Source organism: Phragmites australis, chromosome 18, assembly GCF_958298935.1.
Source record: "Phragmites australis chromosome 18, lpPhrAust1.1, whole genome shotgun sequence".
In the NCBI taxonomy this organism is placed as follows: Eukaryota; Viridiplantae; Streptophyta; class Magnoliopsida; order Poales; family Poaceae; genus Phragmites; species Phragmites australis.
This window is the reverse complement of record NC_084938.1, coordinates 28,404,831-28,456,877: the sequence shown is the minus strand read 5'-3', so window position 1 is coordinate 28,456,877 and position 52,047 is coordinate 28,404,831. Positions and strand designations below refer to the sequence as shown.

At 43.3% G+C, this 52,047-nt stretch overlaps 5 protein-coding genes and 1 pseudogene across 5 annotated transcripts in view; 4 read left to right on the top strand and 2 right to left on the bottom strand.

The window, feature by feature from the left end:
• LOC133898680 (ethylene-responsive transcription factor 2-like) overlaps positions 1 to 34 on the bottom strand; it is a 1,004-nt gene extending 970 nt beyond the window's left edge. Inside the window, exon 1 of the mRNA XM_062339352.1 lies at positions 1 to 34. This exon is cut by the window's left edge and continues 970 nt beyond it. Within this exon, the coding sequence (XP_062195336.1) occupies positions 1 to 34 (34 nt within the window).
• A 14,671-nt stretch (positions 35 to 14,705) lies between these two features.
• LOC133899696 (uncharacterized) lies at positions 14,706 to 15,641 on the top strand. The gene has a single exon (XM_062340734.1). The coding sequence runs from the start codon at positions 14,787 to 14,789 to the stop codon at positions 15,426 to 15,428; it is 642 nt and encodes a 213-aa protein (XP_062196718.1). The 5' UTR covers positions 14,706 to 14,786; the 3' UTR covers positions 15,429 to 15,641.
• A 536-nt stretch (positions 15,642 to 16,177) lies between these two features.
• Positions 16,178 to 17,328, top strand: LOC133898679 (diacylglycerol O-acyltransferase 1-2-like; annotated as a pseudogene).
• A 6,215-nt stretch (positions 17,329 to 23,543) lies between these two features.
• On the bottom strand, positions 23,544 to 23,924 carry LOC133898678 (ethylene-responsive transcription factor 14-like). The gene has a single exon (XM_062339351.1). It carries the CDS (start codon positions 23,922 to 23,924, stop codon positions 23,544 to 23,546), a length of 381 nt encoding a protein of 126 aa, XP_062195335.1.
• A 20,589-nt stretch (positions 23,925 to 44,513) lies between these two features.
• Positions 44,514 to 46,045, top strand: LOC133899300 (LOB domain-containing protein 29-like). Its single transcript, XM_062340278.1, has 2 exons — positions 44,514 to 44,836; positions 45,273 to 46,045. The coding sequence occupies exons 1-2, from the start codon at positions 44,558 to 44,560 to the stop codon at positions 45,636 to 45,638; spliced, it is 645 nt and encodes a 214-aa protein (XP_062196262.1). The 5' UTR covers positions 44,514 to 44,557; the 3' UTR covers positions 45,639 to 46,045.
• A 2,046-nt stretch (positions 46,046 to 48,091) lies between these two features.
• On the top strand, positions 48,092 to 49,440 carry LOC133898677 (bet1-like SNARE 1-1). The gene is made up of 4 exons (XM_062339350.1): positions 48,092 to 48,268; positions 48,980 to 49,036; positions 49,110 to 49,169; positions 49,417 to 49,440. The coding sequence occupies exons 1-4, from the start codon at positions 48,092 to 48,094 to the stop codon at positions 49,438 to 49,440; spliced, it is 318 nt and encodes a 105-aa protein (XP_062195334.1).
• Positions 49,441 to 52,047: the final 2,607 nt, after the last annotated feature.

Here is a 52,047-nt window from a genome sequence, read left to right as displayed (position 1 = left end):
CGGAGGAACAGCGGTAGTGATCTTTAGGCTCCATCGGATCCGTATGCGCATATGTAGAAACTAAGCTAGTACTGCTAGTTGTTTAGGAAGGAGTACTTATCGATGGATCAAGAAATTAAATAATCAAATACTCATAATGCCGCCGGCGCCGGAGAAGACAGGCTTTGACTTTTATTACTAGCAAATTGGTATTGGAGTGCTCCGCTGCTTGCTTAATGAATTGATACAACACTAAACACACCCATCTGAGCTGAGTTGTATACACATGCATGCCTGCCTGACGTAGGGCGGCTGGATACGACAAACCACCCGGTGTCATCCCTCTTGATTTATATATGTTCCTCAAGATCATATCGACCAATTAAGAAGCAACAAATTAGGAAGAAAAGAAGAAAGACAAAGTTTCTTAATTCAATCCTTGGTGAAGTACAGAGCAACGATGACTCAATAAAAAAAACAATACTGCATATGTCGCGTCATCTGAAGTTGACTTAATTTCCACAAAAGCAGATACTACAAAACATTCCCGCAAATAAAACAAATGGATTTAATATCTAGGGGCAATAACGCAAATTGGAATAATTTTTTAAAATAATATCAAATTTATAGAAAATTGTAAAAATTAATATATGTTTTTAGAAAAAATACCGAAATAGTACCCTATCGGTAGACGAGATACCGACAAGTGACATATTAGCAGGTGAGATACCGACAAGTACATATCATCATTTGTGCCTCTATAGTTGGTGGGCCACCGTTTTTATTGCGATTGGCGATGCGCATGTGGTGTGCCGATAGGTCCCGTCATTACTTCAGGTGTCGACAGGTACCCTGTATAATGGGCGCGCTGCCAGCCACGGGGGGAGGGCATTTGATCTTTTCAGTTCTAGTGAACAGAGCAGAGGCACACGCGTGAGAGAAGAAAGGAGAGCAGAAGAGGAGGTGGTGGAGGAAGGCAAGGTATTTTTTTTTCAGCCTGATCCTGTGGACGAAGGATGGGTTCGTTTTGGTACCGTCGCGATGTAAGTAATTTAAAATGTGTTTAAAAAAAATCTTATGCTACTATATGTGTTTTTTAAATATTATGTTGCTATTTAATTAATTATGCTGACATGTTGTTTTTTAGCCGCGATGGACTACTGTTATAGCATGCGGTGTCTACCCCCACTTCGTCGTGTGCATCGACCAACTGACAAAAGACCGCATGCGATGGACAGTGTACATTGTCGCCAATGTAAGGGCTCGTGCCCTGTTTGGCCTCAGCTTGCCCTGTTTGGCCTCAACTCACTTTATAGCACTGACAGTGGCTTCTAGATGGCGAGAAGAAACCTCACGTTCGACATCCACATCGAGCCATACAGCTCGAACCATGCTCTCTGACAGTTCAGGGTGTCCCAAGAGTTTTCTCTGCTGATGGTGCACTATTTGCTAGATGACATTCACAAGTAAGTTATATTTTGCACTACAATTTGAATACTATTTCTTTATTTAAATATAGCTACACAATATTTATATTGCTAGGTTATCAAGGAAGGGGTTTGGTGTGCATCATGAGGCCACGTTCACCACTAAGCAACAAGAGTTGGCAAATGATTGGCTGCAGGCTGACACAGATGTCTACTAGTCTGCAGGGCCTTATGACCTCTCGATGTACCCGACATAACTCAGTTGGTTCCATGGGGCACGCGGTGGAGGTGCTTCCCGGAGCAGCAGAGTGGGATTCCCCACCAGGCTAGTGTCATCGACACGTTCACCATGCGCCCTCCTGTTGCATATAATGAATTGGTTAGTATGTTGAACATCTATTCGTCAATTACAAAATATTCCATACCTTTGAATTTCAACTAAGCTACAGGCGGACATCTGCGAGGAGGTGGGAGACAATCTCCTTACCCTCGTAGGTCAGGTGAACTAGGATCCACCGAGTGAACTGGTTTAAGTTGGTCCATGGTTTACATCGCCTTGCATGGTGCTATCACCATGACATACGTCATGCTTCCTACCATGCAAGACATGACGGCGTGGCTAAGTCATCTAGGAGGAGGTCTCCACCACAATGTACCATGCAAAACCCCTTGCCTAGACAGGAGGGGACATCATCCTAGTGCCATAACTTGGGGTCACTTTTATGTTGACATTAGGGTGGATAAGATCCTTACCATGTACGGTATATGTTTTAACAAAATTGCTTCCTTGTATTTGTGTTTCCGGCTCTTAAAAATAGTTTTTTTAATGATAAGTTTATAGTGGTAGTTAGAGACCTTCTTACCTACTACCTCTCCTTCGTTGAGGACCTATGGCCAGAGTCTGTATGTCTGGTTCATGGAGCCTTTTGTCACTCAGAGCTTATCTCATATGCCTGAAGCCCATAAGTTATGCAGCCTACTTAGGAGGATGTAACCACCTTAGCGGATGTGGCTCGCCTTAAACAATCACTAGATCACTTGACGTATTTGATGGACTAGATATGTCGTCGGATTAAAAGAGGGCCATAGGAGGTCTTTTTGACGTCCTTGTACTTAGGCATACATTTGTATCGTTACGGTTTACAACTTGTACTCTGTACTAATATTATGTTATTTGCACGTTACTCTCCTTCTTTATCTGTGCACATACCATGGGATCTACACAACAATCCTAACTTTTTCGAACAACAAACATATATGATGACATATGTCTGAACAATATACCTCTGAAAACTCTATGTCTAAACAGTGACGTTTCAAAATTATTTTCTCCTTAAAAAAGAAGTTTTTCAAAACTGTTAAAAATAAAAGGATGGGTTGCTGACATGCCCATGTCAGCAAAGTAGGATGGCCTATTGGTATGCTAGATGCCAACAAGTCTTGTCGACAGAGTCTCCTATCGATAGGATTATCTGTCGATAGGCAATTATTGACAAGAGGCCTATTGGCATTTTAGTCTACTGATATAGTACTATTTTAGCAAATTTTCAAAAATAGTCTTATTTTTATAATTTTCTATTAAAATAATCTTATTTAAAAATCTAAATTTGAATACATTTAACCAAGAGCAAATTAATTTAAATAAATTATAGGCCTGTCATTAGTTGTCGCACCTTGCTAATCTCAGGTGGTTACCACGAACCACTATGAATTAAGTAGGAAAAGCATATATAGCAAAATATCTCAACCACCATTGCTTGCGTAGAGAGAGATCTTGTTGCGGCTACTAGGGTGCAGCTCTAGCTGGCTCCCATATCATATCTATCATCACCAGCATATGCATATATGTGGACTTAGCAAGGTACAGATCCATCGATGATGTTGTGCGTGATTAAAAGCAATTGTTAGATCAGGATCATATAACTATTTTTGAAAGAAACAAGATAATATAAATATTATGTCACGTAGTACTTGTCTTTCTTATTAAAGATATAATTAATTACGTTATGCTAGATTCGCGGAGAGAGTTGCTACCTTCTGGCGATCAATTAATAAACTTATACTAGTGGACTACATACAATGCGCTGACATGTATGTTTACTATATTATACTGTTTGTTTTTCTTTCTCGTCTGATATTTATGCCGCGCCATATATATCTTTTCTTCTTAAAATTTCATAATATTATTATGGAATTTTAGCTGACTCTATCTCCTTAATCTTCTTCTCTAATTAATCTGGGACAACGAGAAATCCAACATATTATACTCCATATATGTTTTTATGACCCATTAGGTTGAGACGAGGCTAGCTACCTGCTGGTCCTTTGTGACTTCTAGAAAATTTGAGGCAAATTTTTGCAACATAATAATCCTTTCTTCCTCTTCTTTCAATAAAGAACCATAAATTATGAGACGAACCTAGTCTGTGCCTGCAAAATATAAAACAAGTAGTTAGAATTAAAGTAGTCACCTATTTGGTGCACACTATCCATTGTTTTTTCTGTGTCTGGCCTCTGTTACACTATAAAAAAATATTATTCTAGTCAATTCATAACCCTATTCTAGTCGGTTTTTAACTGACTAAAGTAAAGTAACAGTAAAAATCAACGTTTTTTCTACTTGATTCCCCCCCCCCCCAACTAGAATAATCATTTTCTCGATCAGTTTGTGGTTAGAACCGATCGGGATAATTATTTCACCAAAAATATTAATTCGGTATTTTTGGGCTGAAAAATCAAATTTATTGCACTTGGACCACTGCTCACGATCGGGTGTCGTAAAGTCACACATTTTCTCACGCAAAATACGCATGCGTGAACCCACGACCTCATGCCTAGCATAAAGCTTGCCTACCATCATACCTCACAATTGTAGCTAATAGCTAAGGGGTAATTTATTTTATTTTTTACTCTTTTTGTCTAAATCTTTGAACGATTATTTGGGTATCTAACTGACTTCAAATAAAAAGTTGTTAACAAGAAATTTGTAGATCTCGTCGAGGGATATAATTTTTATATAAATATTTTTCTATCTCTTTGTATAAATATATTATGAACTATCAAATATTTCACTACATACTTATAACCCACACTAGTTTCTCTTCTTCATTTCACTAGTCTCTTTACTAGAATCAATGTTACACATCCTCATTATTTCATTAAAAATATTTCTGTGAAATTTTTAGTATAATCTCTTTAGTTTGTGTCTATAAGGATAAATATTGCCCTTTTACCATTCTTTTCTCTATATTGGAGTTATAGTGTTACAAACCACAAGCATACAAAATATTAATTGCGAAAAATAATTATGATCAAAATATTTTTATCACATTATTTAAAAATATTTTTTGTCAAAATTATTAATAGTGAAAATATTATTATTGATGGTTTATAAGCAAAACCGACTAGAATGAGGCAATATTCCAGTTGGTTCATGGTTAGGATCCACTAGAATAACATTACCACTCAGTTGAGGGTAATAACCGACTGGGGTAATGCACTGTAGTATCCAGTTAGTTGTTTACACCAACCTACTAGGATAATAACTTTCTAACTGTCAGGAATAATCTAGAGGCCCATGGAATGAAAAACCGACTAGGATAATTATTTTCACATATAGTTTTCCGTATCGGATTGGAATAGAGGATTTTAAATGGACTGTGATTTTGTTATTTGTAGTAGTGCTACATTCTGGCCCAAGCTCCACTACTGCCTATAAATATAAGTTTTCTTTTTAAAACCCTAAACAAGTATATATATATATATTTTTTTCAAGTGTACCGATACAAGAGAAAAGGCAAAGCTGGAAAAGGTTACAACGAGAGAACAAAAAAAGAAAAAAAAAATCAATGTATTACAGAATGTCCTCTGTTTTGCTAAAAATTATGTTCATTCTGTGACACAATGCGCAAATAAAGCACGTCGCTCTAATTCGAGTTTAACTAAACGTCAGAAGAACCTTTTCTAATAGTATTATGATCGTACTCCAATAATTCCCAACTTGAATTTGAATATCTAAGTAGTACAGTACTAGTAAACAGTTATCCTCTTTCTTCTTATTTGTTTACCAGTCTACTTGGTCAGGTTCTATATATCTTTTTGGATGGTTGCTACCTGATGGCCTCCCTTAACCTATGCATCTTTATTTAAGGGGAAAAAAGAGATAAGAAAAATCGAACAAAAAATTGGTAAACTAAAGGTGCAGAAAGTGGCCTACAGAAAGAACAAAAGGGAAGGGAAGTAAAAACAAATCGAACATTAATTAAACAGAACAAAGGAAAAGGCGAGCAAAAAGAGGAGAGCTGGCAAGTAAAACCATTGACCCCAAAAGTCGAGATTATAATATTTAAGCAACATAGTACTCCTAAAATTAAGATGCTTCCATCTTCCAACATGGGCTCCAGATAAGAGTACCACAATAATCCAGGAGAGCAGTTGGAGACAGTAATTTTTAATGCCGGTCGCATGTGGAATTTTGAGCCTAGAAAACATCAACGACATTTGAAATTTTGCGGTTTCATTTGGTATCGTGCTGATCTGGTAGCTCTCTTTAATCTACTCCGTATTGATTTGGTTTGGTTTGATCATGGGAAAATGAGACGGATCCTAGGGCGGGCGCACGCCAAGAGAGAGATATTAAATTTTGAAAAGGCTTGACGCTTAGATTTTAGATGTAATTGTTGGCGATTAGAGCTATTAGTCGAAATATTGCGATCCATTGCCAGATGGTCTTTCCTCTTCTATTTTTGCGCATCTCATGGTCCTTGTCATTCCAATAATTGAAATCCAAGTTCCGAGCAACGGTTGAAGCACCTCTGTTCCCACCCTGAGCAGACACCACGAATTTCTTGTGGGGAGATGTCTGCAGATGTATTCCAAACTTAATCCGCTGCTCGGTCTCCGGCAACATGCAATCGCGCTCAATGTGACCAATAAAGCCACAATAGCGACAGAACTTTGGAATCCTTTCATACTTGACATTCAACCTCAAAAGATCATCAGTTTAATCTCTGATTTTTACCCACCGAGAAAGGGCTTTGTCAATCGGATGCTCAACGCGTATGCGCATGTAGTCATCCCAGTATCTTTTTTTGAACGAATTGACACGAGAGCTGCCAAATTATATTAATAAGAAGACTACGCGACGGGCAAATAAATAAAAAACAAAGATAGAGAAAGAAAATTAGGCCTACTCTTCCAGCATAAGCCGGTCTAAGTGTTGTGCTCCTGCAAAGTCCCAGTTGGTTGCCTCCACTTCGATGCGGCTAGTGACCATTCGTGGTGATTGCGCTGATTTGTTGAAAGTTTTGGCATTTAGTTCTTTCCATATTTCCCAGCAGATTAGTATGATGATTGACCTCAGTTCGCTTCTTGAAATCTGCAGGGTATCTGCCATGACTATCCACCATTAATGGGTACAAATAGTCCGTGGTCAAGCCGCCGGGTGTAAATAAGGGTGTGGAAACCACCCCACGATAATGGACCATGCTCGCGTGGTGAATGTACATGTAGAGAACAAGTGATGTGTGGATTTAGGGTTTTGTCTGCATAATAGGCACAAATGGTTGTGCGGTCATGAGTGGGTAGCCAGCCTGTCTAATATCCATGGTCTGTTTTGGGTTGCAAGCTAGGCAAAGAGCTTACATTTCAGTGGCACCTAGGGTCTCCGTATGAGGGATTTGTAGTTTGTGTCCAACGACCTCAGGGATTGCACTTTGTATGCCGAGGATGTTGTATAATCATCGTGTCCAGTAAATTTTTAGGTGATCTCATCCAATGTGTCATGTCGTAGATGCACCTTTTGAATTGCCTCCCATAGCGGTACAAACTCAGCAATCCACAACGCCGTGATATCCTGCCCATACGTAAGGTTCCACATCGATGACCCTCTGGTTATAGCCTCATAAAGTGACAAGTGTTTGGTGGAGGATGTGGAGAAGACCAGTAGTGCTAGATCCTTTGGTCTTTGCCCTTGTAATGAGGTCGAATGCCAGAAGGAGGTGTTTTCGCTGTTACACACATTGATTTTGGTGCAGGCCACGAATATCAGTCGGTTAGTGTCGTTACATGGTGTCTTAGTACTTTCCCACTATACGGACCTAGAGCCTCGTTCATGCCATAGCCATCGCACCCTAATGGCCCTTGCAAAGTTGTCTATGTTGAGGATTCCCAGCCTCCCCTTTCTGTTGGCCTACAGACATGTTTCCAATTTACCTTTCACTTCCCTCCCGTTAGAGGCTCCATCCCTGCCCAAAGAAATTACATTCTTTTGCAGTCGATGATTTTGAGAATGTATTTTGGAGCCTTTAGTGTGGTGAGGAAGTAGACCAGCTGTACTGTGAGAACTGATTTTACTAGTGTTAGTCGTCCGCTGACAGCAATGTTCTTTCCTTTCCACACCGCAAAGTTGGCTAACACTTCATCTATCAATGGTTGTAGATCCGCCCTTCGTAATCAGTGTGGGGTTAGCGGTAATTCGAGATACTTGATGGGGAAGCCTGAACGTATAGCTAGTAAGTCTATTAGGATGTCATATAAGTCGAGCCCCCTACACTCAATCAAAACCATTATTGTTGACTTTTGGAAATTAGTTTGTAGAACGGTTGCGTTGCCAAAATGGTTGAGGATTTCGGTGAGGGCCGAGACATCACTTCTCTTTGGAGAGAGGAAAAGGGTTGTATCATCTGCATACATGGAGATCCACACTCTTGCAGTGGAGCCTCTGAAAGGAGTTAGCAGTATTCCCTCCACCGTGAGCTCAAGAAGGTATTGGAGCAGGTCTATGGCCAGCATGAACAAAGCAGGGATAGGGGGTTTGTCGGTGAATCAGGAACCGGGGGTCCCCGAATCCCGAGGCCAGGCCAGCAATCCGCCACATGGCGCCATCCCGTGGAGTCTCCTCCGCAAGGTAAAAAAGATTAAGTTCCGGGAGAGGGCGCTCGGGGCCACAGTCGGTGGTCCCCGAGTACCCCAGTTCCCCGATGATCCACGAAGTCTAAGTGCCGGGAAGAAAGTGCTCGGGAAGGTGTACGGTGACCCCCGAGCACCCTAGTCCCCCGACGACCAGGAAGGCTAAGTACCGAGAGAAGTGTGCCCGTGGCCGCGAGCGGTGGCTCCCTAGGCGCCCAAGTATCCCGAGGACCCACTGAAGGAAGTTCCGGGAGAGAGTGCTCGGGGCTGTGTGCAGCAGCTCCCGAGCACTCGGTCCCCCGATGATCCGTACAAGTGTGCCCGGGAGAGAGTGCTCAGGGAGGTGAACAGTACCCCCGAGCACTCGGTCCCCCGAAGATCAAGAAAGGGCATTCTCGGGAGAGAGTGCTCGGGGAGGTGTACAGTGACCCCCGAGCACTCGGTTCCCCGACGACCCAAAGAGCCCCCTGACAGTGGCCCCCAAGGGGCCCACCGATAAGGTGTCAGCCAGTCAATGGCTCAAGGCCGTATTTAAAGAGCACGTGTGGCCTGTCATCTCCAACTGCTCCCACCACGCTCGGTGTCAGTTCCTGTCGCATTCTGGCAGAAGGGCGTGGGGTCATTGAATGCACGGGTCCCATCCAGTGCCATCTGGCTCGTCTCGGGATAACGTTGTAAGGGCCGAGGCATTCCGTCTGCCGCGCTGCTGTGGCAGGGGAACAAGACAGGACGGGTACGCCAGGCCGCTCTGCGGCTGCCCGGTGGACCCTCTCCACGGCGCCCGTTGCCAGTGCATTTATGGTGACGGACGATCGGGCGTGGGACGCATTTTCCACCCCCGGTCACTTCGTCCATAGGTAATGATGACGCTCTTTCCATTTATGGTGTCTCGGAACTCGTGCCCCCCTCCCGTTCGGGGCATGCTACTGCCGGCGGGTATTTAAAGCCGGCAGAACGGACGAAAAAGAGAGAGTTTTTCCAGACAGAAAAAGAGGAAACAATTGCTCACAAGCAGAGAAGAGAAGATCGAGAGCCCCCAAAGCCGGCGGCTACACACAGACCGAAGAACCAGGAGCCCCAGGCTCTAAGATAGATAAACATCCTTGTAACTAGCAACATCCTTGAGGGACTTTCTCAGGGCATTTATAGTATCCATACAGGAGTAGGGTGTTACGCCCCTGTGCGGCCCGAACCTGTCTAAACGCCGGTGCATTTACTCCGTTCCGCATTAGATCATTCCACCCCACCGGCCATCGCATTCATACCCATTTATTTCTCCAGCGAACATATTCAGGATCATCCCCCCGGTCGAATCTCTAAAAAGGCGTCCCTCAGGATCCCTGCGACAGGAGTTAATCCTCCGACAGGGTCACTCTGTCTAAGACCCCTCCCATGGCGGATTGGGGCATTGGGGACTCCATTTATCAGGATCCTAGAGGAGGATATTGTTAGTAGTAGTGTAATCCAGTCTCACCATTTGGCGAGGAATCCAAGGTGCTGCAGCTGGGAAAGGAGATACTCTCATCGCATGGAGTCGAAGCCTTAGTGATGTCCAGTTTGAGGAGTAGGGATGGTGTCCTATTCTGTTGCAGATGTCTAGTGGTGCTCCTCACTGCCATATAGTTGTCATGGATGCTTCGTTTTTTAATAAACGCACTTTGACACTAGGAGACCAGGATATTCATATGCGGAGTCAGACGTAGCATGAGGAATTTGGAGATGATCTTAGCTACATAATGAATTAGGTTGATTGGCCTGAATTCTAAAATCTTCTCAGCTCCCTCCTTCTTGGGGAGTAGGATAATGTTTGCTCAGTTCAATAGGTGCATTCCGGCACCGCATAAGTTGTAGAAGGCATGCATCGCCACACCACAATGTCCATCTTCACAATACTCCATCACTTTTTGAAGAAAATGCCAGTGAATCCATTTGGGCCTAGTGCCTTGTTCGGAGGCATTTGAGTTATAGCCCGTGGGACCTCCTCTTCAGTGAAAGGTTCCCCCAAAGATTGTAACTCATTTACGGGGGGTTAACCAATTAGATCCCACTTTAGGTCATATGTGTGGCTTGAAGGGCGCGACAAAAAACTAGTGAAGTGCTCTTGTGCAACTGCCACAATATGCTCATGGGTAAATGCCCATCCTTGGTCACTTTGAAGCTTTTGGATGGTATATTTCCTTCTTCGCGCGTTAATCTTAAAGTGGAAATTTTTGGTGTTTGCATCCCCTTCTCTCAGGTAGGTGACCCAGGAGGCTTGCCACTTTCAGACTCTCTCAATGATAGCGAGCCCCAATACACGCTTCTTAAGCTTCCCACAGAGTAGCCATTCTCTGTCAGATACATTTCTAGTCTCCTAATCAGTGTCTAGCCGAAGAATAACATCAAGGGCCATGATAAGTTGTAGTTTAGTATCTGAGAGAAGTTTGGTGCTCCACCTCCGTAGTTGTTTTGCAATATGCCTTAGCTTCCGATTGAGGACATACATTGGATCAACATGATCAACTGTAATGCTCCAATCGGAGGCAACCACCCCCAGGAAGGTGGGGATTCGAACCCAGAAATTCTCAAAGTCGAAAGATTTTGGCAGTCTTGGGCCAGATTAAAATCCATAATAATTCAATAAGAAAATAATTCCCCTGTAGTCTTTTTACCTCATGGTCATAGTTTAGCCGCCATGCACGAATGGATTCAAAGAGTCCCTTAGAATTATAGCTCACGACGACTATGAACTGCATGTTACTCTGAGCACTTGCTTCTTCAAAGTTTATTTCGATCGCGTCTTCCTCCTCTTACATTCCTTGATCTTCAATCCTCTAATCCTCCATAGTTGCACCACTTCATCTAGGTCATGATCATCCTGATCACTACTTTTCCCTCCATGATTGACAAGGATGAGCCCATGAGATGGCCATGGCCTATACGTCATGACTTCAGCTGAGAAAGATCACAAGGGATCCCCGTTTCACCCCCATCGCTAGTTGTAGATGATCGAACTCGAAGCCCTAGAACCAAGAATGATACGGAGAAGGAGCGAGGAAACCTATTCAATATAGCCGAACCGAAGAGAAGCTGAGATGGACACGCAGATCAAGTGACCTATGTGCCTTCCCGTCAAGAGGAAGAGGACTTCCTCGGCAACTCCCATCAAACCCTAGTCACCGTCACCAAATAACTAATGACACGAGGGAGACAAAGTGAACATCTGACAAAATTTGTTGTAGTAAACTTAAGGAAAAGGGGGTTAAAGTTCCAAATTTTCTCCAAAACATTTAAAAGTTCCAAAAGGGTCTAAAGCTCAAGTTTCAACTTCAGAAACTTACATTATGGATATTTATCAAGCAATTTTGATTAGCGGTTTGTCCTACTAGCTAGAACAAATTAAAGATCAACTGGGGCTATTAGTGCTTAATTGGAAATGGAGTTAAAACCATGGTTTCCCCCTTAACCCTTACAAAAGTTGATACTTAGAACATGTACAATGGGGTCTTAGAGGAGGTGCTTATGGAAAAAAACCGAGTTTTCTTCTTCTCAAATGCAGTAGCACATGTGCTTAGGCAAAGAGTGATATGCTTACTTGAGCATCGTTGCTTATATTAGTGCTACCAAAATAGTTAACTATATTGGATTGTGTTACAGCCTGGCTGTGCATGCTTTAAGCATTAAGCATGCATTCCTATATTTGGCAACCCACTCCAACACGATTTCTCATCTTTCCTTTTTGGGTATTCCCCAAATCTACCATGCTTATAGCGGCCGTCAAATGCACGGGAAGCTTTAGCTTCGACCTTTTCTATTAATCTCCGTTGCAGTCTATGCAGCATTGGATCAAATCTACAAATGCAATGATGGAAAAATCATAATTAAGTTTTGTCTCAATACTCCAATTTGCATCCAAAAATAATAGGCAAATCATCATAATATCATGAGCAATTATGAATAAAATTCAAAAGCAATTTATAACACATATAAAACTAAATCATCAGCGAACATTTTTTTTTATACAATAGGGGAATATGCACGAAACATAGGATGATTTGAAGAAGCAAAATAGGAGAAAAATAGAGGTAACTTTAGGCATTTGACAGGCAAATTAGTACAAAACTCGGAAGCAAGATCCTTCTCTACTTGAGCCACGGCCACCGATGCCTAGAACGACATGCCCTAGCACCATAACTCTCTTGGCACTCCCCTCTGTGGAGCCAAGGCCCAAATCGCCATCGGTACGACGCGTACTATGGGGTGGCCACAGGCGCTGCAGCACGGTTTGCTCTGCTGCTGGTGGACGTGGCTGCTACAGGAGGATTCATGTCATCAGCGGGGCGGAGCATTGGCGACTTGGTGTTGGGCTCGATGTCACAAGAAACAATATAATGGAATTATGCATGAAAAATAGGATGATTTGGAGAAGCAAAATAGGATAAAAATAGAGGCAATTTTAGGCATTTGATAGGCACATCTACACAATCCGGTAGGCAATTTAGAAACTCACGCCTTCACACCTCATCGATGAAGCCCCACTGACCAACGACGACAAGGATCTCGGATCTGACAAGAAGAAGAAATGGCACTCGTAGAGGTCAAGCGAGACGAGGCGGAGGTCAGCGAGCGACGTGAGGTCATCGACATCTTGGATGTGGTTGTTGCTGAGTTCAAGGTCCCGCATCAAGGATGGCCCCGCGACGATGCCACCTACGCCATTCCTCAGCCCCTCCATCTTCAGCATCATCACCACCTCTGCCACTTCGGCCCACAGTTCCCCAAGAGCGTGGACGCGGAGGGGAGCAGTGGAGGTGATGCCTCCTCCATCTCCCTTATCTCTTCTACTCTAGGATCCATGATGGCTCGTAGAATCCATTTGCAGAAACAGAGAGAGAGAGAGCACTGATCTTTCCAATCGACCAAAGAAAGAGAGAGATATGGATGGAGAAGATGCACTTTATTCCCAATCGAAGATATATATATATATATATATATAGGATGGGTAGGAAATGTGGAGTAGGGTTTGGTCACGTGGTGTGGTTGTGGCGGTTCACGAGAGAGATATCTAGATGGGGAGGATATTTAGAGTGGGGCCCGCTCACGTGGTATGATTGTGGTGGTTGATGGGCATGCTATGCTTGCAAGATTAAAGCAACAAAGAGCCTGCCACGATGGATGCGTATCGGACGGTCGAGCGTGTGCGCATACAGGAAGACAAATGCATGTACACTCAGAATTTAGATTTTACCAATTATATTTAAGCACCTTTAGTCTTTATTAGTATTAGAAACTACAATTTTTGTATAGGTACTTAACACTCTCTTTCCTTAAACATCTAGCTATAACCAACTAGCATCGTTCACACTCTCACTCTCAATGAAAAAAGTGTTAGCTAGGATTTAAAGTGTTTAAGAAGGTCCAGCATACAGTATGAAATCAATATACCATGCATGCATGCGGGAGAGGGGCAACGGCATGCCGATCGATGGCATAGCATAGCATGCAGACTCCGATCCGGAAGAAGAAGAGGCACATCAGCAGTAGCAGCAGATCTAGCAGGAGGAATATAATGGAATACTGATCGGAAATTTAGCAAATTAACGGAAGTGAAAAGCGATGGAGAAGTGAGGGCACCTTTATGCACGCGCGGCCGGGCACACACTGCAATATGATAGATCCGCACGCGCGCCCGGCCGGGCCGACCATCGTCTCTCTCTCTCTCTCTCTCTCTCTCTCTCTCTCTCTCTCTCTCTCTCTCTCTCTCTCTCTCTCTGTGTGTGTGTGTGATGATCGATCAGTGCTCTTGTGGGCCGGGGCGCACCCGGACGTCTACCTTTTACTGCACATGCCTAACCTTTTGCTTTAGCTGCCGTACGTGCGTCGTCATCGTACGTGTCGACTCGCAATCCGTCCAAACGCCATGCTACGTATGTACTAACACTCGTTCAACCAAATTAATCAACACTAGCTAGTAGCATCCAAGTTAGGTCTGATCAGTCGCAAGATCGTCCCATTATTTCTTCTTCTTCCGCGTCGTGGCTTTTCTTGGGAACCGACCGAACCGTGTGATCGGCAAGTGTTAAAGAAACTAAAAGCTAGAAGCCATTACACGCGTGTAGTAGTGTAGTCTTGTCACCAAGGGATCGGATCGGATAGGAGTAGTGTACTAGGTACGAAGAAACAATTAGTAATGGAAGATGAAAATGACCGATATACATATATTTCTCTGTCTTCCCTGATCCACAAGACCACATGCAATATGCATCCATCAATATATGTATAATTGCCTGGTGGGCGCAAAGGTTGCATATATCCAAAAGCTGCTACTCCATTACACACAGGAACAGGAATTGAAGATGGACACACGTCCGGCGAAGGTTGGCTGGCCGTGCCTATAAATCACCCATGGCTTCCAAGCCATCTGTCCACAAGCAAGCTTAGCTACCTCGGCTCTGCTGCCAACGATTCAATTCGCGCTCGTGAGATCAAGCGATGAGGTCCGTCCTCTCACTGTGTTTTCACTTGGCTCTGGTGGCCGTAGCTGTTGCTGCCCTTGCTCAAGGGAGGCTCATTGACCCTAATCCAACACCACAGCCTGACCCAAAGCCGGAACCCAAACCAGCACCGCAACCTGACCTAAAGCCCACGCCTCGGTCCGAACCATCGAAGCCAGAGCCACAACCAAGCCCTAAACCTACACCGGAACCCAAACCCCAGCCCGAACCATCGAAGCCGGAGCCACAACTGGACCCTAAACCTACACCGGAACCCAAACCCCAGCCCGAACCATCGAAGCCGGAGCCACAACCGGATCCTAAACCTACACCGGAACCCAAACCTCAGCCCGAACCATCGAAGCCGGAGCCACAACCGGATCCTAAACCTACACCGGAACCCAAACCTCAGCCCGAACCATCGAAGCCGGAGCCACAACCGGATCCTAAACCTACACCGGAACCTGAACCTCAGCCCGAACCATCGAAGCCAGAGCCGCAACCGGACCCTAAACCTACACCGGAACCCGAACCTCAGCCTGAGCCATTCAAACCAGAACCTAAACCCCAGCCGGAACCGTCAAAGCCGAAGCCACCACCTGATTCGGCCCCCGATAGCATGGCCATGGAAGGGAACTGAGGAGAGGAGAATGTCACTGATCAAAGTAGTGCATGCATATATATAGTAATAATATTTGTGTGTGCGTGCTATGTAGTACTGCTGTCTGTGCACGTACGTGTGCTCGTGTTTTCGGTGTCTCCATCATTCAGCGTGCAGGCACGTATGTTGTGTTAAGTCTGTGTATCATCGATGAATAAAAGGAACGACCCTTCCATGTGTACGTTGTTTCAATACTGATCTGCCACTGCTTTTCTTTTCCTTTTTTCAGAGAGAGTACGTACTACTCTACCACTGTTACTTTTTGACGCGCGAGACCGATCGCTATTTTTCGGTCAAAATGGGCGTCTGCCGTCTTGTTATCAGATTTCTTTTCGATTAGAACCAATCCAATTACAAGTCGAAAAATAAGAGATCTACACCAAATCTATACAGAGCTGGTGATGCATCCATATATATAGTGTGGTCAAAACAAGATCGAGTGTGTCAATTGATCGACCATTGACACATCAAAGAACGATTATGTGAGAAACGCTTTTCAGCTATGTATGGCACATCAAAGAACGATTGAGAATATATAATCTAATAATAACTAGCACAATTAATATCGTCCCTTGACGCTCAAATAATAACTAAATCTTGCAAACTACAAGAAAAGGGCAAGAAGCCTGTAATACCAAATATTCAGAAGAAGGAGAAGAGAGTGGTAGACCATATGAACCATACGTCGGCCGCCTCCAGTCCGTCGTCCCCCGGCCGCACTCAGCTGAGCCACCCGCCCCTGCCGTGCCTTCCTACTGCTGTCGCGTGGCGTATGGCTAAGGGAAGCCGAAGGCAAGGAGCAGGAAAGAGAGAGGAAAGATAGAAGAAAGAAAGAGGAAGGAAAGAGGAAGGAAAATAAAGAGAGGGAGAAGGGCGAGCCGCAGCCGTCGTCGAACCCGCAGCAGCAACACAAGATGTTCTACTGCTATCGCGCGTCAGCGTCCGCCCACCGCCGCGTACAAAGCCATAAAGGTCTTCTAAATCTGAGTATTGTTGTGTTGATTGCAGAAAACATGCATCATACTCATTATTAAAAATTTGATGAAGTATGGCCTACTTACTAACAAGAGCTGGGTTTTGGTTCAGTGCAAGATCTCTGGGAGAGTGGTCCCTTCTGATGTGCTGCCTCACTTCACTAGTTCTCCCGCTTGCGGCACTCATGGCTGACACGTTGTTTCAAAGAAAACTCTTTAGTACTCGATTAGTTTGGGTACGTTTGCTTTTGAGATTAGTTAAGCTCTTGAATTTGGTGGTGTCACTCAGCAGTAGTGTTAGCTGAATTATATTTGTGTTGATGTTTCTTGCAAGCATCATGTGGGTGAAGCTTGTCTCTTAAGCTCGTACAATTATGATATACGGGTATTGTTGAAAAGTATTAAAGAGAAGGGTGCTACGGACCTGAGATTATTAAAATCCAATTTTTTCAAAGCCTAGTGTACTTTATGTTGGCCTTGCACTTTGTTACTAGCCAACTTATCACCAAATTACATTTTTATTAGGGACCCGATCGACAACCTGTAAAGTGCATGTTTTTCTTTTACAGGCTTAATGGATTCATAATTGAACAATACATAAGCCCAATTGTGAAGAATTCCAAACATTCACTGAAAGGAAATTTCTTGAATCCTATAAAAGAGTCTTGAGACTATCAGTACCAACATGTAGTACGTATGGATTTGCATGTTCTATTGCCCTTTTCCTTTTATGATTGAACTTCCATGCAGAACCCGGCCCCTCTGTTTTGGCGATCGTAAATTCTATAAGGACACTAGTGGTATGCCAAACGGTTGAAGAGTACTGGAGAATGTGGAACATGGAAGTAGTGCCTCCAACCGTGCTTAGGCGTGGGCATCGGGATTCATCGGTAAAAGATAAGTAATGTAGAGTGGCTAATGTTATGTTTAAATTTGCGTCTCACATCATTTTAGCTAATTAAAGTAGAGTACAACTCATTAAGATAAATAGTTGGTTTACTTTTGGTTTTACACTTGGTACTTTTCGGTGGTCGATGATTATACTCATGTTGATGTGTGTATGCTTGTGCTAATCTTTATCGATTCTAATACGGAGATTGGCATCATGAGGTGAAGTATGTCGACCGGTTGTATTTATGATTTATTTCATAATACTTGGTGCACTTGCTTATTGATGTGTATGATGTTGTATGCATATATATATGCATCATGTTGCAATCATATCATTTCATGAGCATTATTCATGTGTTTGCATAAACCTGAAATCGGTGATGATTACGGCGTTATGGGAATGTCTTTTCAATTTCATTGTCATATGCATATCATATGGAGATAAAGACCGGTCACCATCAGCGTGCTGTGACTCATACGGTACATGGAGTTGCATGAGAGGTTAATATCGTCCAATATTAAACTATCAAATGAAGTTGCATCATAGCATTCATACATTCTCATACCGTCTAAAGAATATGAAACCCTGGAGAATTGGTACTATGATGTATGGACACTTCATGTGTTTGTTTGACAGTCGCCATGTCTAGAAATTGTATCAGCATATGTTGTACTATATGGAGAAGTACTTTTTTAATTTCCTATGTCTCCATCTAGTTTTTATTTAAACTATAAGTGAGATATGTATATTTTTATAGATGTTACTTGCTGAGTATATCTCACCCCGTATTTCTTTTACAGGTATGCCTAAACCGTTTTGACGAGCATAATGGGCTGTCGAATAGAAGCTTGCACGCACCACAATGTTAGTATTTCAAATCATGTTGCACAAACCCAATTTATTAGTATGACGCTTGCGATTGTGATAAGATTTTATCTAAAGGACATTTAATCTCATTTACGTTGTAAGGAATTGTATGGCGTGATATATAGTGTCATGAGGAGTTTTAATTACTGCTTATATCTTGTTTAGAATCTTATGTTTTATCATATCTGTGATAGTATGCCAGTTATACTATATAGTAAAGGGAAGTGCTGCCAATTTTTTTAATTTTGGTTGAACTATGTTTTAGTCGTAGAGCAGGGCGTTACAAATCCCATCTCCTTTCTAAGTGAATGTCGGAGTTCTTGACATAATTTTATTTCTTAAAAGCTCTTGGGTAACAAGTACATCAGTCGAGTCTGGAGTTGTGACAAGGAAAGCTTGTAGTTAACTACTAGTATATATCACAAGGAAGGAGGGAAGGCAGGCGCCTACATATATATACTCTTGGCTTTGGTTAACACAAGTGCACTAATAAAGTTTGGAGATAACTATAACTATAGCTGCAGGCCAAACGGGCCCGTCGGTTGATACATTATTGTTCTACAGAATAATATGGATCGACAAGAACGCATCCATGTATATGTATACACCCTTAAAATTAAACAGATACAGTACTTGTTCATATATACAGTGTTACAGTACGTAACTACACGTATAGTAAGTATTTCATTCCTCATGGTCAATAATTGAGTGCAGCACTTGTGCTCTATCGCTAACATATGCGTGTTCTTTGCCATCCTTGATGATCCCTGCTTACTTCAATTCGTTGGATCGAGTACGTACTGTACTAGTACTCGCAAGGACATAAAAAAAGACGTACGATAGAATAGATATATGCGTGCATGCATGCACCGATCGAGAAAGCTAGCGCGCGTGACTTTGCTGAACGGCCGGCCGGCTGCTTGATTATTTATTATCACAAAATTAAGTGCGAATCAACGTGCACGTTAACTTGGATATCGCATTATTGTGTACGGTGGGCTCTTGTCTCTTTTTGGTTTTCAGGGAGAAGAAACCATTATTTTCGTCAGATGCTCTACAATCTGATGAAGCCTCCAAGAGGAAGAAGAGAAAGAAAGAAGAGGAGGAAGAGCCTCCCCTACTTCTTGATCTGGATTGGATCCGCCAGTGAGAGTACTCTATCTGCTGCATGCATCCATGACTATTGACTAGCTTCAACTTGCAGTACTGATGGAGCATCAAATTCTTGTCGAGTATAGAAAAAACCATACATGCATCCACATGCTCCTGCTGCTATATACTATATGCATGGTACGTTAATTTTCAGATATACAACTAAAAATTGACTTTATTTGTGCCCGCACCGCACTGATGACCTAATCTTCTTTTTGTGCTTATGGCGTCAATATAATTTCAGGAGGATCTCCCTCAGTTCCTTCTAGAAGATTGCTCACTCGCAGCTGCCTGCTAAGAAAAAAAGGTTGATTCGCAAATCTAACAAAAGGGCAAAAAAGTCTAACTTTTACTCAGACCAAAGGTCCAGCGCTAAAATTGCATCTGATTCCAGAGTACTGGCCTGTTACTCATTAGTGTTTTCTACCTCTCTCTATATATCTATATATGCCCCACAAATCAATCTGAAACCATGCCTATTGCTTAGCTATTCAAAGAAAGAAAAGTCGTCTCTAGCTATAATTATATATGGTTCTAATTTGTTCCTGGTACGTAGGTCATGAATAGCCATTGTTCCCAGTTTGTTTGTGAATCAAACATTTGCCTCCAATCTACATATATACTCTTGTTTAAACACCTACGCCTCATCTTACGTAATTTCGATTACGTATGCATGCCTCTCCTTTACAGCATCAGCATTATTCAGAAAAACAGTTGATTGGAAGCTCAGCAGACGCACCACTTGCTCATTACCTACTTAAATTATTGCCTCCAGCATGCAGTACCATTATTTGGATTTGATCATACATGCTAGCTAGCTAGAACCACTGCATCCGTTGAACTCAAACAACAGCCCTTTTTGATAACTCTTTTGGATCTACTAATAACATGCAAAGAAATTTATTATCGGAACATTATTTGGGAGAATGAGGACCAAGCATGCAAAGTCGTTCAGTCTTCTTTCGAGTGTAAAGGAGAACTGCATGTTAATTTTCCCAGTAAATTAAGCTGATACTTTTAACTGCTAATTAAATTATCCAAGTTGTAACCTTATTACGTACGTAATACTCAAGTGATGATTTATGCATGTGATGGATGTGTCTCATGTTGTAAAAGGATGTATGCTAATCTTCCAAATAAAGAATAAAACAGATGAAAATTAATATAGCCTGGTTACCCAAATGGTTAACGAAGGCTGTTATTATTTGAAATTTCAATAGCCGCAACCAGCTGGACCTAATACTTAGTTCATCTAAAAGGGTATGCTTTTGTAAATGCACATGATATATAGAACAACATAAAGGAACTAGATTATCTTCAGTGTGGCCTTGCATAAAGAGATTTCTAACTAGCTTATAACCACGTTTTTGCTTCAACTTCTCCACAGGAAGAGAAGGCGGAAAAGCGATCCGAAACAACACTTCACCAGCTTATGAAGAAGTGGAAGCTGGGATTATACTTATAGAGAACAACAAGCCTCACGCCTTCCACTACCTTCTCTCCATAATTAAGCTCCCTATGCACAAGCCACATCTATCACAAAAGGGACCTATATAGTGGATGATACATGTACATGGGAGATGAAACCCAAAGTACAGGAGTAGCCATATATAATGGATGAATATGAAAAATAAGTAGAAGGTGGGCGAGTGACAACGATTAGTTACTTGAGAAATAATGCAGGAACTAGAACTAAAAATTGGATAGTTTTTTTATGAGCTAGTGTGCATGTACCAAAACGAGAATTATCCACACAATCGTACGTATAGAAATATATAGAAGATGGCATGTGACAAATCGTTCGTTGTTAGTTCTTCAAATTATTTGGTTTAGGTTGGAGCTAATTTGAGTCCAAGCCAATGCTGGTCTAGGGTAGGAGCAATTCAAGCTGTATGTTTCCTTAAGAACTAACAACGAACTTCCCTTATTTCTTCGGTCGATTCAAAACCCCCTTGATTTGGTTGATACAGCTCCTAGATTTGCTACACCCAACCATCAATTATCTTCCTATCACTACTTCAAAAAGGCATAAGAGTGTCAGTTGAAAAACGGCTTCAGTGCCGAATTTTCAACTGGCCCTCTTTAATCGGCACTGATACTCGACTAGTATCAGTGTCGGTTGCCCACCCGACACTGTTGCCATTTCTAGTGAATAAAAAAAGAGAAAATTGGTTGGCAGCGGTGCCCGTGCTCCTGCACAACAATATAACACAACGGCTCGAAGGCCGCCGCCGCCGCGCTAAAACCTGCCACTCAGCCACCGCCACCGCTCTAGATCCCGCCGTCGCTCTAGGTCCAGCCGTGCTAGATCCCGTCTCTCGGCCACTGCCGCCGCTCTAGATCCTACCGCTCAAGTGCTCGGTCGCCCTCACTCGAAGTGCTCAGCCGCTGCCCTTCCCTTCCCCTCTAGTGGTACATCGAGACGGGGAAGGAGAGTTGCCATGGACGTAGCTCCCAGGCCTCGGTGTCGACACCGTGGGCGTGTCGGATGCCAGAAGGGGGCTCTTGGGGTTGCTCGTCAAGGAGGACGCCCGTGTGCACTCGCTGGCCGCAGTGGGGGACCTGCTCTACACGGGCATAGACTCAAGGAATGTGCGGGTGTGGCGGGACCGGCAGGAGCTCGTGGGGAGATTTGGATCAGGAGGGGGGAGATGGGGGAGAGACTGAGAGGATAAGGTCGCGTGAGGATGAGGATGTGAGGGTGAGAGAGAAAGAGAGGATAAGGTCGAGAGAGAGAGGACTGAGCCATGATCGAGCCGAGCGGACGCGAGAGGGGTGAGCCAAAATCCTATTTCATTGAAATTTTGGGTCCAGATCAGGCTTCAGTGCCGGTTCGTATTAAAAACCGGCACTGATACTATCAGTGCCGGTTCTTAATGGTTTTACCACGGTTTGAGCGTAGAAGGTTAAGAACTGGTACTGATACATCTTTAGTGGTAGTTACTATTCAACCGGCACTGTGGGGCGCTACTTTTGACCAGTTCTGTAGTAGTGTATTTATGCCATGCCACCTTTTAGCCACAACCATTCGCTCATCTATTATATTTTCTTTTCATGTATATGCTCAGGTACAACACCTTATATATTATGAACTAGAAAACATATTCTTGCTTTTTGAATGATCATTTTTTTCGTTATTTTTACTGAAATACTTTCACAAATCCATATGTTATATTTAATTAGTGCTTGAATATGGAATTATTTGAATTGCCACTGATATCCAAGTTACCGCTGTGCTGGTTACTTTTGTCATGATATACATTTTTACAAATTATAAATAGAAGTATATGTATATTACATGAGAGGATATATATAAATTTGGCAATGAATCTACTAATACCAGTTTCACATATATAAGCAGTTTACATTTTTTTTTCTTTTGATATATTGATGGTCAAACCCAGGAATATATGACTTCATGCAGTTAATCTAGAGCAACTTATATTTGTAACAAATGATTAATTGTAACTTGCAAGTGCCAAATTGTTTGCACGGTTGCTCTAATTATCACCAAGACACAAATACATGCAAAATTGCATACAGTTGCAAATTTGCCCTATATACTTGCAAGGACCAGAGAGTGAGATTGGTTGATCTGCTGCTTCTTGCTTGTGAGATCTGTGGTGAAGCACTATGCCGTTGTACATCCATTAATTCACCCCGTGCGAAGGTACTCGTCTTAATTATGACAACCAATAACACTTGGATGTATGTTTTCCTGAGCATTTTATGTTATTCAATATGTGGAACGTAACTAACAAATCATGCATCTTGGTATCTAGCCTTTGTACATATTTAGGTGCATGCCAGGTTTATCTTCAATGTAGCAAAGGTTACTGAAAATTTGCCGATTTGATTTGCGAAAGTTCATCTTTACATATTGAGTAGAGGAAAAAAAACATCAATTGCAGCTTACCCCTGATCAATCTCCTCATGGATGTAGGGCATACCGAAAACCTATAGCAGATGAGAGTATTACGTACTATCCTTTCAAAGGCGATGTGTTAATAAAGCAAAACGAACACGTATTATGATGATGATGCACCTACGATAACTACATGGCTTACGGATCAGATTATAAGATATCACTTTAATTGAACACCACGAAATATTACTCCAAACTGGAAGGACCTAGCTAGCTAGCCAGGACATGCACAAGATCGTTTGATCCTTAAATCAGGCCAGTGATCATCAACATGTGTAGATATGTTACTTCTTGTTTCCGTCGCCGTCCTTGAGCATCTCCTGCAGCACCTGGTCATCCAGGTACTCCAGCTCGATCACCTGCCGGCCGCTTCCTCCTCCTTGCTGCTGCTGCTGATGCCGGGAAGACGACGACCCGCGCACGTAGTTGCGCGCCTCGCCGGGGAAGTTGAGCACGGCGAGCTGCCCGCGCATGGCGTAGGCCGCACGGTCGTACGCCCGCGCGGCCTCCTCGGCCGTGTCGAACGTGCCGAGCCAGACGCGCACGCTCTGCCGGCTGGAGTCGCGGATCTCCGCCGCGAACTTGCCCGACGGGCGGCGTCGCACGCCGCGGTACTTGGTCTCGCCACCGTCCTTCCCCTGGTCATCCCATCCGCCACCCTCCATTAGACCTTACTATATATAATACCGCAGGCACTCCACTACTGGCCAGCAGTGATCGATGAAGATAGTTAGCAGCAAGAGCTAGACCAAGCTAGTTGTAGCTAGAGCTACTAGCCAGCAGCTGTAGTGTGTCGTGTGTGTATGATTGGTTTGTGTTGCTGCTGCTTGTGTTGTGATGACGATGGTGGCGCCGTATTTAAGGTGCATCAGTAGCTAGAGTTTGCTAGTAAGAAGCCCTAATGGAGAAAGGCAGGGAAGGCGATGGAGACAGAGGAAGATGCGGATTCTCGCGGGTGATCGATGGAGCTAGCTAGGTGAGTGGGATTGTGGAAGACGGGGGCCTCCTCTCTTTTCTGCAGCTATGGAAACGTAATTAATTAAGAACAACTAACACTTAATTGAATTAACAATTTCAGTGAATCAGGTCTTTAATGCGTTATACGTGGACGGTCATCATAATATGATCTTTGTTTAATTCCTTTGCCTGCACATTCTCCTCTTGGTTTTCTTCGGAGGTTGAGATATTTCCCTTCGTAGTTATCACGTGGACGTAAATTAAGCATATATAGCCGGTGATGGACAGAATAATCCTCAAGGTATATGATAAAAATATATATGCTATATTTTTAGTTCAGTCTCGTGCTTAAATTGCTAGATTGAATAGTTTATACAAATAGTTTAGCTAGATTGAAATTAATATAGGCCGGGATATGGCCTTGTGGTCATATATATGAGAAATTCTACTATTCGCCATCGAATAGCTATCGATTCTATAATTTGTCATCGAATAAATTCTGTTTACTTCTATATCATCGAATAAATGTTTCAGTTCCTTATATGCCATCAGCTTCCGATACTACCCTATGCTGTACTGTTCATGAACAGTACCCGAGAGTAAAAAAAGTTAAAAAAAATATGTCGCTTTTTGTGCACTCTCTATAATTCATAATCAACCTATTTTAACTGTATTCACCTAAAAATACTGTGTAAAATTCAAACTAAAATTTCTCAAAATTTGCTACTTTTGTAATACTGTGCATTACAAAGAACTCACTTTTTCACCGCGGGAGATAAATTTAGAAATTATTACATCACATTAGAGGAATATTAGTAAATTTTTTCAGATTTTTTTAAATTTTTATGAGGCTTAAAAATTACAAGAAGTTATAAAAGTAGTACATTTTGAAGAATTTTAGTTTGAATTCTATACAGTATTTTTAGGTGAATATAGTTAAAACGGGTTGATTATGAATTATAGAGCATGCACAAAAATCGACATATTTTTTGTGACTTTTTTTATTCTCGGATACTGTTTATAATGAGTTGAACAGTACAGCGGAGGGTAGTATCGGAAGCCGATGGCATATAAGGAATTGAAACATTTATTCAATGTTATAAAAGTAAACAGAATTTATTCGATAACGAATTATAAAATCGGTAGTTATTCAACGACGAATCGTAGAATTTCTCCATATATATTGACTAGTACATAGATTCTCGTAGGTATGGCCTTTGTCGTCATATATAATAGTATAGTGGAATTGAAATAATGGCCGGGATATGGTCCGGTGGATGCTGCGCGTTTCTTTGGGTTCGCACCTGGCCTGGCAGCATGTACAGCAGTTGCACCGTCCAGTGCATTACCAAACAAGCAGCATCTGAATTTCTATAAACCCGGAGGCTACCACCGTTCATCAAAACCTACACTAAATTTAAAAGTTAAACTAACATATTTATCAAAAATATATATTAGTAGTTTTTATAAATGTAATACATCAAGAATCATAATCAAAACAAATTTTGATTGAATTGGATAAGTCACGGGAGAATTGATCTCACTGGAAGGTCCGATGCAAAAGAGTTTGCACTCATCGGATTGTGCATAGAGACTAATAGCCTCACCAGATACTTCGGTGAATAGGACACGAACTCACCTAGTTCGGTGAATAGGGCATAAACTTACCGAAGTATTTCTGACAAAGAGGGAGAATATTAAGGACCTCACCGGATAGTCCGGTGATCTGCACAGGGTAACATCAGAGTATTTCTTGCAGAGAAGAATACAAATGCAAAAGATTGAATATCAACCCACCGGAAGTTCCGGTGCTTAGTTTGTGCACACCGGAGTATAGCACCGTAGTATTTCTTGCAGAGACGACTACAAGTGCTGAAGAATAAAGATCAACTCACCGCATAGTCTGGTGATCACAAAGATAGTTGCATCAGAGTATTTTCAGAGAAAAGAAGAGAAGGTTTATCTCATCGGATGATCCGGTGTGAATAAAATGAATATCGGATGAATGCAACAGAGCATTTTACACAGAGATGCTGTAAAGGCTCAGATGGCTAAACATAACTCATTGGAAGGTCTGATGATGGATTTAAAGGTACACCGGAGTGTTCGGTGTTCATAGAGATTTTGAGTGGAAGTCCAACGACTAGTTTCTGAAGTTGTACTTATCAGATGATAAGGTGTTAGTACTACTGTTCTCACCGGATTATTTGGTGTTAACAGTTTTTCTGAGCCATTAGGAAAACGACTAGTTGACGGGTTTGAGGCTATAAATACCCCTCCACTAAGTCATTTGAAGGTGTGGCATGTTACTGGAGTCTAGAAGAAGCTCATACACACTTAAGAAGATATTCAAGCCACCAAAGTGCTTAAAGTGATTATCCAAGGCAGTTAAGCACAAAATTAGAGAGTGCTTAGGCCTTATAGGCCTAGAGTGAGTTGTAGCTAGGTGTTGCAGCTTGAAGAAGGAATCAAAGAATGATCTTAGCTTGTACCAAGAGGTACGTCGGTGCCTTGGGGTCTTGGTGACTCATCGACATCTTGGGCCTTGGTGGCTTGGAGCCTAAGACAGTGCAAGGGGTGGAGGAGGAAACCCCGTGTGTGGATGTTGCGAGCTACCGCCCACTGGAGGAAGCGGAGCTCTCTTTCGCTTATTCTACTCTTAGTGGTTCTTCATTTTGTACTCCACCATGATCGTCATGTTTATCAGCTGGTTGAATTTGGTGAACGCACGAGTCGAGAGCTTATCCCATATCTTGCTTGATAGCCCATTTATGAAGTGACCTTGTTTCTTAGCGTTGGTGTTAACTTCCTCAGGGGCATACTGATCCAAGTAATTAAACTCTCACCCATAGTCCATCACAAACTTGCCTCTTTGTTTAAGATCCCTGAATTCCCGCCTCTTAATATCCATCACACCCATGCGGATGTGGTAGGTGTGGAAAGCTTCATGGAACTCTGCCCAAGATATGCGTTGATTGGCCTATTGCATGGCAATGAAGTTTGTCCACCATGCCCCGGTTGCTCTTTAAAGTTGGTGCGGCATATAGGGCATTTTCATGGTCCTCGCACCGAATAAGAGCAAGTTTTTGCACAATGGTCCACAACCAATCATCAGCGTCGAGGGGGTCCTCAACGTGAGTGAAGGTGGGAGGATGAGTGCGAAGAAAATCGGAGTAGTTGTCATGATGATTGGCTCCACCTCCGCCATGGGGAGCCATATTTCGAACCAAAGCCTCGAAAGTTGGGTTTGATCCTGATGATTCTGTTCAATTCTCATCAGCACCTCTGCCATAGTCGGCGGCGGGGGTGGGCTCTGTTCACCTGAGCCTTCTGGTTCACCGTTTCCAGAATTATTGCGAGTCCTCATCCTATCATTTATCAATGGTTAGTGATGACAAGGATGTTCTAAAGGGTCGGTACAGACAAAGAATTCTACACAAAAGGATAAACAAAACCAGTAACCAGCAAGTGGAAGAATCATTCCAACTTGATAGTTATGCATGCATGCACAATGAGACATGAAGATGATCATGACCCTGAACTACATGTTAATCACATATCGATAAGTTTACGAATATGTTACACTTAGGGGCACAACGGATTTAAACGTCCAACTGATTTCCCTTATTAACCTAATTTTCTTAATACGGGAGCAGTACTCCTTATGAATATACCCAAACTTAGCCCATGAAAGAAAAGGTGAGTCAGAGATCAAGACTTTTCTATATTAAGGGTGAAGCAATAAGACAAAAACATCTCTAGGATAGAGAAGGAATAAAAAAGAGCAACAATGCTAAGTTTTAGCTTCGGTTAATGAAGTTATCAAATTTTTATTTAACCCACTTACTAACAATGCTATAGTTAGCTCTATCCACCTTAGCTCTGATACCACGCTGTAAGACCCGGCCAAATTACAACTGGCTTAATCGACAATTAAGTTAATTAAAACGGAAGTAATTTCGGCAGTCCTGATATACGCTCAACAAAGCCCAAGATCATAGCATATACCGTTTACAACATAGTTTCATCACAAGATATAAACAGAGTACAAAAGTTCTAACTTTTATTATAGACCTTGTTCCAAGTTTCAGTTTCTACTTAGATCAGAGGTTTCATTACGCAGCGAAAAGATATTAATAAAACAAAAGACCAGTGATATCATTGCCCATAAGGCACCACGGGGACTAACTCAGACATTCGATCTCTACTCCTGGCCATCTCCAGCACCAACATGATAAAAGTAACCATAAACTAGTTCGTTGTTACCTTCATCAACTTAAGGACAGCACCATGAGTACGAAGGTACTCGCAAGACTTACACAATATGGGTATATATATTTTCGACTTTAAGGATAATACATTTAGATGAATAGTAAGAAAAAGCCACAAAAGTTAAGTTGATTTAGCAAAGAATCACTTTAACCAATATAATGACATAAACAACTAGCATTGATTGACAATAAATATAATACTCAATAAAGTAAACTTGCTTAACTCGAATAAGTACCAACACATGCTTTTCTCAGAAGCACAAAAACTTTACATTTCACAAACTGAACGAAACTCTACGATGTTGCCCAATGGACATAAGCATGCTCATAACCGAGAGTGCGGCAATTCAAATTATTCTTACACCCTACAGGGGAGTATATCTTTACCTACACGACTCGGATCTATCCTCTTGGCCCCTGAGACAACCTTTCTTATACCTCAGAACTACCCACTTGTACTTGCCCCTATTGCAACCAATAGGATCTACCCGATTCCTGACATCGACTCCTTATCACATGCATCTATGACATATAGCAAAATCTAACAGGTAACCAACTATTCACCAAAATATATGAGAGATATGATAGATGCTTGTCTGGTGCCTGTCTGATGCTTCCTACGCAACTCATAGAACTCTGGTTAATCGTTTGTGGTTTCAACCACGCGACACTCTGAAGCATCATTTTCTAAATACAGATGGCAATGCATCGTAATGAGTATGATGACATGCCATGAAGGATGCTCCACAGTGTATGATCAAAGTAGAGATGCAATACATCATGACACGAGTGTTAAAGCATTAATGATTTCTTAAGTGAGATTAGTGTTTAATCATTTACTAATTTCCTGAATTAATTAAGCTTAAACAAAACTTAATTCTAATTAGGAAGTTAATTAGGCTTAGCATGAGGGTAAATATTTTTAAAGAACATGACATAAAACATGAAGATTAAATAAATTGGTTTCATCAATTTTGGAGTTACCAATAATTAATTATGGATTAATGAAACTTAAACATATTTCATTAATTAAAGAAATCATCGTACATTTTTCATAGGCAAATTTGTCCATCCAAACTCATCTAAAACCATCTAAGAATTAATTAGAGGTTACCCTTACAGTAGAGACAGCAAATCGATGACGAATTTGGTGAAATCCCTCGAAAACCCTTTCCTTCTCTTTTTTTTTCCCTTCCTTCTTTCTTTCTTTTTTTTCTTTCCTTGCTGCTTCTCTGTTTTCTTGTTCACGGCTGCTTGGCAGACTTGCCTCCTCCTTTGCACCGTCGCCTAGCAGCAGCTAACAGCGGCCGGCGGCACGAGGCGACGACATCGACTGAGCAGGGAGCCAGGGACCCTCGGCCTGCGGTGTCGTCACAGGAGGGCGGACTGGGTGAGCGGTGGCTACGCAGCACAAGAGGAGGCAGCGCAGCAGCAGCCAGCGGCCGGGCCGGTGAACGGCGGCGATCGTCGCACAGGGCAGCGGCGGCGATTTTGGTCCACCACCCCCCCCCCCCCCCGGTTTTTTTAGGGTATTAGTACAATCTCTCTCTCTCACTCTCCAACTGATGGAGAGACTGGCTAGGCTACTAGTCCAAGGCAGCAGCATCTCGTTCGCCTTGCGTTGCTACGTACGTGCGTGTTCGTCAACCACGTCGTCCTTCCCAGGCACCAGCTTCGTCATCCTCTCCGTCTCCATCGTGGGCATCCTCGCCACGTCCCTCCTCCTCCTCGCCTACTACCTCTTCCTCACCCGCTGCGGCCTCTTCTTCTGGGACTCGCTCCCTCCTCAAATAACCACGTCCACGCCCACCGCCACATTGTCTCCGTCACCGTGCAAGAACGCCGTGTGCCTGGCCGAGTTCAGGGACGGCAACATCGACGCTTGGCTCCAAGCCACCGCCATGGCGCCAACTGCCCGCTCTGCAGGGCCGCCCTCTCACCCGGCTGCCTTCACTACCCTCTCCACGTCCTGTGCACCATCGCCGCCGTAGGGCAGGACAGCCGCGGCGCCCATGACATAGTGATAGATATTATTTCCTCGGCCGCCGAGGACGTTGGTCGCGATGAGGAAACATCGGCTGTGCCTCCTGAGAGTCTCCAGGAGGAGGATGGCAAATCAGCAACCGGCCTCGCCGGTTCTCCGGCCGGGAGGAGTAGGATGGCAAATCAGGGGAGAGCAGCACCGCCGCTACCGGCCGATCAAAGGGGTTGCCGAAGCCGGGGCGGGAGCCGGGGCTCCCGAAGCGCCATCCTGCCACTCTAAAGTCTCAACTGCCAGCCGGTCAACCGATTTGTCATTCCTCAACTGTTCATTATTACTACTGGTAGACACACGTACTCAATGTGGTATACATTATTGCTCGGTTTTTTTACTTCTCTCGATAGATTGGTCAATTTTGGACTGAAAGTAGTGCTTTGTCGTCTCCCCGCCCCACGACTCAGGGGTTGTAATCGTCTCTCCTCCTCCTCTACGGGTTAGACTCGCGGGAAGCTTCGTGACCCTAGATTGACTGTATATATAATATTTTAAAATTATAGGTTGTAGTTTTTTGATAATTAATTATTATTAATATGAAACTACGTGTTTAATTTTAAAGACATCGAGTTTCTTTAAAATTTTAGAGTATAAATTGGATTCTTTCAAATTCATTTGGTGTGTTCAATCTGTGATGGTTGATTTGTTTTGGTGTTAATGTATTTTTAAGATTTTCTTTTTTTATTTTCTGAGTTTTTCTGTGCATCAAAAATCATGTTTCTTTATGCCTGACATCTTGTTTTGAATTTTGAGATAATTTGGCCCAGCTCAAATCAACCAAAGAACCAACTGCCAGGCATGGGAAGCTTCGGCACCACTGTTCTCCTTCCATGCCGCATCCTATGCTCATCGTCAACCACGGACGGCGACCATGCCGCCTCCCATACGCTGTCCCCCTCATCCTTATCCTCTCTCTCAGATATCTTTCTTCACAACAGAGCTACCCTCTCTTCTTGCTCGGACTCTCGCTCAACTGAGCTCCTCCGGAGCAGCAACAGCATTCCAGCTCCTGCTCTCTCTCTCTCTCACCATTCACTCAGCCCCACGAGCAGCAAGTCAAACTCGCTGCTGCCTTGCTCAGCCTATCTGCCACCGAGCTGCTGCATGGAGCACCCCTGGAGCCTCTCTCTGTCGTCTGCCGTCACGCTCCAACGAGCCTTTCCACGCTTGCCCTCCCTGTTGCTGTCCAAGTTGGCGGGCTTATGCCCAGCCGATAATTGGACGTCGTCCTCTTGTGTAGCGCCCAGTCCGGCCACCGCCCTCCATGGTCGCTCGCTCTCGCTGACCGTTGGTGGTACCATGCGTCCTGGTGCTCATTGACGCCGTGTTCCTGCTGCTGCTGGCTGGGCTTCGCTGCGCGTTGACAAGTCCTGGCCGCTTAGCTGCATCGCGCTGAAGTCTCGCGACGCCACGCTACCGCATCGTCTTGCAGCACGCCGCCGACCATAGTCTAGCCTCGCTCCACAGTCGGTCCCCCCCCCCCCACCCCAGCTCGAGGATTCCATTGATGAACTCATGCGCACACTCCCACGACTGAGCTTGCTTGCGGCCGCCTTCCTCTAGGTCTGTGGCATCTTCACCGAGCGCCATCGTGGCTATTTTTGCCTCCGCCGGTCACCGTGGCTGCCATCGAAGCACCTCATCAACGACCGGCCGCTCCACAGCTTCTCCAAGCCAACTTACACCATGGAGAGCTCCATCGTGATTCCCTGGATGTAAGGCACGCACCCCTTTGGCCCGGCCCATCACCGGCGCAGTGCTCGCCGAGAACTGAGCGTCGTCGTGCCACCTTACCCGTCGCCGCCCGTGCTCCGATCGGACTCTCCGGCCGAGAAGCCCATGGGCTGGTTCGCCTTCGCATGCTCGACGCGTTGGTGCCATTCTCGGGCTGAGCCACACCGTCTCCCACCGCTGGCGATGCCTCCGGCAAGCCCATGGTCTAACCACTGCTCCTGTGTAGCCCCTGTAGTATTGTTCAATTTTTGCTCAAAATGACTAGGAATTGTATAATTCGTAGTAAAATAAATACAACTCAGAAATATATGAAACCAAGTTTGTTAGTTTCATTTTGTCGTGCTCTGAATGTTAAAAATGTTAAAACTCATGCAATACTTTCCGATAATTAATTAATAAATTAAATGTGCTTCAGCTTATTTAAATCACAGTTAATTAATGGAATATACTAAAAAATGTGAAACCACTTTTATTAGCTTTATCTTGTCAAGAAATAAAGTATAAAAATGCAAGTGCTCAGGAAAATTGCAAAGTAAGTTTGTGATGATTTAAATGTGCTCAATCTTGTTTAAACTCACCATTTAATCGTGGAATGTCTAAATTTTGTGAATCCAATTATAATGATATTTATAAATAGAGTACTTTATAAGAAAAATGTTGTCGATCATGTTAGATCAGTTTGGCCATTGTTTTAGCACATGTTTTGATCTCACATTGTTAAGTTCTAAAAATTGTACATGGATTAATAAAAATAATTTAGGGGTGTGACCACTTCTAAAAATATTTGTTGGTGTAACCTTACACAAGAAAAATACATTTTACTCATACTCCAACTAACACGATTCTTATTGCAAAATTCATGTAAAACCATGTTTTTTACTTTCATGCAGAAATATTTTGTGTTCACTGCTGTGGATTTTATTGGACGAATTTATGTGTGCTTATGGTATTTATCGACCGAGTATTTAGCGTGTAACGTGAGTGCAATCAACGATGAATAACAGAGACCAGAAATATTGCAAAGGTGAGAGGCAAACAATCCCTTGATCATTTTGGACCTAATATTCAAATTTATTTTATGCATTGATTATAAAAATTTATTATGCATGCGTATATGTTTTATGAAACTGTTAATTGGGATAGTAGTCATGACCTAATTGAATCAATGTTAACTCTCTTTGAACTTGTTAACCTTACCATTGTTACCCTAGGCTGTGGGTTGACATGAAAATGTCACATGGGTAGAACCAGACTAAGGTGCGATAGAAATACTTAGCCCGTTGTCTATCGGTAATTTATTTGGTTGTCATATTATCACTTGGGATATAAAAAGATTTGTTAAAATAGTTAAGTTGTTGTGTGAGAAACTTGAGTTGTTCAGATTCGGGCAGGTTTATGTCAATGTGTGTGAGAAGGTGAGCGTCGTCTCACAAAAGAATGTATAGGTGGAGACCTACTCGTGTTGTATGAGGACCGGTATCTTGTACCCGGAACAAAGGGATCAGCACAACCACATGTGCCGGTATAGATGACGTCCTAGCTTATTAACCCGGGTAATTCTACCCTTGCTTCTTGGAGGTTTGGTGTGTATGTGCGGGTAATCCACGATGTGGGTGTATCTGAAGGGACTCCCATGGCTATATGCGTGAGATCAAAGTTTGCCGACACAACGATTAATACCCTCTGGACTAGTGGGACCGCCTCTGGGGTACTTAGTTTAAAAAGTAAAGGAGGGATTAATATTAATTGGGAGGAGCAAGGGTTAGGATTAAACGGTGTAACGGCTTTGTCATGACGCCCTATGTACACCCAACGTGTAGAGCGTACGGTATCGACGGGTACCACCAAAGGGAAGTTCATGTCTTATAGGTAAAGTGTACAAACTCTACAGAGTAATAAATCTATTGGAATAGCCGATCTCGCGGTCAAGAGACCCTTAGGAATGGCTGCATGGTTTAGATTATTTATTTTGGGATGTCGGGTTTTACTTGTAGGCACTAGTGTAAGTATTGTGTATGTCTAGATGGAGAAATGATCTTCATGGTTTGTGGTAGACATGAAGCTGTTGTTGTTCATTTATTTGCTTTGTTATTTGCTTTATGCTCTTTAAAATTACATTGCGAATCTATTATTATGAGTATCTTCCAAATTGTCACTGTATTTATGCAAAAGTTATATATGTTGGCCATCCTTCAATTCAAGCTTCATTTATTGTATCATTGCAATACATATAGCTTGCCTCCTGAAGTTGGTTATTCAGAATAATGCCAGGAAATCAGGAAAACGATGATATTGGGTCTTTCTAGGATTCAACTCCTAGTCGGTTGCCTTTGGGTTGGTTTGAGCACACCCGCTGGATATTTGAATCTATCTTGTTGTATTTTTCTACTGCATACTCTTTTATATTGTAGGTCGATTGGTCCTAATGTTGTAAATTTAACCTAATTAAACATATTCACCTTGTAAAATGTATAGATGTGATATCACTGTTGTAACCGTGTGTACTCGCTACTGATCATGGGACAAGTACAATAGAAACACGGAGTTTCGGGTAATCTAATTACTCGGGGCGTTACAGTGGAACAGTGTGGCTGCATTGGCCTTGGCCCTTGTGTAGGCTGCCCATTACACCTTTTGTGCAGGTTTCAGGGCGGGGAGCTATGAGTGAAAGCTATACTTAACTTGCTGGTGTCAATGTCGTTGACACCCTCGGGCGTCATTCCCTCCCTAGAGGTGGCATTTTCACGTCTCCCTAGCCCTAGATGCTTCTCCGGGTGAAAACCCTATCTAGGTGTCCGGATGAGCGACGGTGGCATCAGTGTCATGTCATTCTTGAACATGTCGCTTCGAGAAGCACCTGCTCTCTTCTATTGGTTTACCCCTACGTCCTCGCTTCGTAGTGGCTCTTCATTCTGGATTGGCACTTCTTGACAGCGATGTGGTCCAATGCGTGCTCCTCTGAAGCAATGTGTTACCGACTTGTGTATCTCTAAGGTGCGGTGTGGAAGCAGGGCTCCGCCGACCGAGTTACGGCATGGGAGAAGGGCTGTGCCGATTGAGTTGTGTGCGATGCAGTTGTTTGGTTGGTTTAGCACACGAGTTGAGTTGGTTGGACTTGTCTGTTTGTCTGGTGATGCTTAGTGTGGGCATCATTCTGTTCGAATCGAAGTTGTCTTGTCGTCTCGGGTTGACAGTTGTTAAGATTTTCAGACCTGGTTTCCCTCGTAAGTAGGGTCAACTCTTTTTTTTTTAATAACATCGGTATCACTGGTGCCGTTCTTTTGAGAGAGAAAAATTGGACTGAACAAGAGTGTATGTAAATTAGCAGCTGTGATGTTGGGTATTTATTTGCCAAATTCCCTGTTGCTCATCATATAATCAAAGAGAAAATTGCGATGCCGATTGCCCGTTGCCAGGAAATTAAAGCGCCAGGAGATGCACAGAAAAGCCTGAAATGCTTCTGTCCCTAGAAAAACACACCAACAAATTGAAGCGTCAGCAGATAGCTCGCAAGATGCATATATAGGCCAAGGATGGCAGGGTGAAAATTTAAACAGACATACATATAGAGGGCTTGTCTGGTTTGTACCCAAATGATGCATTTGAAAGCCAAGTGACAAATTGGCATGCAAAATTCAAGTTAGCTGGCCAAAGTTTGGACCTGAAAATAAACTAGAATACTTGAAAATAAACAAAAGTTGCCAAATTTTAGTAAGTAAAGCTTTGGCCCTTTGGAGGCATCAAAGCAAAGGAGATCTCCATAATTTACTGTCCTGTCATCACTCTGCTGGGCTAAATTGTGTTGGTTGATGAATGAAAGTGCAAACACATAATGGGTTTTCATGGGCCGAGGCTTAATTTGTCAGTTAGACAGGCCTCAATAAAATAAAAAAGCGCATCCATTTCTATTCTATGTTAGGCCTCGTTAACGTTAATTGAGCCCACATACATTAATTTGAAGTGTCTTTTTATCATTCCCTCTTGTGCTTGGTTGCACTTCATTCTTCACACAGCTACAGCACTATACAGACTTTCTACATGGTTTCCATTTCATTCTGCAGAGAACAGGTATTCAGCAATGCATCAGAGATTCAGCGCAAAAGCTGGGATTGCAAGTTACTTCCGTGCGACCTTGTACATCAAATTGTTCGAATTCGACTCCCTCCACACGTTGCCTACACAACACAAACACTCTGTCCACCTCCAAAATTTGTTTATAGTCTAATCCCTACGTTTGGTGAGCCCGCGTTCGCATAGCACATCTCATATATTTTTTATCCTAGCATCGTGTAAAAAAGTTAAACTAAAAGTACTATATTTAGAGTACAAAGTCTTATAAACTAACGAGAACTTATTTAAACTATCCAGATGAGACTAATTCTATCATATCAAAACACTTTGACCACACGGAGCCAAAATCAGAACACTAATAGATCGGGTATTACACTCTCCCACTCCAAAAGACTTTTGCGCTCGAATTCTTCACTCTCGTTACTCTGGAAATAGAATAACACAATTTAAACGAATCTGCAACTTTAGCTGCCAAGTCGCTCCAGGCATTCATGAATCATTATCCATCAAGCCATGGCTGGCAAACACCATGCCAGTAGTGACAGCGACGACTACCATGCATTAGGAATTGAGGATGCCTTGCGTTCAGATTGGCCTAGTCCTAGCATTGAGCCGTCCGTTTAGTTCTCCAGCTCCACGTGTCCGCTGTAAAAAAAAAAAGAAATCAAGCAGATGATTCAAGAAGGATCAGAGAATCACAAACAACGACGACCTGACACACCACCGGGCTACGGAGGTCAGAGGAGCTGCTGTTGATACAGCGAAAATGTGCATGAAACAAATAGGCGTCTGCCTAGTTTTGTCTTGTCCTTTCATGCACGCCCGCGCGTTTCTTGAGCCGTTAAGCAAACACCCAGAAGACGCCAGACCAAATGCAGCTCCTCTTTTCAGTCTCAACATGAGCAGTCAGTCAAAGATACCTGCTCTTCCGGCACGGGTTAATACAGGCGATGCAAGTAGCTTTCTTCACCTGCTTGCTTGCCGCATGGGTTGTGATGGGACACACCGGCCAAAGCTACCTCCTTCCTTAGTCTTCTTTGGCTCTACTTCAATCCTAGCCTTCTCCGTCGCCATCAGAAACAAGGACTAAGATTACGCGTTAGAAATTGAGATTCTTCGGTGATGGGGTTACAGCGTAGCAGATTTGTCTTCAAATAAGCCAAGCATGCTGTCTCTGTCCTAGTATCAAAACTATATACTCTACTAATGGCAATAAGCTAAACAACCGTGTAAAAGTGAGCAATTCACCGGCCACGAGACGGGAAACGACCTGGCCCTGCTGCGACTTGCGTTCCACCGGCAATGGCAGTCGTGGGGGCCTGAGATGTTCCCTGCAGCAAGCTCCTGACGACGTAATCCAACGGTTGGGAAAGGAGTAGCTGGAGAACTGCTTCCTGGATTTCAGCAACGACCAACGGGACACATGCACTTCTTTTCTGCAAGACTTGCCTCACAGGTGGAGCCCTGTATGTTCAGAATCTCTTCTATCTTTTATTTTAAGCAAGCAGATGATAAAAAAAATCGCATGTCTGCCAATGAAGCTTTAATATATAGACTAAATAGTACTCATATAAGCAATATTTAGCAGCTAAGAGGATGATTAATCCCGAATGGGCTAATCAAATGAAGGGCATTCATGAGCAAGACAGAGAAGGCCCTCCTCCTGAGATATGTCTAGCAATCATGCATAAACATGCACTGTGGGGCTGTAAGCTGTCAATCATCTTCACGCTTTCCAAGTCTACCACTAGGTACAAATAATCTTCTATACTCCAGCTAACTAATTTGGTGCATGTTTGCAGTTAACTCTAGCTTAAACTCTTTATATCCACTGCATGCACTACTGTACCCTCTAATACTGACAAATTTGACCGCCGAAACAAAACCCCGTGCAATCAGCTGCACCTGACGTGCACATTTCAATTCAGGCAACAATATTTAATCACAATAATAATTGTTAACTTTTTAATCTACACATAATAGCTGAAGCAGCATTTGATAGTGTTAAGGAAAGGAACAAATAATGAAGTGGCCAGTTGAAAGTTAAAATTATCAACATGGCAAATATTTGAGAATCAAAGGCCAGCAAATTTCATGCTTAGTTCATGTCAAATAGATCATTCCCTTCTATCAGCTTGGACTAGGAAACATGAAAAACAATCAAGTTCATATCACATGTTCTAGTGTTCAGTGTTCTCCCGTAAGAAAAACAGATACAATGCACGTATCAGGCATCTATGCTGATAATGCAAAGATGAAAACATTACAAACTTTTTTCAACATGTTGAGCTCATCCGAAACAAGTGGCAACAGAGGCACGCACTACTCTGATTTTGACTCAGAATCTGATCATTAAGGTTATATATGCATTGCATTGCAGCAAAATTGACATAAAAATTGGCTACAGCAGTAGCCAAAATGGCCACTAACGATTTCATGGATTTCAAAATCAATAATTCCATTGTGATGAGAATTTGTAGATTTTCAAAATGCACAAATATCCTTGCAGCAGCCATGGGCTCTAAGAGAAAAAAACAGAGCGGGACAAACAAACTGGGTATATGAGCTCCTCACTCTCATTTTCAAGCCGGTCATAATTTGTAATCTTTTCTCAGATTAGACAAGTTATCCAGTGAGCCTTTTTTGCTCGAACACGCAGGAGAGCTACGTGTTATTTTATTAAGAAGAAAGAGTGACACAGTTTATAAGGGAAACTAGGTCCAAAAAACAATCCACGGAGATAAGCTCACGCGCAAGACAAAAAAGAAAGAAAGAAACCCCCCCCCCAACCCCTAAACGACCGGACGATGAAAGTATGGGAAGTAACTACAACTCAGCAACCAACGACAAACAACATCCACCAAACAATGCTACACCACAAGCGCTATGCCCAGCTAGCGCTTCGACTAGGACAGTACAACGACTCAACAGGCAGAGCCAAGCTCCCACGCCTGACTACCCGACATGGTTGGCGGCTCCCACTCCAGACCACAAGCAAAGGTGGGTCTTGGGACATCGGAACATAGCAACTACCGCGAAGAGCCGAAGGTGATGCGAAGCCCCGCCGAAGAATAGAACGAAGGGGCCAGAACGACGATGAAGGAAGGAGTGCCCTACAGGGAGTCCTACCAATTGTAACACCAAAGAACCGAGGGATTATTTGAAACGACGCCTTCAGGAACGTAGCGGCAAAGGTACCGTCATCGCTCGTCTAAAAGTCGAACAGGGATTTCACCTGGAGAAATACCAGGGGGAAGTTTCGTCACGGCACCTCTAGAGAGGTTATGACACCCACGAGTGCCACTGTCGTCGACAAGGCAAGATGCTTGTCAAGGCTTTCGCCCTTAGTTCCCCCAAAACACGGCACAACCCATTGAATCCAAGGCTCAATGGGTCGACCGGACCCTGTAAAAACAATCAGCAACACAAAGCATCCGCCAGAAAGATGACCGGAGGCGAAGACCTGGTCCACAGGAACGCAGAACATGGCCGCCAGGGTAGCACCAACATCGTCATGAACGATAGCCGACCACCGCAAGGAGCAAAGTGGGCTACTGACGACCTGACCAGAAGCACGATACAGTAAGGCCAACAAGCCGGGAGGAGAGCCGGAGCAACCCACCGATGGCGGCACCCTGGAGGCCCCACGGCTACATAGCCCGCCAACCCCCGTCGAGCCCGCCTTCCTAGCCATCCGACCTGGAGGCGGCTAGCCGAGGTCGATGGCCAGCAGAGGATCAGAGGGAAGCAAATCCGGCAACGAGCCGCCCTAGACATGCGGCCCGATCGGAAACGTTCGGGCAGCGCCCACACGTCACCATCGGGCCACAGAGAGCGGCAGCACCACCGATAGCAGATTTGACCTTGGGACACCTGGATCCGGCCGGTCGGAGACGAGGGCGGTCGATCCGCCGCCAGAGCGAATGACCAGTGGGGGTGGGGGAAGAAAGGGAAGGAAAGAGCGACGGGGGAGAGGGAAGAGAGGAAACGTGACGCCTGCTGGCTAGGGGATAGAGTTGGGCTGTGGTTGGTGTCGCCCCCGTGTCGCCAGAGCAGGCGACGCGGGGGAGGGTCCACAAAATATTATCCAATCAACCTAATTGTCAGTAATCCAGGTATGTACCTTTCTTATTTTGAAAATAAACATGTTCCACTCAGACAAAGATTTCGCACCGTAGGAATAAGGCTGCCATCCAGGCATTCAGATTAAATGGTTTCACAGGAAAAGAATGAAACCAAACAATCTTAACACTAGCTTTTCACAGTATGTTCAATCTCATCAAATGGTTTGTGTAAGTTAATAGTTCTAATTACTCCAATTTATCATGAATTAGACACGCCTACATTGCCAACTAAACAGTCAACGAAACGGGCAAATGAAAGTCCATCAAAGTTATGGACTCAAATTCCTTCTCTGTTTGAGAAAATAATGCATATGATACTAATGATGCATTAGCGAATTAATCGCGAAAGGTACTTAAAAAATGGCACGTAATCATAAAGTGTCGAGAACAATATTGCTTTAGGATGGTTGCATCTCCTTTACGCCCCAACTCTCCAACCACTTCAACTGGTTCCCTCACAGGGTGGGTCCTTCTCCAGACTCCAAAGACTAGATAATAATACAGTCTGGGGTGGGGAGAGTTGCACGAATCAACAACAGGGGCTGTAGTGATGTAGTACCATGCTATTCCAACAACAGGGGCTGAATGAATGATATGTTGTAATTATTTATTTGGTTCACTTTGCATATTGTTCTTAATTTTTGTATCTTGCCGGTCTGGCACGTACAGGATAGTGAGTACAAAACTACAAAGAGCTAAGAAGTAGAAAGATGCACTTTAATCAAACCAAACCAAAAGAAAGTTGTGCTCATGGACCCTGTAGGCCAATCCACAAATAAGTAGGTGCCAGATCAACTATCAATAAAAGATGCTGATTTACGAGTTGTACATTGAGCTTTCAGATGATGCAGAAAAGAGTTGAATAGTAAAGTCATTTTTTGTGATTATTGATCCAAAAACTTCAAGAAACTGAGAACATTTATGCTCCGTTATAGGGGAAGAAAAGAAACTTCTGTTTACAAGTGATTGCTAGCCTAGTCACTATAAGCAAACAGACATAGCCGACTACAATAACCAGTAACTTAACAGGGATAATAGGAACCAGTAATTTAATAGCGATAATAGGAAACAGCTTTCTCATTCAAATTAAATTAATAGTAACCAGCTAAGAGAAAAGATTGGCACTAAAAAAAACATCATTTATTATGCTTTGTTGGCTCTACAGCACAATTTAGTTGGGAAGAAGAGAATGATAGTAAAGGCTAAATACATGCACTGGTGTGGCAGGTAGTGACTACTGATTGTTTCCTTTCCTTTATATACTTGTGAGTATCTGGAAAGTGGCATACTTGGTGCGGGCAAGATTATTATTGTTGTTGTAATTTGCCAATAAAGTACTGCAAATTCGGATGGAAGAATTGCACCAGTATTAAACATCCGGAATAACGGAAGCACCTCAATTTACATAATCAGCAGTGTGGCCTCCATGAGAAAAATACTAAATAAAGTATCTGATGTTAGTACTATGATAGTTCCAAGACAAACGTAACAGTGATAAGGTCATGAAGCTAACATTTGTGTTAGGGTTCAGGGAGTAGCAGAGTGTATATAATTTAATCACGTGATATGGTAGTACCGAAAATAGCAACTAGAGAGAGTGAATAGACGTCTCAACAAATTTCTTTCAAAATAAGTGACCTCCTATTTATCATCCAACGCACCACAAGAATAAAATGTAACATAAAACACAACGAAAACACAAAGCTCAATCTAAAAGATCCGTCTAGAACAGGAAAAAACTCTAAGAATTCAAAAACTAAACTTGAAGATCCAATCAAATGTGGGTCTCATGGTTGAAATCAAACACTAGGTTCTACAGCAAATCAATTCATAATTCATCCCTACACAAAGTTTGGATAATGAGATGGAAGATTCAAAAAACCAAAGATAAGGTCACCGGTTGAAGAAATTCTCCAAGTTGATGATTTAGAGGCAAGGGGGTTCAAGACCCATGAGTATACACTCGTATGTGATTTTTATACCTCTAGCAATAGAAGAATGACTTCACAAGGTGCTGAAAATTTAGCCCAAAAACTAAAATAAAAATCACAACAAAATATCGAAAATATGCAAACTCGCAAGAGAACCAATAGAGAGAAATTAGAAGGATGAGAAATCAAGTATATGCAAAAACATAGACTTTATTACTCAAAGAGATCATACCTATTTTAAGCTGATTACAAATATTTTTCACTCAAACTCTCACCTAATACATAGGCTAAACACTCATCGTTCATCTCATCTAAAACTCTAGTACAATACTCTCAAATAAGTGGCATAATAGGCTCAAGTGGTTGGTTATTGATCTCCTATAGCTATACCGTTCTATTTATAGGTCTAAAAAATTTAACTCCTAAGTTTCTTAGTTTTTTTTAAAATACTACTCTCTCGTATTACACTTCTACCTACCACCGATGGCATTTTAGTCTATTTTCTTCACCATTCATCGGATGGCCACGACGCATTTACGACTTAGCTTTGCCTCGATACAAGTTTCGCGATGGTGCCACGTACTCTTCCAGTCCTTCCACGGTTTTGAAATCCTAGCACGCTTCTCAAAGCGTGACTAGTCGTCACTTGCTTCCACCTGAAGCAAGCGCTCAAATGATGATGTGTGTCCTCCATCTTGCGATCTTGACCGCCAGCAAGTCTCCCGTTCTCGATCCCTCAGACCGTCTTGTCACTTGCACTGGCATCCACTTCGCTTAATCTTATCAACACGTCATCTTCATCCTCTGTTTTATGCCTTGCGTAACCTTCATGTATACAGTTAGGATCATCCTTGACTCCATCGACCCTCCTTGATCGTCCGACAATAAGCACTTAGCCCCGATCACCCGCCATCGACCACCAAATTGCATCCGTCATCTGCACACCATGAAACAAGCAAACACATATCTCCACACTCCAAAACATCTCCAGGTTAGCAAAAAATCAAAAACTTCAACTCAGAGCTCATCCTGCAGAAAATGCGAACGCTGGATGTTCCGGTGTGTTTTGCTCTGAACACCGGACCATTCAGTGAGTGTAACATTATTTGTTCTAGGAAAATTTTACTCTCTGCAAGAAAAAGTCCGATAAAAGCTTCCGGTGATCTCATGTCCATCACCGGATAATCCGGTGTGTGCCAATCCACTGAACCACCCTCTCTGCAACCTCTTTGCAACAAAAGATTCGGTGCATTCTACGGTGTTCATAATCTCAGCATCGGACTATCCGGCGTACATAATCAAACTTGGTACCAAAAATCTCCTCTCTGCAGAAAATATTCTAGCGCTCTTAAAGTCCATCACCAGACCATCCGGTGTTTGCTTTTATTTCTATTTAAGCACTGAAAATACTCCGATTATACTCTTCGGGGTAGCCATCATACTCATCGGACCTTCTGGTGCATTGATCTCCAATTTCGCCTGAAAAATTGCTCTCTGCAAGAAATAGTCTGGCGAGTATACACTGTCCACACCGGAACTTCTAGTGAACACTGGAACATACAATGTTAACACCAGAACTTCCGGTGTGTATAATTTTTCTACGTACATAGAAGAATTCGCCAATTTCAAATACCGTCAACTCGCAATAGACAATAACAAGAACAAGCATCCACAAACACATGCTAACCAAGTTCAAGACACATCAACTGTTATCAATGCATCATCACATACAAACCAAGATACTTCTCCACTTGATTTCTCAGATTTATCTCATAAACTAAACACAAGCTTCTCAACATGTAGTTAGAGATGACTACAAACTATAATTAATAATGTTGTTTGTCACTTGTTTTTTAACATAATATCTGGCATAAGAGTAAAGTTTAACAAGTACACATGCATTTAGCAATCAATAACAAGTGTTCAGTTCAGTGTTACTTGTTTGTCATTTAACGACTTTGGAAGGAATCTGAAGGAGCATACAGAGTACAGAGTTGGAAATGAAACTTGTAGTCCAGTGGGGAAACCAAGATGAATAAATTATTCCACAGACTAAGCTAATCACAGTAGTCGCTAGTCTCTATAAATAGGAGAGAATGATGACCTGATGATTCATAGCATAAACATCAAGGAGTAAGAATAAGGCCAACAACAGCATCAACAAGAAGACCCAAGATGACAGGGCTTGGCTCACCATGTGGCGCGTGCAAGTTCCTACGCAGGAAGTGCGTCAAGGGGTGTGTCTTTGCCCCATACTTCTGCCATGAGCAAGGGGTTGTGCACTTTGCCGCTATCCATAAGGTATTTGGGGCGAGCAATGCCTCAAAGCTCCTGATGCATATCCCTATAAGTGACCGCTGCGAGGCTGCAGTCACCATGTCATACGAGGCGCAGGCCAGGCTTCAAGATCCAGTATATGGCTGTGTCGCGCACATCTTTTCTCTGCAACAGCAGGTAAGCAGATTCTACATTAGTACTTGTTCCAGAAAAGAAAGTTCTACAAACGTGAGGGGATTAGTTTACATTCATTGAAGAAAGGGGGCAAATCATTCTGGCTGCACCCTTGTAAAAATGTGATATTGTTTGGCAAATGTTGAAAACCATAAGCCTCACAATGAAATAACACACGGGGCAAACTTAAGTAGCTAGAATGAAAAAGTTTTGAAGTATCATAAGAAGATTATGAATAAATAATATTATGGATGCAGCTAAACATTAAGAGTGATGTTATCAAAGACACATCTTCTATCTTATGAGACTTCTTCTTTGCTTCTTTGATAATGCATAGTCTTCTTAGTTCTTCTAAAAGCTCTCTCTATCAAATTAACTCACTGCAGACAATGCAAGGAAATCAAGACTGACAGTGTGCTTTACTTGTGACATTTTATAGGTGGTCAGTCTGCAAGCACAACTGGAGTCTTACAAAGCTCAAGCAACACCAGGGTATGGCGATGGATCTTCGACCTCAAATCCTCAAAAAGAAAACTGTGAAAGATTAACACCTTATATGCAAGACGGGCAGCTCTTTTTCCGCCCAACAATGCTAAACAATTCTTCAGTAAAGAGTGAGAATCAGCTATACTTTACAAATGACTGCTTCACTTCTGCATCAACTCACAATTCCGAAGGTTATGAACAAGATTTATGCATGTTTGACTACAATAACAGCAATCCTTCTTGCACCGTACAAGGGAGTGGGTATCATGACATGGACGACCTTCAGTCGGTAGCCTTTGCCTATCTCAACCAGGCATGACAAGATGTGCATGTGGTAGTTTTTGTACAAGTTCGAACAGTTTTGGTTACAATGACTTGTAGATGTGGATCAAGTTTTCAAGCAAGAGCATTAAATTACTGAAACAAACAGAGTGATGTAGCTATTCTTCTCTGGACATACTTAAAATGTCAAGCTGCATTACCATAGTTTAGGATTGCTAGTTTCTGCAGCCCTTGTTCCCTCAATGAAGTTCAATTGCTTTGACGAATGAGTCTGATTTCAAGAATTGACAAGCGGATTATACGTATGTAAACAGCCTTCCCGAATGCTGAAGTTCTGCAGAAGCATCAAACCGGAGTTGGTTTAACTCATTTACTTCGAGATAAATAAAAAATGTAAGGAAAGAGATGATAAAAGGTACTGCATTTTGGTTTGTTATGTAGAAATCACATGGCAGATTCACTTTAAACGAAGAAAATTATTTTGGTGCTTGTAAAACCCACTAAATTGAACGTTGTTGGGGTCTGGAAGCAAGCATCTTCAGCCATTTCTTATTCTTTTCCATAAGATAGTAATGGTAGTGATAAAGCATTGGTACGACGACTGAAAAACCAAACAAACAATCTCAAACAAAATAATGGGCAACTGAAAGTGGACTCAAGTTTTTTCTGAACAAAGGCTTCACCTGAAAGCTATAACGCCATCTCATGTTGATCTCGTTCATCACATCATTACCCAGCAGCACAATTATGTCTCTTCTTTCCCCAGTCTGTGCACTGTAGACCTTTATCAGCTTAAAGTCATACATTACACTGAATGATCAAAATCAAGAGTAGGGATTAGGGAGTTAGGTCTTGTGGGTCTCTTCTTTAGAGGACGAGGAAGAAAATATCCATAATAACGATGACAGTGCACAAATCACTTTGGATGTCATTTTATAGGTCATATCCCGTGGATTAGCAGTTGCTCTCTATTCTTTCGACAGTGCAAATTTAGTGCTATGGATTAGCAGTTGGTCTTGGATAAACGAGATGAAGAACGATAGAGTGAGTAATACCCAAGGGAGCTGAAAGGCAGGTTCAGTTGATGTAATAACCAACAACACCCTGAACTAAAACCAAAAAGAACACTCCTCCCTTGGATCACAGCAAAGCCAGTACATTCCTGACAGCAACTAACACATGGATTGCCCAAGAATTGAGAGCTGAAGCCTCCACGGATAATACAAGGAGTCAATGAAAAACATACCGCGTTGTCAGACACCGACATTCATTCAATGCCAGACTGACACACTATTCTACTGCTTTATTATATAGCAAATCGCCGAGCAGGAGTTGGACAGCACGGCAAATGCGGGAATCATCAAAGGGATAGCATTGTGGCGGAGGCTCCGGGCCGCCGTCGATCGCCCCCACAGAGTTGAGAGCATAGAAATGGGCCGACCGACAGGTGATGAGCCCAAGAATTACATGGGAAGCCACGGCCCACCCAATATCAGGGGCCCATTCATCTCCGTCCCCTTCTTCGTCTTCGTCTTGCTCCCCAAGGAGGAGACGCAGAGCTTCCATCATTCAGATCTCTCCACCCACCCGCACCCGCACCGGCGAGCAAGGCAGGCAGGCTCCATCTGCTTCTTCTCGCTCCTGACAACTCTTCCGTGAGTCTGTGTATAACTGTAACTTTGCCGGCACAAGTCATTATTCAAGTAATCGCACAGGCATAATCATTCAGAGCATCACTGCCATTGGTCTTGGTCTACTGGTAGTTTTACTTCCTTACTGAAATTTGTCATGTGCGCTCCTTTGTTTTGACTAGCTAGTAAATTACGACCTAAATCTATTTCAAGCAATGAATCAAATCAACAGAGTACCAACTAGCAAGTACATACAGCATGCCACTTTTCTCGGAGAGTAACTTGAAACGTTGCTCTTCTTTTCTTTCCTTAATTGACCATATAGCGGGCTTTGCACAAAAATACCCTTTTGCCATTAACAATCGAAAGAGAAAAGGTTCTCTTACATGCCATTTGGCAAGATTCACAAGATATGAGGCTAGGTAGTCTATAAAAATGTTGTACTGGCTGGCATATGGGTTTTTGCCGAGGCGGGTGCTTCGTGTCGTGAGAATAGTCTATAGTTTCTTTCATGTTTCATGTTCTGTTCCCCACTTTTCTTCAGGTTTGGGGGCTGCTGGCTTCGCGGAGGCCTCCTCCTGATTCGTTGTATACTTTAGCCCATCAGGTTTTTTCTCTTTTTAATATATAATCGGCAGCTCTCCTATCGGTTATGTTTCAAAAAATAAAAATATTGTATTTATACAAAAGTGAGAAAGGAAGAGACATATTTCAAAGTGTATTCGCCCCCAGAAACGCTCCGATGTATACAGTAAAAAACTACTCCGTTGTTCTATATTATGTAGTCATTGCAAGTAATTTCTGATCCAACCCAAATAGTAGATAACTATACTACTTTGGTTGCTACAAAATGGTAACAATGCCTATTTATCCAAAAAAAAATTGCAGGTACTTTCGCAAACACAGAGCTGCTTTATTTGATGGCATTGAAGAAGGTGGGATAAGAGCTGCAGCTTACTCTTCTCGTGAAATTCATGAGCATGAGAACGACCAAGCTATGGACAATTTGCATGATACGGTCAGCACTCTCAAAAGAGTACGTATGCTGTACGCCATATCTTTGGCAGACCAAGTCAGCATTGAGTTGGGAGTTCAACGGACCTGCTAGAACCTTAATATACTACTACAAACAGGAATGCAAAAGGACCAAATTATTGAGTACGATTGATTCGATCGCATTCTAGTATATGTGAACTATTGGCGATGTTTGAAACGGCTTTACTTTAGGTTGACAATAAATGATTTTATGCTGTATCCACACGTAAAAAAGGTTATTTTCTCTAGCTGATAGAAAAACGTAGGACTGAGCAGACAATTGGTAACAAATTACTGAGTTCTGTACTAGTTTTTTAAGATGTCTGCTCAGTTCTGTAGCTTAGCCGGAGAAATAGATTAGCATGCATTTTGGTAACGATACACTAGTACAGATTTCCAGACCGCCGAACTGGTATATGACTCAGTTGTGTACAAATTTTGAACAGATGTTATTTATAGTTTTGCTGCCATGGAGATTGACATGAAATTAACGTTAGTACATGAAATTGCTTGCATGATATATCATCTTCTCATCTGGGATTTATACATACAGATCTTGGAGAAGTACATTTCTGTGTGTTCTACTATCTGGCCTACACGTCTTGTTGATGTTGTTTTAATCTGTAAAGCATCATTCAGTTTTGCGCATCTTGTGAATGTGCTAGAATCTTTACTGTTACGAGTGATTTCTCTGAATCTGTTGTATCTTCAGTTGACTGGCGATATACACGAAGAAGTGGAGAATCATAACCGGATGCTGGACCGCATGGTACTTGTTTCCTTCCTGTAACACGTTATTTTGTTGTCAGTAAAACTCTGATACATTAGAATTTACGGTTCAGGGTAATGATATGGATGCTTCCAGAGGATTTCTTTCTGGAACGGTAGACAAGTTCAAGATGGTAAGTGTCGGAGGATGAACTCCTGTCGCAGGGATCCCGAGAGACCTCTTTTTAGAGATTCGGCCGGGGGATGATCCTGGACGAGTTTGTTTTGGGAAATAAGCGGGAAACGGAAATAAATGCAGTGGCTGGTGGGAGATGATCGTCCTAGTGCGAGAAAGATGGGTGCACCGGGGTTTAGACAGGTTCGGGCCGCACGAGGGCGTAACACCCTACTCCTGTGTAAATGTTATATCTGCCCTTGAAGGAAATTCTTCAAGGGTGTATCTAGTTACAAGAGAGAGAGCCACTTACTGAGAGCTTGAGGCTCTCGTGTTCTAGCTTGGCTTGAGCTGGTTTGAGCGTCTGCGTCCTCTTCTTCCCCCTTTTACGTGTTCTCCATCCTTTCCTTTTATAGACGCGCCGACCTCGACATATCCTGAATGGGAAAGAGGGGATGCGAATGCCAAGGTGCCACGGAGAAACGCGTCATCATTTCGTCTTGGCGAAGTGACAGGGGCGGTGGAGAAATGCGGCGCGCATCCGACCACCCGCCACTGTGGAAGCCCTCGGGCGCCATAAAGGGGGCCCACCGGGCAGCCTCAGAGGTGCCCGGTGCGCCCACCCTGTCTTGTTCTTCTGCCAGGGCAGGGTGGCAGGCGGAGCGCTTCGATTCTAGCAACGTTATCCCGAGGCACCCGGGTGAAACGGGACGGGACCCGTGCATTTAATGGACCCACGCCCCCCTGCCAGTGCATGGCAGGGTCTGACACTGGGGCGTGAGCAGCTGAGAATGTCAGGATGTCAGGCCGCGCGTGCCCATTAAATGCGGTATTAGGCCTTTGACTGGCTGACACGCCGACGATGGAACTCTTCGAGTCGTCGGACGATCTTGCGCGAACCTTCAGGGCACCGAGTCCTCGGGGGCTGCCACGTGCAGCCCCGAGCACTCTCTCCTGAGCACTTTTGGCGGGACCTTCGGGGAACCGAGTCCTCGGGGGCTGCCACGTGCAGCCCCGAGCACTCTCTCCCGAGCACTTCGGTGGGACCTTCGGGGCACCGAGTCCTCGGGGGCTGCCACGTGCAGCCCCGAGCACTCTCTCCCGAGTACTTCGGTGGGACCCTCGGGGCACCGAGTCCTCGGGGGCTGCCACGTGCAGCCCCGAGCACTCTCTCCCGAGCACTTGGGTGAAACCTTCGGGGAACCGAGTCCTCGGGGGCTGCCACGTGCAGCCCCGAGCACTCTCTCCCGAGCACTTCTTTTCCGATATTTGGGCTCTGCGGATCATCGGGGAACTGGGGTGCTCGGGGACTAGAGGCGGCGGCCCCGAGCACCTTCTCCCGGGACTTAGCTTCTTCTTACCTTGCAGGGTGGTGACATGTGGCGGATGGCCGGTCTGGTCTCGGAACTTAGGGACCCCTGGTTCCGAATACACCGATAGCCCGCCGCAGCACAGGCCGAGCGCGGCGGAGGGAGGAGCAAGCGGCGCCGTTGTGAAGAAGAAGACGCAAGCGGACGAGTACAGGACGAGGAAGCAGCACGTGCACGGCGCACTGTGGGTGAAGGAGATCGAGAAGATGGAGGAGGCGCGACTCGACGGAGGCGGCAGCGCTGATGCTACGATATCTTTGATTCTGGCAACACTGATTTTGGTGATTCCAATATCCCAAGCACCACTGAGATTAAAACTGTTGCTGAACTTTGTGACCGCAAAAAGAATATTCATGCCATATTGGCATTGCTGGTGCTGCACTTGCACCAAATTCTTTCCTCTCTTTTTTCCCCATATATGCCTTTGCTGGGAATCCGGATGGCATCGGATGAAATTGCTAGAGATGCTGTGTCCATCGACTGATCTCGGTGCTGTCTGATGGTGCAAGTGGGTGGGGAGGGGCGCAAATGTCAAATGTGACTCTTGTCGTGGTAAGTGAATCGAACCGGGTGACTGAATGTATCTGACGCATCCGGCACGATGATGCATTGCCATGTTGATTCGTTGCTTTGCGTTCACTGTGATCGCGACTCGACGTTCACTGTCACTATGCATGCATGCGCCTAACCTGACGAGAATTGGAAGCTTCACTGTGTGTTAGGCCTGTCCCCTGATAGTAGAAGGAAGGCAGGCAGGCAATCAAAAGTTGCGTGCTCAAATTGATGAGCAGTATATGTTAGGCCCCATGCTTGAAGACTGTATCAACAAAATTAAAGACCGTTACGGTCAAATTAAATTAATTTCGATAACGCTAAGCTTATCCAATGTTCCTACTTTCCCATTTCGCATGCGAAGGTCCTAATCCAAAGGCATTAAAGCGATGGATGGAGCAAAAGAAGCACAACTTGTGGCTTCAAATGACGTGATGCTGAATATAGCCGGATAACAATGGTGCCTCTGCCCGCCCGCTGATAAAAGGAGGGGAAAAGAAGAAATAACCAAACCACGTGTACGTTTGTCTTACATTCCATAAAACATATGACGTTTTGGACAACGACGCGGTCGTTTAATTCCTACTAAGTAGCACCATAAACGGAAAACATATTACCGAAATGTGTATGTTAACATATGAATCTAGCTGGTAACTATAACTATACATACCAGATGCAGTGACCAAACTTGTTGTATATATGGATGGTCAAAACTAAGGTTATTTGATCACCGTGGGAGGAACTCTAGATTATTGCGCTTCTTTTGACGTTGTCGGAGAGGCGATTAAAGAAAGGGAAGCAGCAGGACAAGATGATCCTTAATTACAGTACCTTAGTTGAAGATGGAGCTTGTACCTTAATTACAGTTGCGCAACTTGGAGCACCATTACATTATACTATTAGCCACAGGAATATGTGCCCTTTTAATTTATTTATATTACTAACTAGCAGCTGTCATTAAAGATAACTAAGACA

Coding starts and splice junctions, on each gene's coding strand:
- LOC133899300 (XM_062340278.1), top strand. CDS start 44,558: ATGACAGGGCTTGGCTCACCATGTGGCGCGTGCAAGTTCCTACGCAGG. Junction 44,837..45,272: donor TCTTTTCTCTGCAACAGCAG/GTAAGCAGATTC, acceptor GACATTTTATAG/GTGGTCAGTCTGCAAGCACA.
- LOC133898678 (XM_062339351.1), bottom strand. CDS start 23,924: ATGGAGGGTGGCGGATGGGATGACCAGGGGAAGGACGGTGGCGAGACC.
- LOC133899696 (XM_062340734.1), top strand. CDS start 14,787: ATGAGGTCCGTCCTCTCACTGTGTTTTCACTTGGCTCTGGTGGCCGTA.
- LOC133898677 (XM_062339350.1), top strand. CDS start 48,092: ATGCCTATTTATCCAAAAAAAAATTGCAGGTACTTTCGCAAACACAGA. Junction 48,269..48,979: donor CGGTCAGCACTCTCAAAAGA/GTACGTATGCTG, acceptor TTGTATCTTCAG/TTGACTGGCGATATACACGA. Junction 49,170..49,416: donor CGGTAGACAAGTTCAAGATG/GTAAGTGTCGGA, acceptor CTGCCCTTGAAG/GAAATTCTTCAAGGGTGTAT.